A 72,089-nucleotide genomic window follows, 5' to 3' on the forward strand; every position below is an offset into this window, starting at 1 on the left:
AAGGATTGCTTAATTTTATCTCAGTTAGTTAATATATAAGATTTTACTTTATATGTAGACCATACTAAGATAATAATAGAATTACAGCCTGCATTCAGTGCATATCAAACACTCCCTTTGGGCTCAGCTCTGCACTTCATGTTCAAGATCAAAAAATCCCATTGGTTTTGGTCTGTGCATGAAAAACCAAACCATTTCATAGCTGTTCAGATGTGCCACCAGTAGTGAAACTCAGTAAGTGAAACAGCTAAGGTGTCTTGAAATTAGTTTTGCAGCATAAGCCGATTCCTGTTGACCTTTAGTGTCTTGTCATTCTTACGGTTTTCTTCTTTCTTACAGGCAAGGCAAGCAAAAAAGTAGTAGTGCAGGTGAGGACCATATATATTGAACAATTCTGTCAGGTCTGTTTCTCTGCTGTATATTGCAGAAGCCTGTATGCACAAAATTTTTTAAATGTTGAATTTACCAGAAAAGAAAAAAAAAAATCACAGGCTCTTTGGAAACACAACCTACTATATACAGCGATTCCTTTTAGTATAAATTGCCCTGTTAAGATATACTGGTGTAGTTGCTGCAGAAGTGATACAGAATTACATCATTTGGGAAGCACTTGTGGTAGGAAGCCTTTTGGGAAGACATATTTTTTTCTGACATTCTCTAGTGTACAACCAAAAGCGTCCACAACATTAAGGACGTGCGTCCCCAGCTGCTTTCCGTTGCACTGTTTCACTTTTTAAAAGACAAACTACCTGTTGATTTTTGAAGAACAGCTTTGGGTCCTTTGCTCATAAAGTTTATAGGTTGTCATGACAATGGATTGTAAAAAAATGATAATACCAGTAGCAACTTTTCCATGTGACTTTGAAGATCTCTGAATTCTCAGTTGGCTGCAGAATAATTTTGACTTATCAGCAGGTGGCATCTCAAAACTTAATCAACTCCCATCTTCCTTGTACTTTGATTCAAAGTAACTTTCCCATTACTCAGGAAATGTTCTTGAATAATTTTGGAAAAAAAATATCATCAACATACGATAACTGGGCACTATTGTACTGAAGAACTGGATGCACAAAACCTTACAAGCCCATGCAAAGTAGTGTGAAAGAGCAATGGTAACTGCCATTACGGTTGCTTTTGGCAATGGCAATGACTGGGCTCAGCTTCCCAGAAGCCTACATTAAAATAGAGCTCATAATTCTTGCCCTTCACTCTTCAGACTAGGGGTTCCTTATTTTCTGTATGGGAGAAAGAAAAGAAAAAGATTGCATAACACTGTGTACAACAACGCCTTGAGTCTAACTCACAGTGCCAGTAGTCTATTTCCCACTTTGGGAACATAGTTTTTTGCTGCTGGCAAGTGATAGTATTTTTGCATTTCAAGTGTCAGAAATGTGTACTGCAGTGCTAATGATTCAGCATGCTCTTAAGCCAAAATGGAGAAGGGGTGGGAAATTGGAATAGAAGGTTTGCAGTGTTGGATCATCTATAGTGGAATTTGGTATTAATCATTTTCTTTTTAAATACATCGGGATTTACTGTAACATAACTTGAAAGCATGATTTATATTATGAAATTAAATTATCTCATTGAGGCGAATCAAGATTTCTGCCAGCCTATCTATGAGCAGTTCAAGTTTTTTGCCTATGTATAAAAAACAGACAAAGAAGTAATCACACAAGTTCTTTCAGAGGACTACTTGATTTACTTATTGATCCATCCAGAAGCACAGAGGGCAGAGAATTAAGGTCCCAGGGCAAATACATTTCTGATAATGTCTAACTTTCAATACTCGATTTTGCAACTTAAATTTAACTTCAGTACTTGAATTCAATATTTTATACCTTCTCCCGTCTAAGGAGTGTGATAAGATTATATAATAAAATTGTGGTCCTGTTGTAGCTTGTATGGTGATCTTAGAAAATGGAGATTTTGTTTCAGGTCCAGCAGTTCTGTCTTTTGAACTTGACGATTGAGTATAGTCAGAATATACACTTGAGTATAGTCAGAATGTATATTTGAGTATATATGTACTTGAGTATAGTCAGAATTGCTGAGATAACACTCCTCCAGCTGAAGCAGAGTGAAGTAAACTACTGAATTTGATGCTTTAATATACTACATACAGGAGAGGACTGCAGAATAAGTGATACCTTTTCTCCGTCTGAATAGGAAATTACAGTTAGCACATCATGTGAGTCTGTAGTATTTCAGTGAAGTTGATTTGTGAAAAGAAAATACTGAGAAGTATGTGAAAGCAGGTGAGAAACTACAGTAAGGCCAATAAAGTCTTTAGAAATGACATCCAATGAAAAGGAAAAAATTACATTCAAGTGCTCTAGGTTGTAACATTCTCTCTCAGGTATATTTATTTGTTTGACCAGTGATTTTGGCCAGTCATCAAATCTATTGACAGTTAACAATTCCAAGAAAGAAATACTACTGTTCTTGTCAAATCATTGTGTTTATTTTATACTAGTAGAAAGTATTCTTGAGTAACTAAAATTTAAGGAGGGTAATCTGGAAGAGAAATTGTCTGCCTTTAGGACTGCTCAGGTTCTTGATGTAAGATAAAAGTTAGGAAGAAAAATTTGTAGAAACTGAGAACAAATTTCCCAGCAATATTAAAGAGTTGCAGTGTGACTGAAGTCTATATAACTACCTGTATTTGCAGCAGGTGTGAATTTAGTCTCGTGTCTTTAAATAGTTTTGCTGTAGTCTAAATGATTTAGTACAGAGACTCCAGAATCAAAACCATTCACATTTTCTAGTGCTTTTGAGTTTCCCATAGCCCAAAGAGATCTTTATTTTACAATGTAACATAGTATGTGTAACATACATTAGTGTCTCAGGTAATGTCACTGAAGAATGCAGAGAAATGTAAGTTTCATTGTACAGAATATAATAATCTTTCATTATGATTGAGTTAAGTGCCTATTGAATCGATATCTGTTACTGACAGGCTGTAATAAACTAGCTAGGGCAAAATGCTAGGTCATGTAGTTCATACTGAAGAGCAGCATAATGGCCGCTTCAGTAGAGAGATAAAAAATGGGCTTGACTAGCCAAAAGGACTATGGTGCATATTCTTATTTCCGCCAAAGAACACAATGCTGCATTGCAGCAGTAATTCAGTCTGTGCAATGAGTACTGTAACACAGTGTTACTCTTGCTGAAATAATTATCTGTACACAGATTCCCCCTGCGATTGCCATTCTTCACAATCACGGTACTCCCACAAAATTCGGTTTGCTCCTGCAGCCCTCTTTCTCTCTTTCTCACTCAAAAATGATGGTCGTTAGCTATTTGCTCATAAAACTTTGATTTGCCTTTTGGTATATTGGTTGTTCCCATCGCGCTTTCTTCTGCCTCGCCCATAGACTCATATTGAGGTGCATTTAATAGATTTCCTTCAAGGTGCAAAAGCTCCTGTTCTTCACTTTTGCATACAATTCTCATCCAGTGGTTTCATACAGACTGAAACCTTTGGCATGAGTATCAGTCAAGACCTTTTATGAACATACGCCATGGTGAGAATCCTGACTTTTAGTTCTGGGTCCTCTGCTGAATCATACTGGTTTCTCCACTGGGAGTTGAGGTGGAGATTTTCTGAACAGGAGCATAAGACGTAAGCTTGTAGGACTGGGCTGGTACATTGTGTTACCACAATCTACCTTCAAAGCAGAGATTATAGTAATGTGATCTGGCTGCAGCTTTATATTGCATTTTGCATGTTGGTATGTTGACTGCTTCATCAGGGAACGTGGACATCGGAAGAACAGAACATTAATCTTTTTCTCCCGTTACTGGCAACCATTGAACTAAAAAAGGTACCCATTCTTTCCCTTCTCTATTTTTTATGGTGTTACAGTAGCCTTCTAGAAAGTTATTTTCTGTCTGGACTTCCTTGACAGTCTTTTAAGTATGAACACACTGGTTTGATTCTTTCTCCTTCTTTACTTTCCTTTCCTTCCAAATCACATTGATGATTAAAACCATTTTTGAGCAAAGAAGATTTGAGGATTACTTGTAATGTGTTAAAATCTGAATGTAGATAATTTTGCTGAATTGCTGTGTTTTCAGGAGATCTAAAAATAAGATAATAAAAGAAATAAAGTACACAGTGTTAGAAAAGAATGGAGGATTTATTGAGCTTTCTTTTTCAGAGAAGAGTGCTGGTTTTAAAAAGGAATACAATGTAAAAATACTCCTGTTTTAATTTATGTTAGGAAAACATTGCTAAAAGTTCTTTAGTTATATCAGATGTTGCAATAGTATTGTGGTATGTTTTAAACATGAAATTGCTTGACAAATGGCTTTTATGGAGACTTGTGCTGTAATTGCAAGAAGACGGGGCAGTTGTACTCATTTATACTTTCAAATCTGTAAACAAATGAGATTTTTTTGTACCTATTTTTCTGTACATTGTGTGAAAATCTCCAGCCTCGTAACTTTTAATTGTTTACTGGTACTACACAGCTGAGAGAACTAGAAATATGGTGTTGGTATAGAAGTGCCTGCATGTTGGCATGCAGATCTGTCTAATAAAGATGCATTGAAAGGAAGCCTGATGTAAGATTTGTTACCGGTGTAACGATGAAGAGGAGCAGGCAGTGTTGGACAGAACTAGTGCAACTCCCTTACTAGGCAGTATGTCTATGAAAGATTGGGAGAAAAGGGCATGCAGCAGAATTTTTCAATGTGTCTTTTGGGTGCTTTGACTAATGAAGTTCCTTTGAGTCTCACTGCAAACGCACACAGTTTGGTCAGCGGAGGCTTTACAGGTCTTATCTCCCTGCGCCAGCGTTTCTGAATGCGGGCCTGAAGCTGAAGTAAAAGTTCTATAACGAGCCTAGATCTCCCAGGGAGCTAATTTGGGTCTGAATTCCCCGTCACAGGGGATTACTATTGCTTAATCTGCTAATAATGTGACAGTCTAATCAGGTTACTTTACTTCTGTATGCTGATGCATTAAGGCTTGATTCTTCTTCCGTAGAAGAAAATAACCCACTGTGTTCTGAGAAAGCAAGTCTGGGTCTGCAGTTTGTTTGGTGTGTCAAAAAAGACTCACTGTTTTATCTTTCAGTATGAGAAAGGAGTCAAGATTTTAACATATCAAGGACAATGCTAGTAATACATCATAAAAATATAGCTGACCTGTTTGATTTAGAAGGTTGTCTCCAAAAGTGTGTTTATACTAACTCAGATTATTGATTGCTGTGAATTCAGTGACAGAATAATTTTTGAAAAGTTTCTCTAACTGAACCAGGTACTGTTCAGCAGTTTCCATTCTATTAAATTCCCTCAAACAATATAGACACTTGTCAGGTCAGTTTAAGATTAATTTCAGATTTTTTTAAAAGGGCATTTTACGTAAGAAAAGGGATACTGTCTTTATTTGTTCATTTCAGTTGTGGCAAAGTCCAGAGAATTATAATATTCTCCAGTAAATGTGATAATCAAAATTTCCCTTCAGTGTTTCCGTCTGACGCATGACATCATTTGAGTTATGAAAAGGATGAGTGAAACTACCTGGAAACCAGAATTAAATCACTTGATCAAATTCCATGATCTATATCTAAGATAGAAAAAAAGCCCCAAACAAACAACCCCCAAACAAAGAGCTTTAATAAGGCTAAGTTTTATTTAGACATTTTACTTTTAATCCAAAGTGCTGGTATTATTATAGTATAGTAATATTTTAAAACACGTGACAAGATTTAGGATTTGGAGGTTAAAATGGTCCCAGTAATGGCTGAGTCTATGATACTGAATGCTATAGTTCATTAGTAAATATAGTGGTTTGTTATGTAGTTTTTTTAATGATACACTCCTGTCACATGGTGCTGTAGTCCTGCGCAAGGCTGTGTAGAAGGTAGCTGGTAGTAGAAGTAACTGAAAGAGCAGTTTAACAGAATTTGGCATGATATTTCCTAATTACTATCTGATCATAGAATCATAGAATGGTTCAGGTTGGAAGGGACTTTAAAGATCATCTAATTCCAACCTTCCTGCCATGGTCAGGGACACCTCCCACTAGACCTTGTTGGTAAGAGTCCCATCCAGCCTGGCCTTGAACACTTCCAGGGATGGGGCATTCACAGCTTCTCTAGGCAACCTGTTCCAGTGTCTCTCCACCCTCACAGTAAAGAATTCCTTCCTAATATCTAATCTAAATCTCCCCTCTTTCAGTTTAAAACGGTTACCCCTTGTACTGTCACTGCACTCACCGATAAAGAGTCCCTCCCCGTCTTTCCTGTAGGTCCACTTTAGGTACTGGAAGGCTGCAATAAAGTCTCACCAGAGCCTTTCCAGTCTGCTCCAGGCTGAACAACCCCAACTCTCTCAGCTGGTCTTCATAGGAGAGAATTTCAATACTGGACTAGACCCAAGTGATGTGGGAAACAAAAGTACCATTTTATAGGTAGAAATATTAAAGTTCAGTACCATGATATTAAAAAGTGCTTGTTCAGTGGTTCATGTTTAGCTGAACTGTGCTGGCGAGTAACTTTACTGTGTATCTCTCTATTCAGTCTTCACTTGGGTTCACTCATATCTACACCTAGCTCAGGCTGAGCAGTTTGGTGTCTGCCTTCTGTGCAGGTGTGAATTGGATCAAAGAGAGAGGCTTCCGTGTGTGTCTCAGAGTGTGTGCTGGGAGTGCCAAGCACAGAAGGGCAGGCTCCTTGCACAAACCAGCTGGGATCACGTCTTGAACATTTGTACTTGATGGTAATGTTTGGTGAGGTAGGACTCCTCGTTTGGTTTAGTACTGACCCCTTTAGTCTCAACAGAGAACAAGTTGTTAAATCTGACAGTTGGAGACCACCTATGGATTTGTGATATATCCTGAAGGACTGTCCTGCATCCTTGGTGCAGTCTGGCCAATGATACATACTCAATTAGAAAACCAGTTCTATTAGACCAAGCACCAGTCTGCTGAGTGTGTGTCCCACATTTTCTTAAGCTCTGCAAGTGTTACAGGTCTATACAGTGATAATGCTATTGATAACATCCTGCTTAATGTAAGGTTAATGAAAGGGACATTAATATGATACCATGCTGGGAATAAAAGTATCCAGCCCAGTTTATTCTGAAGTGTAGTAATGCAATGTTTAATGTATGACAGGACAGAATGATGCAATTTCTGTTGGAATTGACTCATATGTGAGAACACCAGATAAATCATGTTGCTGCCCTGCAAGTTACTATATCTAAAATAATTAATAGGAATATGACCTTTTTACACATTTTAATAAATACTGATAGATGGCTTGTGCCTTTTTGACTGAAAACATCTTTTGCTTATTACAGTTAGAGAAAGATTTCAGACCTACAGACAAATACTAATGTAGTTTCACTTATGCAGCTATTATATTAAATACAGAGAGAAAATTGTTTCATTTTAACATACTCCCTGAAAGTATTACTAATTACTGGAACTGAGAAGCTGCTCTAATTTACATCAGTGGAACAAAAGGAAAATAAAAGTTTGAAATCTGGCTAAAGTAGTGGTTGAAATACTGGATGCTGTGGCTTATATGTCCCAAAGCTCCATTAGGACTGCTTAAATGCTTCAACTTAATGTTATTATTGGTGTTTGCATTCTGGTTCTACCTGGATAGACTGACAAGTCATGACAAAGAGCTACTGAACCATACATGGAGTAGAAGAGGATGCAGTCCTTTGAAGAGTTTACAGCCTGAAAGGCAAAACAGATAAAAAGAGGCCTGAGCAGACATTCAGATACACAGGATACAGTATTAGGGTTTCTCTATTGTCTTTAACAACTCTCTTTCCCCACCATAGTGTTCTGCGTATAACTCATACACCTATTTTTTTTTAAAGAACTGGTATAAGTCAAAACAAAGCCTGATACTAGTTCCACCACATGTCAGAAGGAGGGTTTGTAGGTCCCTGAACCCTTCCAGTGACAGTGGTGAGCATGAAGCAGATCACAAGCCAGTAGGCTCTACTGTGCATAAAAAAATTTGGGCTGACTACCAGAGCAGGAGTTGCAGAGAAGAGGCAGTAACAGGAGGGAGAGGGAAAGTGAGAAGGCAATGACGGGAGTCTGGGGAATGAATGAAAAGAGGTTACAATGGAGTTTAGTAGGCAACTGGAATGAAGTTCAACTTCAAAATCCTTGGAAACTATTGAAAAGGGTCATTGTCCCATCGGCCACAAGGCTAGTGATAGTACTTGTGGCAAAAGAGGTTTTAGTTCTGTTGTGGGGTCACATCTTGATAAGCTGTGGGCTGGGTTCCAGTGGCTTAACATCTTTCCTTCTGGTCTATCACTGAAGCAGCCATGAGGTGCTTGATCTCTCAATTATTGTGCTGACAGTCCAATAATACTTTGCAGTTCTCAGCTACATGCACGTTCATGAGAACATGATGATACAGCTTTCGTCCTATGGACCAGATGCTGCAGCAAGTCCATAAGCAAAAGCTGAAAGGTCTTGTGTATCCCAGAGTAATTTCTGATTCTCATCAGTTAGCAGTTCTTGATTAGACTCCTGTATCCCCTCTTTAGGGTTTTCATGAAGCTTAACACATAATCTAAATCCCTTTTAAGACTCTTAATTGTGCAGATGGCTTTGTACATACTAGTTTCATCCCATGTGATTAGTGAAGAATTTCTCGAAAAACATTCCTCCCCAAAATCTTATGGTTACCTTCAGTATGGCAGCTGCAAGCCTGTCTGTCTTCTTAAATGATTCCTTGTGTTAAAGAAAAACACTATTGAAATGCAGTCATTTTTGTGTCTGTACATACAAGTTTGAAACAGCAGGCTTTTAAAATGGATTTGGTTACAGTTTTTCAGGTGTTTCAGATGTGCTTAATTACCTCCTATTTCTAATAAACCATCTAAAGCATCAAAGCTTATAAGAAATGAGCATCTGTCCTTTGAAAAAATGATTGTGATTATATATTCCTTGATGAAGAATACAGGAAAGTATTTCATCCTTGCTTTTGAAGCACTAGGTGCATCCTATATTGATTGCTGCATGACTTTCTGTAATGGTCTGAAAAACTTAATCTACTTTGTTTAAAATATATTTTTAATAAATTCAAGTACAGCTGTTAAGTCAGGAAATAATGGAATTGGGCTCCTAAATTTTATGTAAAGTGAATACCCCATTATGCCTGATAAGAAGAATCTTGTTATGCTGTCAAAGTATGAGCAATTAGCCTATTAGTCTTCAGGAAATAACAGCAAAACAAAACAAAAAACCCTCAGCAAGTGAATAAAATGTGTTCTACATAAATATTTAAGACCAAACTTAATTCCTACAATTTGAAAGTGGTTTAACATCCCTTTCTTCTGTTTTTCTCCTCTTGTCAAATCATTGAGATAGCAGAAATGGGTAAACCAAAGCATATGATTTTTAAGTTGTTTCTTCTGCATAATAGTATAATATAATTTTTTATTTTTTCACAGATACTTTCAGTAGGACAAACATTCAGAAACCAAAGTCCTTACTCTTGATTCCCTGCTATCAAGGACTCATCAGGCATCGTCTTCAGTCTGTTTCTTCAGTATTTTTGGCCAAGCAGAGGGAGAGCTTTCTTCAGCACTTGCCCAATAGCTTGTCTCAGCTGAACTTGACTTCCTTACTATTTTTCTCATATTACAAATGCCTAAGAACAGCAAGGTAGTAAAAAGAGAACTAGATGATGAGGTCATTGAGTCAGTTAAGGACCTTCTCTCTAATGAAGATTCTTCAGATGATGCCTTTAAGAAGAGTGAACTTATGGTTGATGATCAGGAAGAAAAAGATGTAGATGTTGAAGAAGGCTCAGATGTAGAAGATGAAAGACCTGCTTGGAACAGCAAACTCCAGTATATTCTGGCACAAGTTGGATTTTCTGTGGGTTTGGGGAATGTGTGGCGATTCCCATATCTGTGTCAGAAAAATGGTGGAGGTAAGTCTTGTGATAGCTAGTCGTAGCTAAATGATGAAGCTAACCTTTCAGATTTCAAGGTTAGCAGAGATATCCACAGGAAAACCTGCTCCAGCATGTCAGATATTTCTTTTTATTTCTGCAAGAGCCTATAAGGAAAACACTATATTCTTTTTATTTAGAGAGACACATCTGTTAAAGCAGGTTCTTCTAAGATTCCATTTCATCATTTTAGGAGACAAAGTTCTTGATGTGACCTTAACTAGTGGTCAAATTAGTGGCTAAGCAAAACACACATTTATGGACGGGTTGCATTATTTAGGACCTGGCTATTCTTGTGCTAAAGTGTGCTTTATATTATTTGGATAATAAATCAAGGCATTAAATCTGCATCCACTTTAAAGAACAAAGCAGTATTTGGTCTTTAGTATTTTGCAGTGCTAAGCTTCACGCCTTTACTTTTTAATTGCTTTTAGCTCTTAGGCCATTTGCTGATGATTTACTTTCTGCCAGAACAACAAAACACTGCATGAGTAAAAAGAATTTTTTTACTGATAATGAGTAATTTAAATTATTACATTAAGGGAATGCATCTGTTTTGTGCTGTTAACCATTTTCCTAAATAGCAACTCACCTTTCACTTAGAACAGTAACATCAAGCTGGTTATTTGTTAGCTGTCCATCAGTGGTCTTGGATGTAGTATAAAGTATGAGGCTGGAAACCTTCCTTCCTCAGTGAATGTGGGATTAGTGTTTTATCCTATGCTATACTGTACCCTACTATACTACATTAATGCACATCCTATTGTAGCAAATTACTTAGCTGAATTAGAAACAAACCTGTTGCTTTTTAGGATACAAAAGGTGAATCTGAACTACAGAATAGAAAATAAAGAGCAATGTAGTTTCTCAAAGCCCGTAGCTTTTCAGTGGATGGCAATCTCATCTAATCTACTAGACACAGTATAGAATTGATCACATATCACTGCTAATTGAAAAAATGAATACATTTGTTAACTATTTTTTAAAAGAAACTGATTCATATTTAAAGATGTAGCTATTAAAATGTTTATATTCTGTATCATTTAATCCTAAGTATGGTGTCAAGATGTAGTCTCAAAGGTAATACATTACAACAGTTTGGTTTGTATAGTTGCATCCCTGTTAAAAGTCTGTGTTTAATGTAGTTAGTTACTAATTTTGCAAGTCCATTGGATTCTCCTTCAAACCACCAGGAAAGATATGTTGGTATGCTCCTTAGGCTGTTGGTTTCATACTGTCAGTGGCTCCTAAAGTTACTCTGCCAATGAATGCAAATTTAATTCATATCAGATATAAACGTATTAATTTAATTAATAATTTCACATTTTAGAACCCACCCCCCCAACCTTCAGGGATTATCCCTTTATTAATCAAACTTGAAAAAAATGAAAGCGGAGTCATTTCAGGTTGACGTTAAATGTTTTCCCGTCTGCTGTAATTGCAGGAACTTGGATATGGAAGGTAGTCTGTGGAGACATAATGTTTTCTGCACATGGCTGAGACAAGGATGTATTTGGCTTTTAACAATAATATTGCACCATGTTAGGGAACTGAAACCTTCAGAACAACAGAGAAAAGCAAGTGATCGTTACAGCTAAAGTTTCCTTGCTTTTCAGGTTAACCATAGTGCAAGATGCAGAAGGTGACACAAACCACTGAAAAGTGTAAAGTCTGTTGGTGCCTGCTAATGTGTGCAGATGGGCAGATAATTGTCACAAGTGTGTAAAAGAATAGGGGGAAGGAGGGAAGAGTTCAAACACATGGCAAAAAAGCCTACACACACTTATTATATGAGGTTCCAGTTTTCTGCTACACACATACTATCTCATGTATGTTTCATTTAGGTAAAATTAGAGTGGTTTTAGGCAACCCATTCTAAATATCAATGTCAGAACTGTTTTGTAGTCTTTCGCTGAGAAAGCTTGACTATAAATACCTGTTGACGTCCCTGAGTATAAGGTAAACAGCCTTTCTGTGGATTTTCATTAGAACTATTTCTAGTGAATCATATGATTAGGTCTCCACCTTCAGGCTTGTCCAAACATTTTTCTTTTTCTTCCCTGTGTTTAAGGAACTTATAGCTGGCAATTACTATCAGGTGAGGGAAGTATATTGAAAACTGGTAAACCAATAACTATACTTCAAATTTAAATGAAAAAGAAACTAAAAAAAATGTAGTTATTCATTAGTTTTCCTTCATAGGCTTCTTCCAACATTAAATGTTCCAAAGCCACCAGTAAAAGAGAAGGCAAATCTTAACTATGTCGTAATCTTCAATTTTGTCTTTTTTTAAAAACTTCTGTGACAAGAACAACAAAACCAACAAAAGAAAGATAGAAAAGACACAGATAAATTAGCCCAAATAGATGTATATTATTAGAGGATTTTGTGGAGAAAAAACCTGGGTGTTTACTGCCCAGTTTTCTAGAGAGATAGGGTTTGGTTATGGCTATGGCCTGGTGTATGCCAACACTCCTGACTTCAGAGGTCTGTACTGCTTCAGGGAGGTATCTGTAATACCATTTTTAAAGGTAACTTGTGTATCACTGCACTGATACTGGGATGTCCTCAGGTGTGTTTTTAATCTCTGTTTCTGAGTCTGGTCTGTACTACCAACAACTTTCTTCACTTTATTTCTTGTGTTCCTGTAACAGTTCTAGTTAGCATACAGTAGGTTCAGAGCTGCCTCAGCTTCCTATAGTGAGCCTTAAAAATAAACCACTCAGGGCTACCCAGTCTTACTGTGAGGCTAATAAACAGTGACAAACTAGACCTATATTTTCCTGCTGCTCATTGCTATCGTCTGGTGAATAGCTTGCACACCTTTCACGTCTTTCAAACAAACAAAGGAAATATTTAAAGTTTTTTCTACTTGGTTTTCCTTTTCCTTTAGGATTAACAGAAGTAAAATGGTACTTTCACATAGTCGAAGTAACAAAAGCAAATGAAATTAGCTGTTCTGTTAGAGTAACTGATAGTGAGTGTTATTATGAAGACAAGTGAACAAGGTGCTTCTAGTGTTGCAGGTGTTAATTGGGAGTCTACACACCCAAAGATTTTTTCTTGCATTTTTATGAGCATTAACTTTCTGATTTTTCTTTTTTTAAGGTCAGCCTTTAATACCTCTGTGACGTATAAAGTCAAAAGAACTAGTAAACAATGATAAATATAAAAACTGTGAGCAGCATAGGGAAATCTGTAGCAGATTATCCTGCCATTATGTTTAGAGAAGATTGACATGGGTAGAGTCACATAATGAGTTTTTCCATTTAAGTAGTCTGGATTTTATACTGAAATAACAGCCCATTGAACAGTTAAATTCTGTGGTATTATAAAGAGCACAGCAGCTATTGCTAGGAACTGCTGAGGGAATAATATGTAAACTGTTAAAAGACTGAGTAGTCATTAGAAGCTACAGTTTGATTGTCTAATACAAGCAGAATGGGAGCAAAGCAAGTACTCCCTTGTATTCCAGCACTGCGTATGGATTGAGTGGCTTCATTATTTAGCTTTTGATCAATAATTTATAAACAGTGCCTTGAATTCACTGATGACTTCAGTATTATTCTGTGAGTTCTGTATTAACAGACTCAAAATCTAGTTGTACTTCAGTGTGCTGAAAATGTCTTATTTTTATTTTGCAAGTGTAATTCTTCATTGGCTAAGGGGATTTTCATCCTTTAAGCACAGTTTTGTAATTAGACACACCTGAACATACTTAAACTGTGAAAGACTAGTGACAGGAAGACTGTCCTATCAGTAAGATAGACTACAAACCTACAGATAAAACATAAACCCTTTTATCAGAGTTTCCTTAATAAACACAGTTTATATTTTGTAATGGTAAATTATTTCACTTATAGGACATTAGTAGACTGTAAACCTATAATGTTTTGTTGCCCACTTGTCACAACTTTAATTTTAACATTTGACATAGAAAATAAGTTGATCTTCATTTGAATATCAGCTTCTCACTAGCTTTCTAATAGTAAGTGTACAGTAAGCAGTAAGAACTGGGATGTCTCCTCAAGAGAGTGGTAAAGCCCACCTTCATTGAATAAGAATTAAATCAGGCACTAGACACTTAATTAAAACTAGCACAGCAGCAGCTGAAACAAATCTGGAAAGTTATTAGAATTTTCAGGTTACATCAAGAATGGCTAGGAGAAGTAAAGTTCTTTAGCATCAAGATGCTAATAGTTATGTCTTGCATTATTGCTTCTGAAGTTATTTCCAACTCTTTAATCACTATGAATCATGTCATTTTATATTATTTTTCCCCCTGAGCATTTATAAGAACTTAAGTCACAACCAATGTTAATATTCCTTTTCTATCAATAATGTCACCCAGTGTAGTACATATTTTAATATCGAGAGACAATTTACCATTTATCCCATTACAGTGCTTGGTTAAATAAAAAAACTAAGAATCCAAAGCTGTGCACAGGAGTAACATTCAAAAGATTTCAGGAACTGGTGCATCTTTGTCATTCATTCTAGTGAAGAAGGATGAGGTATATTTTTTAGATATTTTTTTTTTCCTTATAAGTTGAGATTATTTTTATAATATGAAAGCCAGTGTTTAAGGCCTAAATACACAAAAAAGTGGCTTTACAGTAGAATAATTTTGAAAATGTAGAAGGGAGACCTGGGGATCCTGAACTGCACAAAATTGTAATATTCATAAGGCTGCTTAGCTGGCAGATGTAGCAGACAATATAACTAATTGTAGAATGCTGTTCAAGGCCAGCATGTATAGTTTATTGTTCTAATTCAAATTAAAGTTATCCTTATTCAATATCGTAACTCCAAGGGCCCATGTTTTCATGCATTGGCAAACAAGAGACATGCTGAGCTGTTTCCATAGTGATTCTGTTCTACAATGAAGTGAAGATGTCTTACAGTTTTTGAAGTATCTCTAGCTTCAAGGGAAGGCCAAAAGAAAATACGGCTCCAGAGATGCTGGGAACTCATATATGCACTATTTTCATTCTGTCCTTCTTCTGGGGAGGGGCACAAGATCACAAGGGAGCTCAGCAGGTTTGAATGACCAGAAGACCAGCGCTTCAGGTGCTCTGCACAAGCCCTGAAGTACAGAGGTGAACTCTGCTGGCTCCCCACGCTGAATTACAGTTGTCTCATGTATCATGTAATGTGGATTTAACACCACATTTATTTAACTCATTTAGTTGAATCTAACTGAAAAATCTTGCAACTTACATTGATAATGCACCATAAAACACCCACGTCAGCCCAGTCTTTAAACATGTGCTTAACTTTGCAGCCTTGTGATTAAGGTTGTGGACTGGGACACTGAAGAGCTGGGTTCAGTTCCTGCTCTAGTACAGTCATCCAGTGGGACACAGGGTAAGTCACTTAGGCCCCAATGTTTTTGAGCTGTTTAGGCTTGTCTCTGCTCAGCTATGCAACCTGTCTAATTAAGACCTCAGGTATCATTTACAGTAGTGTTACACTATTTAAAAACCGATGTGCTGTTGGCTTTCAATTAAGTGTATGACCAAAGTTTTGAAGATAGTGATGCCAAAGCTTCTCATTTGCGATGTGAATTTACGGTACACTGTCTCACAGAATTTTTCAGAGAATGCTGATGATAAATCAAAGGTATTTAACGATATTATTTGTCTTACATATTCTTAAGATAGGTAGTCCCCCTCATTTTGGAATGTGGTTGTTGCTCTTCCTCAGTTTTCCTCATGTTTATTTCCTTCTGTCTCTGTTGTCTTTCTTTTCACAGTAGAAAGTAAGTCCTTTGTGTTCTTTACTGAATGGGAATGTAGCTGCTACCTCAGTAGAAATAATACTTAAGTAGATGGTCTGTACTGTGCTGAAATGGGTAGATAGACCATGCTGTTTGACTCTGTGAGAGAGTATTGTAACCTCAAAACCGTTCAGAGCTTGGCATTGACCACATGCTGCTCCGGCAGTATCATTGCATATCATATTACCATGTCATGAAAATAAAATACAAGGAGCTATTTCACTGCTAACAACAGCCTATAGACTGTGAGGTAAATAAGATCAACATTCTTTACCTGGTTGACCATTAGTTTTTCTCAGATTTACTTTCCTTTGTCTTTTTGCCTACTTTTCTTAGACTCAAGACTGTTGTTACTTCATGCTTAGGATCTTTGTAAGATTTATGTAATGGAAGGTCATGTCCAATTTGTGGTTATTTCATGAAGAGCAAAATAACAGGTGGAACTCAGTAGGACTGTATGGTACCAGAAAACCTGAGGCCTCCTGCAGAGCTTAGGAAAGTTTAACTTTCGTGAAATAAACCATATTCCATGAGATAAGCTATCTACCCAGGATATGCAAATGACAGTATACTTTGAAAGACTCCTAAAAAAGCCCTAGAAAGTTGATGTTGGATGAAGAAACTTAAAGTAGGACTTATCTGGACTTGAGGATAAATCCCAAATTGGTTTCTGAACTTTGCTCAGCTTCTCTTTCATCACAGAGATGAATAGCCTGATTATACAGCTACTTAGCTCTGAGTCTAAGCTTCTGAGTTCTTTAGATCTTTGCTTTGTAGCTTGCTCCAACATGCTGCAGTCTGCATCTCTCAAGTGCTTTTCTTTAGCCTTACTGTGGTCGCAATCAAAAGTCGTAAGCCCTTTGGGTTAGGTAACCAGCACAGTACTCTATATTGCAGGATAAGAGCCACCCACTTCAAAGTTAGGTACCACGCTGCTAATTGCTGATGCCTAAAAGTTTTGTTAGCTCTAGTCCTAAATACTCTGCAACAGCGAGGAGGAAGTTAGGCTCTGAACTTGTCAGTGCACTTACTGTGTGGATACATTTGCTTGCAGTTAGTTTTACTGAAATAAATGGGCATACATCCTGAAGTTAAAATTATATATGACCACTTCGTGGGAGTAAGACATTGAAAAAAGGACTTGTTCTGCATATACATGTCTAACAGTGAAGTAACAGTTACATTTTCGAGTATGTCTTTAAGGAGAGTTTGCGAGTACTGCAAGATATGGATCTACAATTCTCCATTTCATTTCCACCTCATGTTTCTAGTCTCTGTCTGGAGCCTGGTAGAAATGAGTTGATAACAATTTTCTTGCTTAGCTGGATAGAATCATTATTCTGTACATTGTGAAATTTCCTTTCTGAGCATCTGAGATGCACATGGAGAAATCAACAGGATGGTCTTCTGAAACCACTTAAGATTGGATGAAATTCAGAATGTTGTATGCACAGTATGTTCTGTATTTCCGTTACAAATTCAGTCCTGCTGCCCTGTTACAAGTCAAGGTGTAGAGTTTTTTAAGAAATGTTGATTCAGCTCTGGAATCTCTAAGAGATTCAGCACTGTATCTCTAAGAAGTTTGATCATATGCTCAAAATTTCACACAAGCAAACAACTAGTTTACATAATAACTTACTTTCAGTAAGATATGCCTCAAAATGTTACAGTACTGTAGAAATTCGATGTCTCTGGGCTTTTCATATCTTAGGAGATGTATGGCCAAGAGTCAGGTAAAATTAGTCTTTGCATGTGATCATAAAAGCTTTGTAGTGAATGACACTAATTCAAACTCGAAGCTATTAGAAGGTTTCACATTTGTGTCAAGTTCTGACTTTTCTCCCTCTCATTCTGATTTATACTTTGTTCCTTTCATAGGTGCCTATCTTGTGCCGTACTTAATCTTGCTACTGATAATAGGAATTCCACTCTTTTTCTTGGAGCTTGCTGTGGGGCAGAGGATCCGCCGAGGGAGTATTGGTGTGTGGAATTACATCAGCCCCAAACTTGGGGGAATTGGATTTGCAAGCTGCGTAGTAAGTTGTTAACATTAATCTCATGTAGTTTGTTTTCAGTCTGTATGATTTAGAATTACTGGTTTGCGCAGGAAAAGGCCACTGATTTATAGCTGGGCTTCAAGGTCAGTTGACAATGTTTTGGAAGATCTGAAGACTGAAATCAGTACATTAAAAGTATTAATACAGATGTGTCTGTAAAACCAGTCAACTTGTATTGTGTGGTTGTTTTGAAATTAGGAACCAGGCAACAGAGTAGTCTTCCAGAGGAAAAAAGCCTGTAAAAATGTAAATGTTCCATGATAAATACAGAGAAAAATGAAAATTCAGAAAATGTCAGGTACTTTGATGGGGCAAGCCATTTGGTTCGTATTCTGACTTATTTTAGTTAAAATTAGGTTCAGTGGCTGATGTGCAGAAGTATGCAGAAGTTCAGTAGGGATTTTTTTTCTTTTTAAAGTGTAATTCATAAATGTAACTTTTTTGGTATGTCTCTTTTTTTTATAGGTATGTTTCTTTGTGGCCCTGTACTACAATGTTATTATTGGGTGGAGTCTGTTTTACTTTTCCCAGTCTTTTCAGCATCCACTACCATGGGACCAATGTCCTTTAGTTAAAAATGCATCTCATACCTGTAAGTTTATATTAATGTTATTAAAAAAATCATAGGAAATATATAAAACTTTACATTTTCAAGGAAAAAGGAGAAAAAATACAAGTAAAAGATACTTCTGTCAAAAAGTGTTGTATGGAAGGATGGTTTTGCATCTTAATAAGATGTCACATTATAATACTTGTAAAAAATACAACAAGAAACCTAATCTCAGATAAATACACTGTATTTGGAAAGCAACATCACTGTCAACAGCATTTTAAAGAGTAATGAAATTAGGAGAGTGTTATTTAGTGTGTTGCATAAAAAAAAAGAATTTCTGATTTTGATACTGCTTTTTATCCTTTCTTGGTGAAAAACAAAGGAGGAAGAAGGATATTTCTACATTTCAATTAGTAGGGTAGTTCCCGGCAACAAAGCAAAAAGTGTTGCATTGCTAACAAAGCAGAAAATGGAAAATTGTAAACATCAATTAATGCTTTTATCATATCATTTATTTGCTTTGTAAACCAATACAAATTAGATAACTGGTCATTGGTTTGTTGCTATAGTGAGTAGGTCTCAAATGGACATACTATACAACAACATTAAAAGTTCCTTATCACTTGTTTTTGATTATCTTGTAATAGTTACACACTTTGAATTATTTTTACTTTTGAAATAGGAAACACTTCTCATTTCTTTTTATTTCAGATCTTACATGTTCTTTACCTTTTGTGCTTTTTTACCCCTTTAGTAAAGGACATAACCAGAGACATTTGAAATGTTGTACATTTTTATAGTGTCTTTGCCAGAGTTGCTTGCTTCAGTTGTTTGAAATAATCAGTGTATGTGAATGTTGGCACACAGTCAAATTGACTTTATTTCACAAGCTATTGTCCATTAATCGAGCCACAGTGTTTGTTTACTACGTACTGTTATCCTGCCTGAATATTAAGATATAGTGCACTAGCCTAACTTAGGCAGAGGTCATCTGAACTAAGCTTAAACACAGAAAAGTATTATATTTGATAACATCCTGTCATTTTTATCAGTTTATTTCTGTGAAGATCTGACACCTGTGTTAGGTTTCTTAAAATGAGTATATTTTTTCCTTTTCATTAATTAATCTTGACTCAGGACCTAGCTTAGAGGTATGACTGATTGTCAGATACAAATAATTTATAAAAACGTTACATAAATATTTTCCTTTAATTATTTCTATTTATATGTGTTATATGTCTAGATACACACAATTGCTTAAACCGTTCGGTAATGTGAGTAAAGCAGAGTTACACTATAATCAAAAAATCACTTCTTGAATACATATAGTGACTTCCATTTAACATAGCTGTATAGGAGCCATTTTTTCCTTCCCTTGTCACTTTGGTACCATTATGTTATTATTTTATCATTTATCATAGTAATTAAGTGCTTGTTGATTTGAATGTCATATCAAAGAAGAGACAATTGATAATTTGTTTTCCATATATTTTTAAAATTGTGTTCAATTTCAGAGAGATACTTTTCATAGTATATAAATCACAGTATCATATGTAGGTAATCTAATCTTTTGTGTGATAAATGGAATGTATGCTTTCATCTAGGCCTGCCTACTATTTAGTACTTAAGCGAAAAATAAATTCCGCCTAGGACTCGGGTTGACCATGTACCGAGGAATACACTATCCCAAAATGGTGTTTTGAAAAGATCTGTCCAGAACTTTCACTGAGAGCAGTTACTTTTTATTTTGGAGAATGTCTGAAGACTCTTTGTGAGTTTAGTTTCTCAGTAAATGATGACAGCACAATTACAGATGTTGAGAATCAGTAGAACATTGTTACGAAATGTTGGGAAAATACTTCCTCCCTGCACCCATTGTTTACTTGCTAACATCTCTTGACAGTTGTGGAGCCGGAGTGTGAAAAAAGTTCTGCAACCACTTACTACTGGTACAGAGAAGCACTGAATATTTCCAGCTCTTTGTCAGAGAGTGGGGGTTTAAACTGGAAGATGACTATCTGCTTGCTGGCTGCCTGGGTCATGGTGTGCCTGGCCATGATCAAAGGCATTCAGTCTTCAGGCAAAGTGAGTAGACTGTTCACCTCAATGACAAGTGTTTTACTCGAACATTTCACAACAGTTTTCTTCACCACACTTTCTGTTTACTCTCTCATGAAATCTGTAGGAGCAGGTTAGAAGCTGTGACTCACCCCAGGATTTGTATTATCTTGAGTAGAGGAATGTTAGTAGTTAAGCATTAAAATTGTAGTAGTTTTAGTGGGAATTGTAGTAATTTAGTGGGAATTGAGATCTGAAGAATAGTAATTTCTGTTCTTATCAATGTAACTGTTGCAAGGAACTGTACCTCAGCTTTAATATGCAGCTTAAGTCTGTGTGTTTCTGAATGGCTAAGGAATTACATTTCCATGATTGCAGTGCACCCAGGTCCTTAAAATGCCTTGCCATTTTTATTGTTACTGGTTTTTATTGTTACTGTCATTAGTATCCATGCTTCTGTCATTAATAGAGCTGCTTTTCAGGATTTTGGATTGTTTCTTTTGTCTAATGACTAACCTTCCCTTTGCATCTGAGTATGTCACCTTGTCTTCTTACCTTTCCATGCGGCCAGCTGGATTGGCTGGTGAATGATTTGTGAGCTCTGATGATCTCAGTGGGATTTTCAGACGAATAATAATCTGTTCTAATAGCAAAATTCTGCGTTATTAAAAAGTTGGGCACTGAGGTGGAAATTTCTGTGACCTCTTTAGTGTATTTTAGATAAGGAAACAACTAGCAAATTTAGCAAGAGAATAATTTTACTAAGCTTTAGAGAATAGATTTGCTTTTCAATGATGGAGAAAAAAAAGACCATATTTGATTACTGTTTTTTTTTTTGTTTTGGCAGTCAGCATAACTTAGTGATTTGAATCCATTGGTTATGTACTTTCCATTGACTCTTGTCTTCTCTCCTGTAGACAGAATGAGTCTCTATTCATGCTGCGTATCTTTACCATACTTTGTACTTGAAAATTGTGCATTTATAAAGTGAAGCATTTCTAAAACAATCTACTTCTGTCCTCATCATCTCATTGAATTCATACTGAATTTCCCTGGAAGCTCAGCAGTTTGTTAGGCAACACAGTGGCGACTGTATTATTTTAGTACAGTACAGAATTTATTTTACAGTCATGTGATTTTGCTTTCTTCTGCACAGACAAGGGGAATGGGAAGTGGGGAAGTGTTCTGCATATTTCTTAGAGCATATGATTATCAATTCAGTCATATATCCAAAAGATACTGAGTGGTGAATGAACCTATTGAAAATAAAATCCATTGATGTCATGTTAAATTTCTTCTTAATGTCTTTCAGATTATGTATTTTAGTTCCCTTTTTCCTTATGTGGTACTTTTATGCTTTCTGATAAGAGGACTGCTCCTTAATGGGTCAGTGGATGGAATTCGTCACATGTTCACACCTAAGGTAGGTGCTTAATATCCATTTGCAGTGTATTAAAGTTTCAGTGGCAACTTGACCATTTATGAATGCTCTCATTTAAGCTTACTGTCTTCATAGAACGTTTGGCCATATTTCTGTTTGGTTAAATTGCAAAATTGTTGTTGACCTCAGTGGCGTAATATCAAGCCCTAAGGTCCAAAGGCTCTTAAGTGTTCCCAGGGTCCAAGTAGAGTTACCTCCCTTAGGTGAAGGGTTCCCAGAGTTAGATGCCTTTACAAAGAGAAGCAACTGACAGTGCTATTTACAGAATTCAGGATGTTTAGAAACCTACAAATACTGAGAAGAGAAGTGAATCTTAAATCTTGCCATTCTGTAGGATTCAAATGCTTAGTTCTGGGATGTCACAGTAAAATGCCTTATATTGAACGTTGTCTTGGCTTTGCATAATTAACTGGTCCCTTTTGAAAGAGGATGAATTTGCTCCTTTTTAGAAATAAGGTAATGCTATTTGCACAGTAACTCAAAGTACATGAGACCTGTCTTTTAGTATTAAAGTAATGTAAATACTCACCACTCAGCTTTCCTTACCATGTTTCTTATGGTTGTCATGCCAAGATAGCAGCAGGTCTAAACATGCATTTTTTACTGTCTAAATTTTTACCAGGAATGTGTCTTACAGAACTTTCAATTTTATAACTACAGAGGTGAGAAGAGATGTTACAAATCATTGTTTAGCCTGAAGATCTAAATTCTACCCACACCCATCTCAAATGCTTGTAACTGCATCTATACTACAGGAACAGCATGTTTGAGTAGTCACAACCATACTCAGGAATGCATGATGCTGGGCTTCATATTGTATTATGAAACGGACTTTCCAACAAGTCCATTTCACAATACAGTTGAGCAGAACAGGACTGATTTTTCAAAAATGAAAGCCAAATAAGAAGATTAAAATCAGTGCACATAGTGGCTAATGCCTGATGACAAGGTGTTGTCAGTTGTTTTGATTCCAGGTGTTTTGAATCTGTGGAGAACTGTCATCCCATAAAAATGACCTTTGTTAGCTATCACATTGTTATTTCTTGCATTGTGATGCGCAGTTGTGCTCTGCTTCACTCACTGTTACCGCTTTAGAGAGTTGAGGTTCTGTGGGAACTTGCAGGCTGCTCAGGCAAATTTGGGAAATCTGAGGAAATCTTTGGGATTCTGAGGATTCTTTGGGAAATCATATGTAGTGCTTGCTGGTGAAGAGGAAGTCTATAGCAGAGATGGAATACAGACCTCTTGAAGTTATAATTTGGTTTCTCATTCACAGTGATAATACTTTCTTTAGGGAACATAAACACTGAAACTCCCCTTGAATACCAACACCTCTTCACCATTTCATCTTTCCTGAGTTAGATCTAAAATAACTTGCAGCTGATGCTTGCTTTATAGTTATGTTTTAAGTTAATTATGCAGTTGTTTCAAAGATTCAGATAAATGATCTTGAAGGAAAATTATTTTCCATTTTTTCTACTGGTTTCCAGTTCTGTATCTCAAAATTTAAGTTGTGGTTTAAATTTGAGGTTACAGGTCCTGTATGTCACATACAGTATATGTAAATAAAAACCTTCAAAAGTGTTTTCATTATAATCTCTGATTGTTTCTGTACTTGAGCACTAATTTGGACTACCTGAGGGAATTCAGACTCCCCCACCTGTTGTTGTTTCCATTGGCTCCATTGTGCTAACAGTTTATTTGGGCAGGCAGGCTGTAAAAACGACTGCTAAACTGCTCTGGGTTGAAAATAGTCCAGGTAGATAGACATGAAAGGGGAGGGGGGAACATCTTTTCAGCCTCAATTAGTTCAGCAAAAGGCCACATTTTGACCACAGATGGCCACAACACATTCCCACAGAAGAGTTGTGTCAGCACAGCAGAGGACTGGCACATATTGGTGCAGGTGTGAGAGCACAGGGCTAATGAAGAATGGGAGAATTTCTCTGTTTGGTCTGGTTAATGGACAAAGCAGAAATTCTAAATAATAACCTTTAGGAAGGACCTAAAGAAAGCTATAGGAAAAGCCCACTGAAATGAACTACTGAAATGAAACTGTAGGACTTCATGAAGCTTAAACACTGGACCCCCCCAGAATTTCACAGGAAATATAATAGCAAATCAATTACAAGTTTATTTTGAAGTGTTACGCAATGTGTATCTGGAAATGTACTACCTTGGATGATACCAAATGGTATATTGAAGAAAGAGAGAAGTGTTTCGATACTAAAAGCGTTGACAGATTTGGTAAAATTAAGACTATTCCTCGAGCTCCCTCTAGTGGAAAAGCTCTATCATGACTTTGTGATTCAGGCAGATTGAACTATCTGCAGTAGCTACTTGTGCATTGTAATTATAACAAAAATTGTAAGTCAGGAATGAGTTTATTGCCATAAACAGCTATTGTTTTCCAAATATATTGTATTTTTGCTATATATAAATGAATAAATAAGGTGTCTGCTACCAATCATAAGTATTATACTTTTCTGGGAAAGTGGAAAATTTTTTAAAATGTTATCACAAAAATAGCAGATTTTTTTTCCTTGGAGTAAGACAGTTATTCTAATGATGCTGACGTCTATGCTTATGCTTTTTAGTTTTAACTGTTTTCAGTAAGCCTAGGGTTAAAAAAAAATCGTTAACATGCACAGATGTAAGGTCACTGTTAAATGAATGGAGGCCCTGAATCAGCTACATACTTCTTGCATTCCCTTTCTGTATAAAAGCAAAAGTGAAGAAAAGAGTTTGCTTTTTAGAAAGCTATTTAAATCAAAGCTTCAGTTTAAAGAATTTTATGTTGGCATAGGAATTCAACACATACTGGCCTGCCAAGTCTATAAAGGTGTAGTAATTTTGTCTTTCTCTGTTATAGTTGGTTAGAACTGTGTTCATATTGTAAAACAGAAATGTTGATCCTCTATTTCAAAGGTCTCTCCCTAAAATCTTTTAGACTAAATCAAAAATCTAATGTTTAAATCTTTCACGTACTTCTTTCTTATGATGCAGTATCTAGAAGAATCTGAGATAGAAAGATGATGACTCATAACTTTATTTCTTGAAGTATGGTCATCTGAGCAATACAGTCCAATTATTTTTTAAGAGGCTTAGTTATCCCTCAAATACATGACCCATTTAGCTTAGTGTAAGCTCAAGGCATCTGGCTTAAGGGAGATTTGACTCATGGGTTATACAGATTGTGGTGGCCAGCGTTTATTTCATATGTTGCATTTTGCTTTACATATTTGCATGTAGTAGAATTCCATATAAGCATGCATATCTCATAGTCACTTGTTTTGGTTTTTTTTGGAAAAGTAGCTACAAAGCAACTTTCAACTTACTTATTGCATTTATAAGAGAGTTGATCATCCCAAAATACATCTTGATTCTAACAACTGTCAATACATACACTCTAACAAAAAAAGACAGTAAATACTGTTAAAAAAAAAAAAAGTAAAAGATGGATGTTGTCTCTTATTTCTCAGTTTAACTAGCTACTATTTCAGTGATCGTATAGCTCCAGTAGTGTCTCATTGTTGGGAACATGCTGTATAGCATGTTTCTCTTTAAGGATTATATCATATAAAATAAATAGACATTCTGGACCATAAGTTCACTCAACTTTAGGTGTCACATTCAGCTGTCATTATATCATAATGAAAATACATTTGTAGTGGAATACTGGCATTTTATGATGTAGCTTGTTTTCCTGTTTTTTTTTCTGTTGTCTTTCATATAATAGAAATGCATTTTATAGCTGACATATATTATATCTAATTTCAAACAGCTTGAAATAATGCTGGAGCCCAAGGTCTGGAGAGAAGCTGCTACTCAGGTGTTCTTTGCCTTAGGGCTTGGATTTGGTGGAGTCATTGCCTTTTCAAGCTACAACAAGAGAGACAACAACTGCCATTTTGATGCTGTACTGGTGTCCTTCATCAATTTTTTCACTTCTGTGCTGGCAACTTTGGTGGTGTTTGCAGTTCTGGGCTTCAAAGCCAATATCATAAATGAAAAATGTGTTATCCAGTATGAATATCCATTTCTTTTTTTATTATTTTTATGGTATATTTCATTTATGAATTAACATAGATCATTGAGTTTGATTTCTCCGTTTTATTGTGTTTTACAGAAATTCAGAGAAGATTTTAAAACTTTTGAAAATAGGCAATCTGAGCCAGGATATGATCCCACATCATATCAATTTCTCAAGCATTACAGCAGAAGATTACAATTTAGTTTATGACATTATTCAGAAAGTTAAAGAAGAAGAGTTTGATTCTCTCGGTCTGAAATCTTGCCAAATTGAAGATGAACTTAACAAGGTGAGAGTCATAAGTAAGTCTTAAATACAGAGATTATGAAAGGATTAATATTTGTGAGCCTGAAATAAAATGTGAAGTATATTTACACAGAGTATCAGTACAGTGTACCTGTGAGCAGTGCGCCTATAGCGATCCATATGAAAACATGGTTCTGTGCAGAGTTGTATTCCAGCTCACCTGAGGACTTTTGTGTCCAACATTTCAATATAGTCTTCACTGATTTATAATACAGTTTGATCATTATATTTCTCTCTCTTTGGGAGGTTTTAAAGTTCTGGTTTAAAGTTGAGTATGAGGATTTTTCCAAAGACTGAACAGAGGTGTACCTATTCAGCATCCCAAACCAATGTCTTCTAATGTTAAGATACAATAATTAAATATGCTACTTCACTAAAAAGTAAAAAAGTTATTTTTTACTTACTATATAATTGCTTAATGAATATCATCCTGATTTGAAATCTTTACAGTAATGCAGGTCTTTAAAAGAAGAGTTATTTTTCTAGACTTTTCAGAGGGACTCCCAGTTATAAACAGGCCTCGATGTAGTTGCACCAGTATCTGAAGCTAAAATGTCAAATTGGTGACCTAGACATTTAAAGTTCATATGCTATTCCTGCCATTTAAATTTGAAACAAATAGGTATAGAAACCAAGTCCTTTATATCCTTACTGGAGAGAATAGAGTGTATTTTGTAGCAGTCCTTTATAATAGCTCTCCTGAAAAATTATCAATGAAAGAAAGGAAGAAGTGTGTTGTTAATACCAGTCAACTTACAGATTCTTAGCCAAATCCAGTATTTCGGTAAGTTTGCAGGTTTGGAAGAATCGCGTATAAGATTGCAGCTTCCCACTCTAACTTCTGGATTTAATCAATAACATTGCATGAGCACAAAATCAGACTGTCACACTGGAAAAAAAAAATACTGTCCATGAATAATAACATGTGGATTTTTTCTCACTGACAGGCAGTTCAAGGAACAGGTTTAGCTTTTATTGCCTTTACCGAAGCAATGACCCACTTCCCTGCTTCTCCCTTCTGGTCAGTCATGTTCTTCCTCATGTTGGTAAATTTGGGACTTGGAAGTATGTTTGGAACCATTGAAGGCATCATCACACCTATTGTTGATACCTTCAAAGTCAGGAAAGAAATTCTTACTGGTGAGTTGCACAAACTTTCTTTTCTCACTAGAGCAGCAAGCTAAAATTTTTTTTTAAGACTATGAAATCTTGTTTTTTGATATGAAAGTTTTCAGTGCTGACATTTTACAGATCAGTAAATCACTGTATTCCAGACTGTACTTCCATGCACGGGCACATTAATATTTGCAAATAAAATCTTTTCCTGAATGCTATGGGAACAGGATCTTCCTAGAACTTAAATTTTAATGGAGGATTTCTGGTACAAGTTTCTGTATGGTCAGTCCTTCTGAGCTCTTCCAGAATACTTTCTGTTCCAGTCTGTGTTACATACCAGGGAAACGAAGGAAAAGGAAAGAAAGAAAATACATTGCAAATTACTACAAATCATTCCTAAGTAAGCCAAATGAAATCTTAATTTATGATGAAATGTTTATTAAGTTCAAAATCAGTACAGTTACTCTCTAGAGGAACATATTTTTCATTGTTGGATGTGGACAGGGTCTTAAACAAGATGTCTAGTCTTTTTTAAAATTTATGTTATTTAAATGCCCAAAGTTATTTGAGGTGTAGCCTGTTCATGTAGCTCTGATGATCTTGTAGCAATTTCTCTTTTTGAGATAAAGCATCAGCGTAAAATGTGAAAGTTAGCTTTCTGAAAATCTTCAGAACAGCTGCAAGGAACTTGATGTGTTATACACAAATTCGGATTTCTTTTCAATACTTGTGACAGAAGTGACAGAAAATAAAAAATACATAAGCTGCTTTAACATTGTCTAACTCTATGAAGGAAATAATAATGTATTTTATAAGAGTTAACCCCTGATGTAGCAGAGCACTGCTCTTTCCTGACCTCTCTCCTTACCTTAATAAGTAGTATTTAACAGAAGAGTTGGGTTTTTTTTTTTTGCTTTGCTAGATCTGAGATATCTCAATGAAGATAGATCAACTGATTTTTCAGAAGTCCTAACATACTGGGCACTTGTTTGGTTTTTTTTGTTTTTATATCAGCTCTTAAATTCTTACTGAATAACCAGTGAGACATTTAGAAATTAGCTGTTCTTCCTAAGCTTATATGCAAATATTATGATATATAGTCATTACTCTGGAATAATGGAACATATTACAGTAGTTCCTTGTTACTGCGTTTGAAAAAAAGACCAGCTATTATGATGAACGAATATTCAAGAACTGCCTTTGGTAATTTTTTTGAGTGGTATGCATGCTTGATTTTTGCTAAACTCAGTTGTACTCAGAGGATTACAGCTTGATGTCGTGTTTTTATAATTAATTATAAAATTGAAATGCCTGGTTTATACTTCATGCAGTATTGGTGGGATTTAACAAGGATCATGCCTACACTAGAGTTTGTGCTTAAAAACCACAAATCTTCAATTTTTACAGAAGTATGAGCACATATGCAACTTTTTGCACTATGGTTCCAGTTCAGTCCCTCTTGAGTTCAGGGAAACCAACTCATATGCTTAAAGTTATTTTGTGTTCAAGTATTGTGCCAAGTTATGGTGAGTATACCTACCAGAGCCTTAGTTTACAACTAAAGATGCATATTTTTGGGGTGTAATGGTAAGACACAATGGGAGAACATAAGAATAACAAGAATTTCTAAATTCACATGCACACTGTTCTGGTGGTCTAACTTTTTTCTCAGAGTCAGTAACAAAACTCAGTGTGAAAAATGAAACTCAGGTTGAGGAGATTTAATCTGTGTTCTTTTGGTTTTGTTATCTTGCATTAGGAGTTCACACTGATTTGTAATGATCTCTTTAATTCTAATTTTCTATTCTCTGAAAGACATTATAATCATAATTACTACAAGGTTGAAAAACGTGATTGTTCTTATACTACAGTATTTAAAAAAGTGTCATTGTCTTCCTTTCACTACTTTAATCAATAGTAATTGATTAGCTGAGATTTATGGAATGGGTATATTCTGTAAGGATATTTTATACTTTGACACAGATCAATTTCACCTAATTTTAGACTGCTTAGGTGTATCCTCAGCATAAGTTCTCAGTGGGCGAAAAAAAAAAGGGCACATCAAGTGGGAGAATTACAGTTTATTGAAATACGACTTATTTAATGGCTACTTAAGCATTCAGGCCTATTCTTGACGAATACAGTGGTAAAAAATAAGCATTCAAGAAATATATTTCAGGTTGTCCCTATACAAAAGAAAGGTCAGAAATGTTGTTGCTTAGTGCACAGTTACATTTAGTTAGATCCTAATGGAAGTTCCGTGCTGTGAATTATTTAGGGAAAGCCTTTATATTTTTTAGAATCATAGTCTGAAACTTTGATCCTTTTAAGTTCTAAATTACAAAAAGTGATCTAGTGACCAAGTAGCATGATGTTTAGCTTACCAGTTCTGTTTATTTTAGCCTTGCATTCACATTAAGTTAAATGTTTAATCAGAAATAGTCACAATTAATCAGGACTGTTGTAATATGGCAATACCAGTAATTACTTATAATTTTATAATTTTTCTTTTATGTAGGAAATAGGTAGGATTCCAAATGTTCTTAAAATTGAGACACCCCCCTCAAAAGGGAAAATGTTATCAACTTTGAATATATAAAATAATGCATGAAAGTGTATCTTTGCTGTTTTGAACTCTCATTATTTGCTTTTTTTGTCTATGGAACTTTGTTATAGCTCACATTTCTGTCCTTTACTCCAGTGATCTGCTGCTTGGTAGCATTTTTTATTGGACTGATCTTTGTGCAGCGCTCTGGAAATTATTTTGTGACGATGTTTGATGACTACTCAGCTACTCTGCCCCTGCTTATTGTGGTCATTTTGGAGAATATTGCAGTCACACGAATTTATGGAATAGACAAGTAAGTCATATTTCCCTGTCCGTACCAACATTATTCATTACAATAATTATTACTATTTTAATTATATTGTGCAAAGCATTTGTGGTGTACACATAAATACAAGTAAGTAGAAAGTGGGTCAATCTGGACATGAACCTAATCTGTTTTTAAAGACAGGTTTTGAGCAAGATATACTGCATCAGGACAGTATAGTGAAACCTAAAGAGCAATTGCAGCAGATCCAAAGAGAGGAGAATGCAGTAAAAGAGGCAAAATTAGAAAGTTAGAAAGGAAGCTGGATACACAAGTATGATGAAATTATATAGAAATAAGACAGCAAGAGAAAGATTTCAGGAAGTAATAACCATGGTCTAAGCAGCAGATGAGGATGAGTATTCTGAACAGATCTGCAGTATTCCAGGCAGCCTGAGAGAGGACCAAAGCAAACTCCAGTGACAGTAACAATAAGGAATTTTCAGTTTGAGCTAGTTTTAGTTTGCGGTATTGTAGCAATTGTTCTTTGCATTAGTTGAGAGAGAGGAAATAGAGGAAATTATAGGAAAGAATTGGGTCAAAACTTAGTTGGAAGCAGCACAGTTGACAATGAAATTAAGTGACCTTCTGTCAATGATGGCTGAAGAGAAAAGACCATCAAGTCCCTCTAATTTTTTTATGTCTTAAGACAGAAATCACCAGAATGTGTTTTAAGGAATAGAAGAGCTTGTATCAAAAATAACTCATGCCATCCACAGATAAAACAAAGTATGCTATGCTAGCATGTTGAAGTAATTTAAACATCTGTGATTCCTTTGCATGTACAAAGGGTGACATAGAATGGGTGGGTTTTCATTTGACTTTTCACTTGTTCAATCCAATTAATCAGCCAGTCCCTCGCAATAATGAGATAAAACTATAATAAGAAAATTCAGTTTTATGGTTTCCAGACATTGTTTCTTCTCTACGCAAGTAGTGCCTGGTCTACTTACTCATTAAGGAAGAATTCCCACTTGGGCCACATGTATAATCCTATAGTTGATCACATAGACAGGAAAACACCATATAGATGTTTTTACACATAGAATAAAAGATTAAACAAATGACTTGGGTATCAGGTTGGTAATGTCCACTCAGGTAGAATTCCACTGTGAAGGGAGGTAGACATATCAAAAGTCACCAAGATAGCTTTGAGGAAGTTGGTGTTTCGGAATAGCTAAAATAGGGTAATACTTTGCTTCTAAATCAGAGCACAGTTGATTCATGTTTTCAGAAGGGATTCTGACAGGATATAGGGAAAAGTTAACAGCCAGATTTGTCATTTGTAATGGCCATCTGAACCTCCCCGTGGAGTATTCCTAATATTTGTTCGGATGTATATTTCTCCAGAATATCCTTCTTCAGGAACCTAGCATTCTTGTTTGCAAAAACTGCCAGAATCGACAACCTCAGGTTGTTTTTGACTGTGATAGCACCAAGGGGTCATAATCATAGATGAAGATCCATTTATATACCTTGTTAGACACATTGTCTTGGATCAGGTAGAAAAGGTAAACCCATTGCATCCAAAGGGATTACAGCTAAAGGATAGAAAAAAAGACATCTGAATCCCTGTAGTCAGGAGGGAAAGCCTGCTATGCTGGAATCAGGAGGATAAAGGAGCTTGGTAGCTTTTAAAAGAGGATAAGTAGGATGGAGATGATGAAAGACTTTAAAGTGAAAATAATGAGTTATGCTTAACTGGATGAGGAACTGGAGATCCTAGAAAGAAAAGGCTATCTATAAAGGGCACAAACGGTAAATTCACCTTCTTTTTAACGATGTGTTTCGTTGCAGTGTAAACAAAGGATAGAATACCCCAAACTATACTGTTCAAAAAAATTTTTGAGGGTTCGTATGACAGTACCTTCACATGTGCAACAGCTTTGAAAACATATTTATTGCTATAAGAGCTTTTTTGAGACACACATTGCAAAAGGGAGTGGGACCACAAGGGAGTTAAAACAGAATTGGTGCTTGTGCACACTCCAAAAGAATTAACTCTAAAAATATTCTCTCTTTTTCTACTGGCTCTGGAACCACATACTCCTCCGTCAAGAATACAAAAATAGGACTTTTGTTCATATCGTAACTTGGAATTTTGAGGCATAAGGAGGCAGATTTAAAACTTAACAAAGTTTTATTTCAGCAATTTATATGATGTAAACCATAGCTTATGCATAATGTTATTTTTTACACTGCAGCACACATGTGGGTTTGAAAATGATTTTGCAGAATCTGTAAGATGTGCTGGTTTTATATGTCCTCAAAAGTGATGACACATGCCTCAGTAAACAGCCCTGTAGAGAATATTAGATGTAAAAAAGAACTTTATAAAAGAAAGGTGAGTTTAAATATCTTTCCAGCAGAGTCCATCAAGCAGTTTACTATGTCACTGTGCTGTGTAGCGATTCCTTCTGTTCATCTGTTCTGAACTAGTAATACAAGCTCTATTTTTCATCCCATCAGTTAATCTAAACTGCAGCCCTTTCTATACATGCATTTTTTCAGTGTGTATGTTCACTCAAATTAGGTGCTATTTATCAATTATAGTACTTGAAATCTCAGTGTACTCACTAACAATAAACTTTTATTCCCTTCACAGATTTATGGAGGATCTGAAGGATATGCTTGGGTTTTCTCCAAGCCAGTATTATTATTACATGTGGAAGTATGTTTCACCTATAGTATTGTTATGTTTGCTGGTAGCTAGCATTGTCCAAATGGGATTAAGTCCTCCTGGTTACAACGCTTGGATTGAAGATATGGTATGTATATAACAGATGCCATCACTATCATAATGATCATATCTAAGTATTTCAGAAGTACATGAAAAGACAAAAAATTTGCAATTAGTAATTAAAAATCAGTATAAATAATGACATGGTTATTTTTATCTCTAGTAACATTAATGTAAAACCAACCATTTTTAAATTTTAGAGTAGTTCTGCTGTGAAATATAACTTCTTGACATGAACTTTCATGCTTTTTGTAACTTTTAGTTTGTTGATGTATGTTGAAGAAATTCTTAATGGTGGGAGAAGTTTACTTTCATTAAATTTTATTTTACTGCAGAAAATAGTTGGGTGATAACACTGAATAAATCATTATGTGGAATTAAATATTGAGATTAGCCATGTCATAAGTTTTCCCCTTTGGGAACACATATCACATTGTAGGTAACAGCTGCATTAAAACCTGTCACTGATAAGAATGTTTGATTTTCAAAAAAACTTGTCTGTGTGAACAGCAGAGTCAGTGCTGCATGTTGGCTCCAAAAAGAGATTCAGTCAAGGTAACTCCTAAGAGTTCTGCTAGCTTCTAGGCTTACCAGCCCTCAGCTGTTTCTATAGGCTTGTCATACAAAATACAGGGAGAGTGAAATGTCAGAGAAATTAATCTCAGGGACCCTTCTGAATGGACAATTGTCCAAATTAGCTAGTGGAAAAAAAATGAACAGCCAAGACAGGTAAATTGTAGGTTTGACTACAAAAGAGGTTGCCTTTACTACAGACAGCCACTACTACTTTCTCAGGATTCTCAGAAAAGTGCTCTTGTTATGTTTGATTCTTGCACTCAAAAATTAGAAAGAAAAATACCGTAGAATACCAAACGTACCATTCCTTTCTGTGTGTAAAATTAAATGTTAATTTTGCTTCTAGGGAAACTGAGTCTGTTGGCCAATAATTCTGGGGTGCAGTAGAGGTGTGGGGTGCAGTCACTGCCCTAGGAAATGTGTTAGAATTACATGAAGTTTATACCAAGTGGAACAATTTCACTGGGTGATCTGAGGCAGCCCCTGACTAGACCAGCCATTAGCCTACAGAACAAGGGCTTATTTTCCAGGCACAGTTACAGATACCACTGCACACTTGTCTGTTCTGAACATCCTTTAAAGGATCAGGAAAGAACTACAGAAAAACGTAGCAGAAAGCCTAATGTGAAAATCTTGTTTTGGGTTCTGCTAGAGTGCTCTGAGCATCTCAGAAACTGTGGGACAGTGTTTTGATCCTGCTTGCTGGCAGAGAGATAGCAATCCTGCATCTCCCATGACTGTTCAAATTTGAGATCCATAGTTGGATCCTGCACATTGTAGGTTCAGGGTGACAAAAAGATGAGTATGTGTTTGAAAACTGCAGGCCTTGGTGAGGACTGCAGGTTTGCTTTTTTTAAGTAAAGATGTATTAATAGTTTTTCTCTTGAATTGCTCAGGCTACAGAAGAGTTCCACAGCTACCCAACATGGGGAATGATAGTCTGTATATCTCTGATGGTGTTGGCCATACTGCCAGTCCCGATAGTCTTCATGGTGCGTCGTTGCAACCTTATCGATGACAGCTCTGGTAGTTTGGCATCTGTGTCCTACAAAAGAGGCCGGATAATAAAGGAACCTGTTAATCTGGAGGGGGACAATACAAGTCTGATTCATGGGAAGAGTCCAAGTGAAGTGCCGTCTCCAAATTTTGGCAAAAACATTTATCGAAAACAGACTGGGTCACCAACTTTGGACACTGCTCCAAATGGACGTTATGGTATTGGGTACCTGATGGCAGATATGCCTGATATGCCGGAGTCTGATTTGTAACTGCAGAAAAAAAAATGCTGTTTGTTTCTCCTCTCTCACTGATCATGGCTCTCCTACGAGAAGTGGCCAGCTCCACTTAGTAGGGTGTGATCTCAGGTGCTCCATAGCAACAGTCTTTAAAATGTCATGACTGTACATACAGGTTGAGAACACTCCCTTTGGATTAATTCTCTGGGTTTTCATTTTTACTGAAGGGAACACATTCAAAATCGATAGCGCTGCATCTGCCAGCATAGCCAAAAGAATTTGATTTTTTTATTAATTTCTAAATTTAAAGCTTTCTATCTCTGAAGCCCAGGTCTCACTCAAACGATAAAATATTTCTGAGGTAATATCACTGAAAATCCATTTTTTTCTGCTTTGAGGTTAACTCCCCAGTATTAAAAGTCAGCTCAGAAGTAGCTCACCAAACCCGTGTTTGTGCAAACACTTGTATATACCTTATGTAGATATGCTGTACTTATTTTGTTAGCACTGATAATTACTTAGGCTATTAGCTGAGTAAAAAGCAAACCTGCAAACTATTTTCTTATGTAATAGCTGTATAGAGCAATAGTATTAGAAAATCAAGGAGTAGACTTACAGGACGGCGAGAAAAGATTCCCTGTTCACTGGGGACTGCATAAACTGTGGCTGTATATTTTGTGTAAAATACTTGCTTTTTCAGTGTGAAAACAATGTAAGAGTGAGTCACTCCAAGAATCTTAAGGATTGTGCAGATTCTGCATTTTTTTCTATGCTGTGTGCCTAAAAAGACCTTCTTGATATTTATTGTGGTTACAAGATTACATATATATTATATTTATATAATATACTTGTAATGTAAATATGTATATTATTCTGTATGTAATCATTTCAAAAGTTGAAGCAAGATGGTTTTTTTAATTAGTCTCCTTCAGTTTTGCTTCTGTTTTATGCAGATAATTTTTTTCAGTCAGTAATTGTTAAGAACTGTATGGCATTACATTTTAACCTATGAATAAAGAGATTGACAAGGTATTTCTCTGTTATTTTCTGATACTGTTTCTGATAACTGTGCACTTATAACTTATTATATACTGAGTTTTCTCCCGTTTATGATTCTCTCCCATCCTAGCTCGGATTCGTTTGAGGCAAACGCAAGTCTCAGAATCATAACGAGATACGGATGTCTCACTATCCTACTCTCCATCACTCCAGTTTAACTCTGTTTCAGAGGCCAAAACCTGAAGTGGATCCCTTACGTAGCTCTGACTATCATTCATTGCCCACCTCTTGCCCTTTGATGTGGGAAGAAAAAATTGTGAAGGCTGATTTGGGATGCTGGTGGTGGTGGCCCATGAGGAAAGTGCCTTCTGCTTGTCCACATGGGGAACAGTGATCTAACACATACTGTAGCTGTGTGCTTCAAGAGTACAGCTTTGACACGTCAATGTGGAAAAGCTATGCCAAACAAATGAAAAGGAGCACAATCTTAAATAAATCAAAATATCTTGACAGCCTGATAACGTTCCTTAGGGATAACTCTTTTGTCTTTGGGAGGATAATCCCAGATAATTTTCTCCTTCAAACCTGGGAGCTTTTGAAGTTATTTCCAATGACCAGAAAGTTGAACTAGAAGCATTAGTTGAGCAAAAGCTATATTTAATGGCAAGGCTTAACTTAACGTTTGTTAGAAGTTGTGCACATACAATAGAGAGTTCTCTAAAATGCACATATTAGAACATAGGGGAGAGAGCTGGTGTGATCTAAGCAGGTTATACTATGTGTATAATGGACCAGTGTTAGGGGCACAGAGGAAGCATGTACAAAATATTCCTGCTGTTGCAAAGCAGCAGCAGATTTTTACCATTGTATCACATCAGGCTTCTGAAGTAAGTGACTGCTCAGGTTAGTTGTCATACATCCCCTCTGTGCCCGGTCCACAGAGTGCAGAAGTGTCTGTTGCTACTGACTTCTTGCCTGTAGAGACGTGTGCTTTTAGTTACGTAGACCCTAGTTTGAAATGTGATGGCCAAATATCTGCTGCTACACAAGACCTGTTAAAAAGAATGCGAGCAAGATCTTACTATCAAAGTGCAATAGCTACTTCTGTTTAAAGCATCACGAAGGGGACTCATACTACTTAAGCAGACTGCTGAAGATTATTCTACTGGGGAATATGTCTTCTTTCTGCCCTTTTACCTGTCTCCATGAACGATTTTAATGAGTATTTACATTTTTCCACTCATTTAAGCCACTGCATCTCAGTTGGTTGCTACCTAATAGCTCCAATTAGCACTTCTCACCTCAGCTTCATGAAATTTTTGAGGCTTGAGAAAGCTCAGAATGTTATGTCCTGACTACTGCCGGATGTTTGATTCACAGTTTGATCTCAGCCATGACTGAACACCCTGAAGTGCAGAAGTTCCTTTAGCCTGATTTAGTCTGATGGGCTGAAAATGAAGGCACTGCCTGTTCTGCCGATAGAAGTAGGACTGGTCCAATAAAAAGCTGGATGTGGAGGTTAAAAAACATTAAAAATAATTGCTGTTAAGGGTAACATCCAAGTTCCTGGATATTAATGAAAGAGCTGTTGAAGCAAAAAACATTAAAAGTAATTGCTGGAAAGTGTAACCTCCAGGTTCCTGGATATTAGTGAAAGAGCTGTTGAAGAAAATTAGGGAATTACATGTACAGTTGCTGTTAAAACCAAGGGAATTCACACCGCTTTCATACTTCAACTTTGGGAGCAAGTTGCTCTTTCCTGTCCTTATGGATAAAAAGTAAAAGAAGAGTAGAGAGCAGGAGAGAGAGGTTTCAAATATTTATCTACTTAAAAGCTGGAATGTCTGTGTGTCATATCAGTCATAACCACAATTAATTTGCCTTTTTTTTTTAAAGGAAAAGATCATTGGAAAAGGCAGTCATGCTTAAAATTAAAGAAAATCCTATTTGTGTCTTCTGCTATCAGAAATACCCTAAGAACAAAATCGTCCGTGTGGAAAGTGAAAATACATTTCCAATTTAATTTATTGCAGAAGGCCTAAGGTTTCTGAAACCAATATGCTTTGCGAGATCTGATTTCCCCAAAGAAAGATAACAAAATCAGTCAGCATCAGTATGGCACAAGCGAAGGCCATGTCATTACCTCCATACTCTTCAACAGAGGTTCTCAAATTCAGTGAAGTGCAGGACAGATTACACAGTTTTGTTGCCCGTTTTCAGTCTTTTCTGATGTATCAAAATTTTATTGACACCTTGCAGAGTATCATGCAGAGAAGAAAAAAAGAGAACAGAGAAGAAAGGAGATACGAATGAAAAAGAAAAAAAAAGTAAAAAAAGAAGTTGAACAATCATAATGCTGTTCTCAGGGAGCAGCAGACACACGTTAGCTTACGACTCCTCGTGCTTGTGTAAGGGGAACAGTGATCTTGTCACAGTCAGGAGAAATCAGTTATGTTTGTGATAGCAGTAGCAGAGAAAAGAACGATGTGTTTGCAAAAGGGTTTTTAGATACTCAAAATACTTAATTGTATTCCCAACATGAAAGACTAACACTGTTCAGCTGAGATGCAGTGTACTTCCTACTGCTACAACATCTTTGAGAATTTAGAAGAAATGTAGTTATGTCAGTTTTAAAAAATGCAGGAAATTTAATATAAAAATGTAAATGCCTAGTTAGATTCTGTGGTTTCAGGAAAAGAAGAGGAAATCAGAAATACAAGATGTGATTTACTTCCTTTGCCACTGGATGGTGCTCATATTTCATGTGTGTTGGTAAAACGACATGTTCAAGAGTTTTTAAAAGGGGACAACTCCGTATTTTTTATTCTCTACCAAGACAGAACTCTTCAGAATGGTCATGGTCTTGCTAAAACTCAGAACTTTAATAATCTTCTGTACCTTCAGCTGCTGTCATAGATTATTTGATTTTTTTATATCCCGGTGAAGAAAGACACGACAAATCTATAACACTAGTAAAAGTAACAACATGCTGTCAGTATCCCAGTGCCAAGTAATACACTTCTGGGTCTTGAGAGCAAGCAGCAGCTTCTTGATTCAATATTTTGAAATTTGTAATATCTTAACATGTTTTTTCAAATATCCTGTTACTTGCCATTCTTATTCCTGAAATCAGAGAATTAATTAGTTGGCAAATGAATTAGTGGAATAAGAGAATCTCAGGCTTTAATATTATTACTAACACTAATAGTAATATTAAAGACTTCAGTGGTTCTTACTGCTGTCATCATTAAATGCTGAAAGTTGCAATGAAGTAGATGAGAACTGAGGGGACAGCAAGGAGCACAGAGAAGGGACAGCAGCTGGAGGAGTCACTCAAGCCTGTGACTGTGCTTCTGAAGAAAGCAACTACTATGATATCTGGTACTGTGTTAAAAGTAGTATGGCTACTAAAACATGCCTTGGGCAACTGTTTAACCCTTTTGGTAAAGAGAGTGTAAAACATTGCTCACTCAGTCTGACAGAACAATTGTGTCTTTCATCTGTACTGTATTCATTGTTACTTAGTACTAAATGAGTGAAAATATTAACTAAGACACTCTTGTCTCAAACCAGCATCAATACACGTCTCTGTTGTTGATTTTTTTCCCAACATAGTGCACAGAATGGCAATGAGAGCTCCCATGCCATAGTCTTTAAATTACAGTGTTAAGATAAAGAATTTATTCAGTGAAAAAAAAAGATAGATGTAGACATTCTCCCCTTTTATTCAGTCCCATCTCTTTTTCTGCCTCTGAGATGCCCTCTGCATGTCCCATGTTCAAACCATACTCAACAGGAGGAAAAAGAAGAATGTATTTTCCATCACTAGAAGTTCAAGGATAAGACATACTCTCTTAACTAAAAGTAGAACTGATTAGCAAAAAGAAAAATGGTATGGAAAGAAAAAAGAAATTTGCTTCAAATCCAGTCTAGTTGATTTTCAGATTTTTGATTCAAGCAAAAAGGAAATACATGCAAAGGAAGAGTCAGGTTTGCAATCCAAAGAATAAGGAATTAAGAAAAATGTTAAAACAATGGTGAAAGGAGGTGGAACTGAAATGGAGCTCGTTAAAAGAAGGAAGAAGGAAAAAGATACTGCAGAAATAAGACTCACTCAATGAATGACGTGTAAGTTGAGTAGGTAGTAGGTGAAAGTAGGTGAAAGATAAAGAGGTACAGAAAAAAAAAGGACTTCAGAAAGAAAACAGGTTTTGATGGCTATGTGAAATATGGTGTAATCAAGCCTTTAGAATGAAATAGTCTACAGTTAGATATAGCTGTTAAAGAAAGGTATGAATCAAAGGTTGTTGAAGTTCCGTTAGCATAAGAGGAGAGGCTCTCAGGAGGAATGAATCAGGACAAGAGAATGCTGGGCTGGGAAGAAAGACTTGGGCTGTGTCAGAATCAATTTGCCTTTAAGTATTCAAGTGACTTCGACGTACTGAAAAGCTTGGTTATTTTTCATAAAGCATTTTGAGATGGTCTGGGGAAAGATATTAAAGAAACTCAGCCTTCCAAAATTATTTTATTTTAACTGTCTCATTTGAAGACAAAACTATCAAAGTAAAATAACAGGTAAATTGTGCCATGAATTTAAGGTTTAAGGAGAAAAATAATTACTTAAAAGCACAGAAAACTCAATATATGAGGATATGAGGTGAAGAAAAATGAGAGTTTGTGACTAAAAGCTCTGTGTTGGAGACCACTGTATTACTGTGATTTAACATTGTAGTAAATCTCCTGAGCATTTGCCTAGCGTCAAGGATATGAATAGTCCCAGCCATTACTCACAGACTTGAAATTAGCCAAAGACTCAAAGCACCTAAATGATATGCATTTTACTGCCTGGTCCCTGGAATGGAAACCAGATACCCAGCCTCCCATATGCAATGCATCTGGACAGTGAAGTGTTCCAAAATTATAGATCCATAAATGGGCAACATTTGGTGCGGGACTTAAATGTGACAGAGCCCCTTGTTCTCAAAAAAGGAGAAACTGAGGCACTCTGAAGACATTGCCGAACCAGATAGGTGAGATATTGATGTCCATGGATCTTCACAGAAATTGAATGTTCAGCTCTGTTCAAGTATAAAATACTTTGGATAAAAAAGTGTTTAACATGGATGTTGTATTTAATGAAGATGACATGAACGTTCTGCTCTCCCCTAGGCAGCAAAAACATAAAAGACAAGCTGCTTATCTGACATAAAAAATGGAGTGACTTGCAAAAATGTTGTAAGCTGTATACATACACATTCCCTATACCTATACATATATCTATACAAATATATATCCCTATACATAAGCATATGTCCAGCAACAATTCAACTGGCTTCCTGAGAGAAGAACAAAAGAGAAATGGAACAGTTGGTACTTAATTAAGGATCTGTCTTTACTCCTCAAGATTTATTTTCAAATAAGTTTAAGATTATTCCATAAAGAGACTTACAAGCGGCAAATGGCTAAAAGCAAGGTCACTAGATAAAGAAAGAGCTTTTAAATTGATAAATAAGAGAGTTCTTGAGACACATTTTGAAATTTCATAAGAAACTGTAAAATCTACCCCAGACCTTAGATCCTCAAGGGTCAGCTTAACAACGCCTCCATATACCTCGTAGATGTCCCAGTGCAAGATCAGTCTTTCATACATCTTAATTCACACATTGTTATAAGCTTCCTTTTGATTTTGATTCCTCTCTGCCGCCCCAGGATTCCTCAGATGGTTCCCATTTTCACCACAGGCTGCACAAACAGCTGTGCTGGCACAATGGAGGTGGTGGTGTGGAGACAGGAAGGAAGGGCTGAGAGCGGAAATTGCTTAAACCTGCACTGCCACTGAAGAAAGAAACATGGAATTTCGCTTTCAGTCTTAGAAATACTCAGTTTTCTCTGTGAGAACTGTGTGATATGAACAACTAAACAATATCCACAGTCTCTTAAGAGTTTGACATAATTTACTGTTGGCAGGTAGCTGAAAATTAGCCAACATATGGTGTACACATATATGGCCACATATCCGTATAAAAGGCACTGGTGACACTAAATCATGAGCTTGTCACAATCATTAAAAACCACCAGAATGGACTGAATTGTAATTCTTAAGCTTCTTTCTGCAGCATTTTCTTTCTGTTATTGGGGATGACTTTTTCTAGCACTCCGTATCTGTCTTTTCCCCATTACACAATCACCAGCCTTCCAGACTCACTTAACAGTTTGGTAAAGTACCTGGAATTTGCAGAAGCAGCCTAACAGCATTTATCACACACATACAAATCACATTCTAGCTACCTGCATTGGATTTCTTACTTGCCTTTGCAGTTTGAATGCAGAGAACCTGAGTCTGTATTGCTATGCTGGACAGAAAACACATGCCAATACTGCACCAGTCAGACGGGAGTCTGGTCTGGTTCACACTCTGACTATGTACACATGCTGCATCTCTCTGTATTGGCTGTGTAAAGCACCCAGGGATCTAATTCTTGTTCTCTGAAACACCTCAAACCATTCTTAGGTGAAGCACCTGTTGTGGGATTTTGTACTGTCAAAAAGCAACTGAACAAATCTAGCTATTCAGTGAGGAGGAGGGTTTTTTATCTTCCTAATCTCACTCCTGCCCGCTTTGGCATTCATCCGACCTTCACAGAACAGATACAACTCATTAGCCCAGCAAAATGCTTTGTATTTCATTCCAGTTTATTTTTTTTTAGATGGTGAATTAAACTGAGTCGTCACAGGATGAAATGAGTGCAAGCGCAGATGCAGGAGGGAGGAGGCGACTCAGTCAGGAAAAGAATAGACAGTTTGGAGCAGGATGGGGGATGGACCTCTCTCTTTTGATAGTAATATTATTATATCTGCTCAATCATGTAACATTAAATGGAGATGTATGACTGGATAATCTGAATTTTGGCCTAGTAGGAGCAATTCTCAGCTTCATTATATCGTTAGGAAGCCTATATTATATGTACATGAACTTTCACGGTATGTATTACTAATTGAATTCATAAAGTGCACTCTTATCAAAGCAGGTTAATAATCTTCTAGAACAAATTGTGAGGGAAATGTTAGTGCCATATAATGTCTTTAATGTGAATATAATAATTTGCCACTCCTTTAGTATTTAACTCTTCTTGCTTGCTGCTGCTGAATTGACTCAGTAGATTTCCCTGTCTTGATGCATGCTTGAGTGTGCTGCTGACCTCTCATCATCACAGTCATAATACTGAATGGCTACTTTTATTTTACAGTATATCATTATTTATCTACGGGAACCCATTTCTTCAGAGACAATGCAAATGTGTCTAAGCCAGATCTTAGATTTGAGTTCTAACACAATTACAGGCATATATGAAGTTTTGAGTGCTACCCAGGCAAAATGCTTGAGAAACTCAGCATGTGGTGTAGCAGATTTTAACACTGTGTCTGGAAACGAAGAAAAATGCATGATGAAAATGTAACACTTCAGTGTCCTTGCTGGCTTTATGCATAATTATTTATATGCTATGTAACATATAGAAGATCTCACTTGAAGATACAGCATCAGGAATGAAACCAGAAGGGTTTGCAGCTATGTTAGATAGTTGAATTTCTTCAGATGGAAGATTTGAAGACAAAAGACAACAAGTATCACATTGTTCTCAGAGGCATAAGCATAACCCCCATCTCAGCAGCTTCAGGAGCAGGTATTGGGCAGAATCATGACAGAGTGAATCAGCTCCTCAGGAATATGTTACCTATGGAAAGTATGCAAATAGCCAGAAACTCACTGAGATCACCTTATCTCAGACAACAAGATTTCCTACACTAGTGAGGTTAAAAAGTCCTTAGGTAAACATTCAGGTGACTGGACAATGTCACTTAATAAAAGTGGAGCTATGGAGTAAAGTTGTGGAAAAGAAAATATAGAGGAAAAATTGTGTTCAAATATCAATAACTTGATGTTATAGACCTGAAAACAACTTGCTTTAACTTGATTAATAAAGAGAAAAAATTTCCAGTGTTTCTAACTTTTGTGAGCATCAGGAATGAAGGGTATTTTATAAGCATTGCTTGCTTGGAACAAGAAAACAGCAACAGAGAGGGCAAAAATTGTCTTTGTGCTCTGCCTTTGTCCATGTTTACATATACTACATGCGTGGTGCACATTGCGTTCTTTTGGACCTTCCTTCATCAAAATACAACCTTGTATGGGACAGAGACATTCAGACAGTTATTTTTTCATTCTGCTAGCACATCCCAGGAGCCTGGCTAGGGTATAAACTCCACTCGGGAAAGCAGTATAAAGCCAGAAATACCCCCTACCACACACAGACACACAAAGAGATCAGTCCCTTCTCTCAAACAGCCTACTCCACTAATAAAGGATTGTAGTTTATAATTCACAATCTGGCCTAGCAGCCAGCGGTATAGGTAAACAGATACAGTGGGAGATACCTACTGTTCCCTCAAGATAGTGTTTTACTGAGCAAGGAGAAATGAATACTCAGCTTTAGTGAGAGTTGGATATAATTCTTCAACGTAAACAGAACAAAAGCCAATCCAGTCTCAGAGATTTTGAGCATTCTTACATTTGCCTTTTATGACAGAAGTAACTTGTGAGGCAGCACAACTCTGTCCCCCCAGCCTGCATCTCTGTAATGTCAGATTTATGACAATTGTTGAAAAAGGGAGAGAAATGCAATGGCAACAAAATGAGATACTAAATGGGATGTTTGGTTATATTCCTTTCCCCTTTCCTTTTTTTGACAGACAAAGTACAGGAGTAAACCCCTCCAAAATTGAGAAAATAAATCCTCTATTCAGTTTTTTATTGCTTGCGTGAGGTTAAGAAGGTGAGTCAGGTGGTGCACAATAAACGAAATGAATTTACCCCTTATTTTGTTAACTGCAGGTTTTATGGAAAAATGTGATATTTCATGCTCTGTATATGCTACGAAGTCTTGAAAGTGGGACAGAAGATTTAAGCTTTAAACTTCTGTTTACTTTAATGAGTGTCATGCAGCTTAACCCTGTGAAAACGTGTCCCTATGCAACCATTAAGGATGAAGATTTTCATTTTTGAATCTTTCATGTACTACTCATCCTGGCTCGCATGTCACATATTTGAGCCAAACTGTGCAGTATGTGCCAGTATCTTTTTCATTTTCAGTATTCTGGCCCCTAATTTAGGTTGACAGTTTAGTCTTGAACTAATATAGCAGCATCATCAACAGCATTAGAAAGAATTCATCTGTGCTGGCAAGTGCTTCCTTTCCACATGAAGGAGTCAGCTCCACTCGTTGGTAGGTCCTATTAAAACTATATTATTCTACTTGTAAAAAAAACTTTTGCTAAAACTATATGTTATATGGGAGGGAAGAAGACCATGACTTGTAGGTGGCTATATATGTGGTATTTCCCCACCTTTAATTTTTCATCTCTATCTATTTTAAAAAAAGACAGGAATAAAACTAGGTTCCATTGATTCCAATGAGGCCAGATTTGTTACCAAAGCTGCGAGATTGTTGTCTTTGTTGTAAGTAATGCTTGGTAATGTTGTAAAAACCTCCAAAACAGCATGGATGAGGATTCTTCTGGTGCTAATAGAACTGTCCAAGTTCCATGAGATACACCTCCTTCCCAGCAAGTACACTAGCCCTGGAAAGGGTTAGGTAGCAGTCTAGAGGAGGCAGGGAGTTGCCAGCAATTGGGAACAAAGGAAAAAGGATTATGAGAGCTGCTGGACACAACAGTGCAGTGCAAAGGGGGTTACAAAACCTACACAGGACTTCCCTGCTTGTTGGAGTTATGACAATACCTACTCTCCAACAGTTTAAGCCTGGGAGAATGCAAAAATAGTTTAGATAATTTTAGCCCCTTCCCAGAACTGTGGGGTCCGTGACACACATTTTGGTTTGGGTTTGGGTTTTTTTTTTTTCCTTATTTTTCACCTTCAGTCTGTACTGCACAAAGCTCCCATGAAATAGGATGTGTGATCTCTGTTTTGCAGGGAAGATAAAGACTAGAAATATCACGAATGAAGTTTGTGACAGGACTAGATACAAAGATCGGATTACACTCATTGAAAAGGAGAGGAAGGAGCTGACACTTTCCATATGAAGCCAAAGAAAGAACTATATCCTTACTTTAAAATGTGTTTTGCTGGGATTAGAAGACACTGGATACTGGTGCCATTTCATAAGGCGAGTGCAGAGCTGGCTAGCACTGTGGCCCTTGGCCAATACGTTTACCTTAGGTTTTCTTCTGAGCTTGTTTTACAGCTTTTTTGAACTAACAGCAAGAACAGGCAGTTACCCTGTTTAATTGAGGATTTTAACTATCCTTTTCCCCGTTGCTTCTGCTTTTAAGGTGGAAAAAAATCGGGGCTTTTTGCTTTAAAAGTTGAAAATTCAAATGCATGTGGACATTTCCTGATGGTGTGTAATTATGCATAGCACTTCTTTGGGAGAATGAGACTGTGAGGCAGCAGATGCTGTACAGACAATATACACATGGAGCTGTGACATAAGGTGAATGAACATCCGAACAGCTGAGAACCAAGAATGTCATCACAGGCATACAATGCAAGCTTGAAGCCTGTTTTGCACGTGCAACAAGCAACTACAAACAACTGCTATAAATAACCGACATGGGAGAATTTCTTAAGGTTCAAGTACAGAACTATGCATAAGGGAAAACCAATTCTAAACCTAACTGACAGATTTTTTGTGTGCCATCGTTTAATTCACCTCTCTTCATATCTGTTATTTTCTCCATAAACTATGAATATGTTGTAACCCCTATCTTAATATTCCCATAACAATAAATTTTTCACTGAAGACAGTCAAAATAAGATAGTGAGTATTCTTTTTCTAGTTAATAAAGTTTTCTATTTTTACTATTCAACTTCTCAAGAAGGCATAAGGGACTCTACCTGCACTCAAGTGAAGGAAAGTTATATTGGATCAGCAGTGATAAAGTGCTAGGTCTCTTACAGTCAGGATTAGACTATGGCAACTCCGCAGGCAGTAGATTCCCTTGACTTCTCCTCTCCACAGAAAACATCCACTGCTATCTAACTTAACCAAACCATAGACTTTTTGTAGCCTGGGATCTCAGGTAATGCTCAGGTTGCTTATACATTAAACTAGATATGCTGGGGGCCACTTAGAGAGTTCAATAAATGCTCTTTCTTTCTCTGAAGGAAACTGGATTTGTACTTTTGTAATTAGGTGTATAATTCATTTCTCTTTCCTTTTTCATTAGGCTGTGGCTGGTCAGGAAATCCTCTTTGTACAGGCAGGAGTCATTGATGTACTGTTCCAATTTTCTACCAATATTACTAAACTGGGAGTGGAACAGTACAACCATTAATCTAATCACTGTAATAATGATAATAATGACCTGATCTGCAGAATAATAAAATTATGGCCCTTCATAGGCAGAAGGAAATTCAGGTAAATTTTAAGATTTCAGTCAAAATTTTGCTCATAAATTCAAAACAAAGTAGTAAAATGCCAGCTGAGATTAACAAATTTGTTAACAAAAGCACATTTTCATTCATTGTGAGCCCTTCATTGTATATTGTTAAAGTGCTTCTGGTTCAAAGATTTGCTGATAAGAGCGCTGATTCCAATCTGTGCAACACATCTGGCGAAACACTGCATAGCTCTTGGGAAATAGATTAATGGAGACAAAAATACAGGTAGGTACAGAGACAGATAGATCAGTCAGCCCCCATGAAAACCATTTCTCCCAATGACAGAAATGCCTCAGAGTTGTCTATGACACTGATCTGTTTTCTCCATTATGGTAGTATAGAGCACTATATTCAGGGTAAAGTGTCTACCCATTTCATTCTCTCAAGTGTAGTCATAAGTGTGCATCCAGGCCATTCAATACATTCTGGTGCATAATATTTCAGTTTTATGGAAACAGGCTTGAGGTAATCAAGTATAAAGTGGGTTAGACAGAATGATGCATAATGCTGTCCCGTACAGAATGGGAACTTGAAAAAACATCCATCAGGGACATTAGCTGGAGCTCCTCTCAAGTGGTTTAGCACCATAATGTGGCATTCGTACTCCAGGTTTGATTCAGTCAACATCACATAGAGTGAGGGGAATGCAGTCCAGGCTGCTTTCACTCAGAAGACTACAGAGTAAAAAGAAAGGTTTATGTACACATTTCAAGGTGGGTTAGGGATTTTGTAATTATTTTGCAAAGATGACAAGCTGAAGTTGGTAGTTGCTTGGAAACTCTTTGTGGAAGAAAGATGTTCATTTGGTACTGAAATTTTCTTGAAAATATCCCACTTTTCCCAGATAGTTCTGGTAAAAACCATTCAAAGAAACAGGGTGAGAACACCATGTTTTGCAACCTTGTACTAAGGCCTGATTTTATTCATAATGGGAGGGTACACTTCTCTTTTTTGAAAAACTCTACCATTTGTAGACTGATGCAAGCATTTTTGGTGATTTTTGTATTCAGTGAAATAGTACCCCTATAGTTAATGTACAGGCAGATGTCGAGACCTCGGTTGGAGTAGCTCTTCTTTGAGAACCACAAGCCATATCAGGCCTGATTTTCTTATTAGGACTATTATATCATGGGGAACTGTGAGTACTCAGCTCCTCACAAAATCAAAGTAGTTGTTTTCTCCACAGTGTTGTGGCTAATAGTCATATTTAGACTCTGGCAGGTTATACAGTCATAAAAATGAGGCTATTTTTGGCAGCTGGGATGTTTTGATGCTTGTGGGAATGAGGTGTTTTGTTGATAGTTTTCCTCAACCCACTACAGAAACTGCCGGTGATGGGTAGGTCAGCCAATCGGAGACACTTGCCAGAGCTGTGGATTTCATGAGGCTAAATTTCATTTGAAAGTAAGTTTTCCCTGTCCTCGTAAAATGTGTTTGTTCTTCAGAATTATTTCATTCTAACTGATAGGCTTGGACTTCAAATAAAAGTATCAGTGTATTAGTAATATCCCTGCAGATAACTAGTCAAATGACCACCCACACAAAGTAATAGGAGTCAGAAGTCATGGCTCAAATTCATCGCGAACCACAGAAGATATTGCAGGTTGCTGTTTCTGCTGCCTGTGCATTTTAATAGTTTCTTTGAATCAGACTTCTGAGCTTTGGAAAGATCCGGCTCACAGACACAAAAAGACACAGTACAGCATAGCCATGTAGCTGCTGAAAATGTATAGGACTGCTAGCCAAATAAGTTAAGCAGAAAAAAAATTACATGTAGTGCTGCGGTGTGTTATTCTTCCTAATATCAAGGGAATAGAGAAACCCCTCGAAATGCAGAAAAAGCCAGTTATCAATAGATCTTCAATTTCTTTTCTCCATAAACAGAAAATGAATTTAATTTTCAGATATGAAAGGAGACATTTCTAAAGGTGAACAACACCCTCACCTTGAGAACTTTGCAACTCTTTGTTTCAATCCACAAGCATAAAGCAGAAAGAGATTTCATTCTCTCTGCTGCTGCAAAGAAATACATGCTTACCAGCTAGTCGCATTTTGCTATGAGCAAAACTCAGTTCTCCTAAATAGACTGTATGGTCTGCTTTACAGCTTTTCTAGGGAAATAGCTTTTTCCTTTTGTGGAGGGAGATGAATGATTTGATATTAAAATGGTCTGTTCTGTTTTTGTACTTGGAAAGTACATTTTAACCTCATGTACAAAGGAGCCAAATAATAAATAATTTGAAGCAAATCAATTCACTGCTTCACATTTTCATAAAACCACCCAATGAGAACCCTAGTGTATCTTTTTAAATTTCACAAGTAGTTGTGTATTTTCCCCCAGTGACTACCAGAGAGTCAACACCCAGCAATCAGGGTAAATGCATATGTAAGAGATTTCTTATTTTTTTAGATGGGAAAAGATATTGGAAATCAGCTGATATATAATCTGAATGCTAAAAGATTTTATGGTGATGTAGGATTCTGCTTATTCAATGTGCTTTACAGGGTAAATACTCTCTAAAAGTGGGATATAATATTGGAATGTGTCAGCATCTGCTGCTTCCACCTATTGCACAAGGAAAACATCAGCTTCACTTGTTCAAAGTAATCCCTGTATTCTAAGGGATGCGGGGATGGGGGTTTCTTGCCAGGTTAGTTAAGAGGCAGAACTGGTGGACCCCACAAGAAGATGGAGAATTAAGTGATACTTACCATAAAATTACACCAAACTGCCTATACTTGAATCTATGTTACCATGGTTTAACTCAGTGCTTTTATCCTGCAGCCAAGGAGAAAATGAAAAAAAGTGTTAAGGCTGCTGCACCCATGCATCTTAGTTTAGTAGAGCAAGACATCCTGATCAGTATCCAGCTCTGTCTATTCTTAAGAGAACATTCAAAATCCATTTAACAAAGGCTCTAGGAACATTTGAGCTGTCATCCTCAATTCTGAGAAAGGAGAACAGTTCCAGGAAACCTCTATTCCAGCATGGAGGTAAAAAATGAGCTGCTTGTAAATGCTATCCAGAAAAGGAGACATCACAGAGACCAGGTAGGTTTCTAATGCCTGGGAGAAGACAGAGAGGGGAAGAATTGAACCAGACCTGTTTGAAAATGGACTTGATACCAACTAACTTGCACTATACGTGACTCCCAAATCTGAACAGCCCTCATACGAACTGGGAAAAACTCTAATTTCTATGTCAGACTAGGAACTGCATAGCAGGAGGTTGAAAGAAAGGTTCAGTAAAATGTCAGACACTGCTTTTCCATGAGACATAGTGTCCTTAAAAGAAAAGGAACTGTACTGATCAACTTGGTTGGCCCTGTGACGGGCTAGTGGTGTGCAGTTCTTCTGTGCACAGGTGCTGTGTGAAAAGATTGGCCTTCCTCTGGCAGCCACCTTTGCTATTCCTATTTTGCAAAAGCAAGCTTAGAGGGAAGTGGAACAAAGCTGTTGGCAATAAAGCTTGCATTTAAATTGAAGCATAGTAAGAACCACATGGTAGCAGATGGAACAATGGCTAATCGATCATTAATCACTCTTGTTTCCTGGAGCAAAGCATTATTGTTAATATAGTAACAGCATATGGTTACTCTGATGGAAGATGTAGACTGGAAAGCAAGAAACCGTTTGCATGGTGCCAGCCATAACAGTCTATTAGGGTTATTTGCTTAATTATAAATTTGCTTCAGGTTTAACAGTAGACACCTTATTTTTGCTGGTTTCTGCTGCTGCTCTCAGCAACTGCATACAAGTCAGCTTCTTGTTGTCTAAAAGGTTAGGGAGAAATACTGTACTAGTTATTCAGAGCTGGACACATTTATGAGCAATTCCTTCTGCAGCTACTCAAAGTGTTCTGTAAACATCTCCAAAAATCAGTGAAAGTTTCAGCCTGGATGGAGGTACATGGCTGTCTGTAGTCAAAACAAATGATCTGGGACTATATATTCAGTATGGTTGGTGATAAGCATACGGCTTCAGCCCTTTTTAGAGCTGTTTCCTCGGTAAATCTCACTTGAATTATGAAAATTGAAGATAACAGAAATCTGGACATGCTGAAATGCTAGTAAACCTATTTTTAAAACAGTTTTGGGGGGGTGGAGTGGGGTGTTAATTATACAGAAAGACTGGGTTGGTGAGTATCCTAAACCATCTTATATTTACTTTCCTTGCCATGTGCACCCATTTACTAAAATGTTTCTTTACTTCATAATTACCATTCAGACATGCAATGTACATAATTAAATTCAAATACCTCAGAAAAAAAAAGAATCTCAAAAATCTTTCCAGTTTGTCTTACAAGACAACGTTCAGAATAAGATGCATTAAAAAGAAATCACTAGTCATGCACAGAATCCAGACATTTTGCTTGGATGCAGACCTGTGTATTCATAAAACAAATCTGTGTTTGTCTTTTTCACCTCTGCAAGCATCTCACTGTAAATTTGTGCCTTTTTCCGGTCTTCTTGGCAATTGCTTTTCCAACCTATCACTCACATTTACTACCCCTCTGAAGAATTAGCATAGATTTCAAGTCTACAAGGAATCATCATAGCTTGACCTGCTTTCAGAAGCTGTAGACTTTAAATGGGTGAGTGATGTACCCAGTCTATGACTTCTGAGCTAGAGAATATTTTAGAAAATTGTTGAGCTTCTATTTAAAGACTACAGATGATACAGAATTCATTGCCGTGCTAGGAAAGCCATTTCAATGGTTAGCTACTCTGTGTTAAAAAATATATTCCTCAATATTTGTCTGAATTTGTCTCACATTAACCTCCAGCCATTGCATACTGTGAAGATTCTGCCTGTTAGATTAAAGATGCTCCTACGTTAAGAAATTTATTTCACACTTACCTACAGAATGTAATAAAATCATCTTTATTTTTCTCTTGAATAAAAACCAAATGTGGACATCATTGTCAAATAATGATTTCGCAAATGCCACGCAGAGAAAGGCAGTAGAAAATTATAGTATCTACACCTGCACCTTCCAATCCTTATGTTCTGCTTACACATAAGAGATTCACCGTGACATTCCCCAAAATTGCGTTTGCCAGAGGCAATTTCAACCGATTATCCTTCAGGTGGTTATCTCAGTATCTTTTTCTTAGTAACTACTTTTTAAAAATCACCCTCCAGATTGTGTAGTTTACTGTCTTTGTTTTTATCTGCACAGACTTTCTGTAGATGTGTATCAATGTGGATATCAATAGGAACTAATCTTTCACTATTCAGTACTCCAGTGGGTTGACCTTAGCTGGTTGCCAGGTGCCCACCTGGCCACTCTCTCCCTCCCACTCCTCAGCAGGACCAGAGGACAATATAAGATTAGAAGGCTCACAGGTTAATTGAGGGAGATCTCTCACCAATTACCGTCACAGGCAAAACAGACTCAACTTGAGGAAGTTTAATTTAGTTTATTGCCAATTGAAAATACAGTAGGATAGTGAGAAACAAAATAAAAGCTAAGCACACCTTCCTACCACCACCCCTTCCTTCCAGGTTCAATTTCTCTCATGACTCTTCTACCCTGAGCAGTGCAGGGGCATGGGGAATGGGGTTGTGGTCCTTTCTTAACACTCCAGGTCTCCTGCTCCTTCTTCCTTACACTCTTTCCCTGCTCCATTGTGGGGTCCCTCCCATGAATACAGTCCTTCATGAACGTCTTCAATGTGGGGTTTTCCCACAGGGTGGAGTTCTTCCATAACTGCTCCAGTGTGGGTCTTCCACAAGCTGCAGCTCCAGCCAGGACCCTGCTCCTGCATGGGCTCTCCACAGGCTGCAGCTTCCTTCATTCCACATCTACCTGCTGCAGCATTGGGTCCTCCACGGGCTGCAGAATGGGTATCTGCTCCAATGTGGTCTTTTATGGGCTGCAGTGGGACAGCATGCCCATGGTCTCATTCACAAGTTGCAGGGGAATATCTGCTTGAGCACCTGGAGCACGTCTTCTCCCTTTTACTTAGAATCATAGAACTGTCTAGGTTGGAAGGGATCATTAAGTTCATTGAGTCCAACCATCAACCTAACACTGCCAAAACCACCACTAAACCATGTCCCTCACCACCACATCTACCTGTCTTCTAAATACCTCCAGGGATGGAGATTCCACAACTTCCCTGGGCAACCTGTTCCAATTCTTGACAACCCCTTTGGTGCAGAAGTTTTTCCTAATATCCAATCTAACTCTCCCCTGGTGCAACTTGAAGTTGTTTCCTTTTGTTGCTGCTTGTTACTTGGGAGAAGAGACCAACTCCCAACCCTCTACAACCTCCTTTCAGGTAGTTGTAGAGAGTGATAAGGTCTCCCCGCAGCCTCGTCTCCAGACTAAACAGCCCCATTTCCTTCAGCCACTCCTCGTAAAACTTGTTCTCCAGACCCCTCACCAGCTTCATTGCCCTTCTTTGGACTTGTTCCAGAATCAAAACGTCTTTCTTGTAGTGGGAGCCCAAAACTGGACACAGTACTTGAGGTGAGACCTCACCTTCTCTAACCTTTGTGTGCACAGTTGTTTCACATTTTTCTCACTTCTCTCTCCCAGCTGCCACCCAGCATCTTTTACCTCTTCTGAAATCTGTTTTTCCAGGCGTGCCACCACTGTGTCTGAGGGTCTCAGCTCTGTCTTGCAGGGGGTCGGGTTGGACCCGGCTAGAACTGGCTGTGTCCAGCCTGCGGCAGCTTCAGAAGCCCCTGCAGCCTCCCCTGCCCATTGCCAGTGCCTGGACACCTGCATCCTGTACATCCACCCCTCACCTCTGTGACACACATATTGCCTTCATCACACAACCTGTACAAACTTTACTTACGTCAACAAAAAGAGTTCCCCACACCAAAGTCAAACTAATGTCATCCCTGCGCCAACAAAGGTGGACAATAGACACACACTCTACCCCTCGGTCCCTTCACCACTTTACAACAACAAAAAATTCCCCACAAATATTCCACTTTTTGGCAATGTTCAGGCCAAGGCATGCCCGTTACCTCTCCCAGTTACTGTCCTTGCCTGAAAGGACTGTGGTGGGTTAACCTGGTCTCTTCTCACAGCAGCCACCCCTGCAGGCCCCCTGCTGCCAAAGCCCTGCCATGTAAATCCAATACAAATAACCTTTCTCTTTTTGTGTCATCTACAAATTTAATGAACAATTGCATGTTTTCTCTCATTTCACTGATAAACATACTAAAAATCATTAGCCACAAACATATTAACTAGACTCCTTTGTATCCTTTATTCTTATTCTTTATTTTTAACTGTCCCCTCAGCTTAATGACAAATGCATGTTGTATTCATATCTGCTCATTTTTCCTAGATAACTAATTAATGTATTTAAAATTTCTAAATCACCAACCATTTTTGTGACAAGCAGCAGTTAATCATCTTTCTAGAACTTCAATACCTTTTTTCATAAATCTTTGATTAGTATTGCCTCAGTTTTCATCAGATATGATAACATTCGATACAGATGATTTAACTTACTGTGGATAAGAAAACACACTACCAAAAATTATGCTAAAACATTGGACAGTGTTTTAACTGGCAGACTTATTAACAATTTGAAACTGTGTGCAAAAATCCTCTCTGGCCCAGTAAGTATGGGCAGAAGAGCAAAGCCTAGTTTTTTTGCTTCCCCCCTCCCTGTGCTTAGGAAAAGTTCATTTTCACAAAGGTTTTTCAGAAACTGTGTTTGAGGCAGTGGAGGCTGCGTAGTGTCCATAGCAAACACTCACTCCCTTCTACAATGAAGGATCAAACTTAGGGACATAGAATCCTTGTCTGAATAGGTCAAATCCCAGCAGCATTGGCATTGTTAAAATAACAAGTGTATAGCGAAAGGAAACCAAGAAAAAGTTGAATATTCCTGACACCTAGTCTGGTACTTTGTGGAATATAGCGTGTACGATTTTGTCCAGGAATCTGCAGCAGTGCAGCCTTTGGTTGCACTAACAGATGTCCATCTTTCCTTTCCCTCATTGTAAGAATCTTCACTTATCCTGTTACTATGTCAGTGCTTCCATTGCTGTGACAACCTTATGACCCTGTATGTCAGCCCTATGATTCATGAAGGATTTGCAGTCCCAGTCTAGGGTTTCTTTGCATTTGATCTTTTTCAACAAAATGAAAGAGTACCATTTTTAATCCATCATGAGTTCTTGTGCTAGCTGAATTGCAGAAAATAAGAAAGAAGTTGTCTCTTAGTATGAAAACATTTGACAAATCATCAGGGAACGTTCATTTCTCTAATTCTGTTGCTCGGTACCAGCCTAGAATATGGTACTGTACATCTAAGAATCAATCATGAATAACAGTGCCCTTTCCATTTTGTTTATATGAAGTTAGAAAATGTTCCATAGTATGGAGAGTAGCTATCAACTGTTCCATGTCAGATTAGGTAATCTTTCCTATTTAAGGATATCTACTCAAGTAACTGCTTGTTCCATACATTTCAGTTTTCAAAGGAAACACATGTTCACTGTTATTGTCATCAAAATGAGTTTTAAAAGCTTCTTTAAAACCTTTGGGGTTGCTTCTATAATTGTAACCAAAGTTAATACTCTTTGAAACAAAATACTCTATTTAAAAAGAGAATGGCACATTTTTATTCCAATAGTAAGAAACACAATACTCGTTAATAAGATTTTATGTCTTGAAAGTCTCTTTCTCACATGCATATTTACTGTAAATGTGGATCAGAATAACTTCATACTGTATTCTTAAAGGTATTTTAAGAAAATGAAGGTGGCATGGTATTTTAATTTCGGAAGTGTGGCTTTTCCTTAGCTCTGATCTGTATATTATAACCTGAAAATGACACTGAAACAAGAAGTAAAGTTATTTATTGTAGACATACTTAATAGAGGCAGTAGATTAAAGGCAATACTGTGAATAAAAATAGTTACTGGTGAATTTAAAGCTTTAAAAACAGAATAAGTAAAAATATCTGAAACACACTCTGGCAGCCTCATTTCACCAGACTCATGTTGCGGTTTCTTATTTTTCATTTATTTCAAACTGAAGTTAATAGTTTAAGTGACAAGAAATGGCATTTAAGCCCAGATACATACCTCTAAGTCTTTGATGATAAGTTAAAAGTCTCATTTTCCTCCACAGGAACCTTCAGAAAGACACAGAATCTTCAGAGCTCTCTGTGAATTACTGAGTACAGAAGAAGAACAGGCTCCTTCCTCAGGTAGCTTACAACAGTACATAAAATAAAGATGAACTTGATCCTGGCCATTTGGTCAGTTAAGGAATGGTCTAATTTAAATAGCAGCTTTCATGGGTCTTCAGTAAAGTTGTTAAAACCTTTCTCACTTATCCTTCCATTTAATGAGCAGAATAATAATTTTGTCCTCCGGTATAAAAATACATGCAAACCATTAACCTCTATATGAACATACTCCTGTGTCCAGGTGTAGCAGCTTGACAGTAAAGAGGACTCTGTGCAGGTGGTTGCCCTGAAAAGGTGAAAATTAAGGACATAGGGCCTGATATTACAAGATATTAGGGAAGATTATAAGATTTATCTTATCCTAAATTAGGTTTGTAACAGTATTATCTTAGTCTATTTCAGGGTATGTATTTGCTTATGTAATGCCAGTAACAAAAAGAAATATGTGTTTTAACATGACTTTCTTCAACTTCTATGTTAAGAAATTGTAAGAAAAAAAATCAGCTTTGTTTTTTCCCTATGAAAAAGAATGGTTTCCCATTTTGATTTGTATATTTATAATGAAGGTCTGAATACTTCCATTGGGGCCAGTTGTAGAAATGAACAAAATCAAGTCTCTCGCAGCTTTTCATGCCATATTATTTTTGCACTCTGAATCAAATTCTAATTTTATTTACTTGGGGTTTTATATTTCAGTCACCAGTATTAATTTTTATTCTTTAGTTCTTTTCAATTTTTAAGTACTCAGATTTTTTTTAATATAATAATATTTCCAACCACTTTACTTTTAATTGTTTCCAGTTTTAACTGCACATCATTTCACTTAGGTCAACTTTCTTTTACATTTCAGATTGCTTTGAAGGGCCTTTAGTTCTGAAGTAAATCTGCCTCTTTTTATTTCCTCCTTCCCTTGTAAATTCTGCTCAATTTATTCTAGCTAGTCTGGTTCTGATTTATGTTTCATTTATTTACTTTTCATTATTTTCACCTTTTAAACTTTTTTCACCCTGTGATTTCTCATTTTCCAATTCTTTTCAAATGCGTGGAAATACCTCCCCCACACCTATTAAATTTTTTTTTTTATTGAATTAGCTTTTTCTCCCCATGCTGGAAGAAGTCTTCCTTCAAATATTTTATCTTATTTTTAAGCATGCTTTATTTTATTTTCAGCTTCTTTCTCTAGTGCTTTTGAAAACAGTCGAAAACTAATGCTCCTTAAAACATGGCTTGTGATTTTCCTATTATGATTAGCATTTAAGACAGCTAGCTTTTCTGTAACACTTTGAAATAGTTTGGGATTTTATTGACATCTCATTTTCAAAAAGAAAAAAGAGAGGGTGGGAACATATCAGTCTCAGTCTTGCATGTTTCTTCTCACCATTTGACTGTTAAAAATAAAAAAGGAAATCAGGATCTGTTTTGCTCTGTATTAAGATTGGCCCCAACATGGAAAGAGAAAAAAGGCCTTGTTATGAAGGGAGAGGACTGATAAAAATCATGATGGAATATTGAAAAAAACATTAAAGGCAACATTTTGGCTGTAGTACTTTTTTTTTTTTTTTTTTTTTTTTTTCCCCAAGCTGTTAAAAATGAGACACTGTAACCTTGTTCTCTGTTACATTTCACACTTTTGGAAAAGTCCTCTTGACTGAGACAAAAGTCATATTTCTGTTTTCTAAATCTATTTTCTATTTCAAGACTGCATTTTATTAACCATTTCTGAAGTCCAATAAGCTTTTATTCTACACATACTATAATACTACATTTCCTTTTAGACTTCAGTTTCACACCGTTTCAAAAGGGAATGGTTTTTAAAACTGAATCTGGCAATGCAATGGTGAATACACATTGTGCAGCATGGGACAGGGGTCAATGTTCAAAGAAAAGATTCCCATTTATTTTACAGAATATTAAACTGATTCTTGCTTTTTTTAGGTTATAATTACTCAATGACATATAGAGTATTCACTGACTTTCATAGGAGATTCCTGTTGTCCTCTATATTCTATTTATTTCAGCTGTTCTGTAGCGTTAGAACCTCTCTTTGGTGAAAAACAGGTGAATTATTTAAGCATTTTGATTTTTGATCTTTACTGCCATGACAAGGTTGATGCATGGGTGTTCCCAAAGATACAGCATAAATTAATATTATATTGTCTGGATATGGCAATATGGTTTATCTATCCCTCATACCATGAGGCAGAATAAGTGAATATGTCTCATTAACAACCCATTACATTAATTCATATCTTTTGCAGCCTCCTGTAATACAGTGCATTACTTTATACGGGATGGCTTTATACAGGATGACTCTCAATCTGATTCCACATTAATTGTCTTTCCTATTCACGCCACAAAGCAGAGATGGAATCTACCTCACATTATTACAATTTGATCAGAAGGACCTGTCTAGACCACATGGTGAAATATTTCTCAAGGTCAAAATTGGAAAGATTTTTTTTGTACTGTGGGATTAAGTATTTGTACTTCTATAAACTGAGAAACCATTGCTTTTTAAATGTTTATTTAAGAAAAAAAACTAAATTAAATTATTACCTCTTTTATAGCAGCAAAATAGAGGCTTAAGTCAAGGTCTTGTGCAGACTTTGGATAACTACATAATCTAAAAACTCTGAAATCACTTTGCTTTCTAAGTTTATAGCATTTACTTTAAAACAAAATGAAACATCAAAGTGGTGTTTGTGTGCAATCAAAAATTTCATTATAATGGCTTGCTTTTTCTTGTTTTCCTTCTTTTTGAAGCCAGATTTTCCCTGAAGTGTTTCAGCTGCAGGGAAATAAGGAGAAAGGTTCCAAGGCTCTTTAATAATTCAGAATAGAATTGCAAGACATGAAAACTTATTATCCTGGCCACCACTGTCATTAAAGACTTTCAAAACTATGTTTGATGGCAGAAAAATTAGTAAGTGGTTGCTCCTTTGGGTGGACAAACTAAATCACCTAAATTATTCATGCTAAGAAATATTTTCTACCAAATTTTTTTCAGTAACAAAATTAGTTTTCAATTAAATGAAAAGAGTGCATAATTTCCTCAAACCCTCTTTTGACCAACACCCGAGTTTGGCAAGAATGCTGACTCTTTAGCCAACACATACACAAATTTTAGAAGTTTATAGACAAAAATGTCCAGGTTTCAGTTTCCTGAAGGAGAAAAATCATCAGTGTTTGGGGGTTTAGGTTTGACAAAAACCATAAATTTCCCATTAAAAAACGTAGAAGAAAGGGGAAAATATGCTTATGAGGAACCTTCTCCATCTTTACTTTCAAATTAACTTGAGTACTTTGCAAGAGGTTGAGTTTATAAAGGTCTGCATGTAATGAAATTATACCCTGTAGACTCTGCCATTTGAACTTGTTCAATTTCTCAGTTGTTTTAACTGAAATCCTGAGACTTGCAGATTTTTATTACCAATTCACATTATTAGGGTTAATAAACATTTAAATTTTATTTACCTGCCTAAATTTGGTTCCTGTACCATTATTAAAAATTATGGAAAATATAAATTATTCTGCTGATATACATGAGTTCTGTATTAAGAGAATAAATCATCACATGGGTAATTCCTTTCCTTTGATGTCAGACTTACAGCAATTTCAGAAGGGCAAGTCTACTTCAAGAATGAGAACTTGCTCAGGTCTGAGCTCACATGCCAACATAGATGCTAAATAAATAAAAAATATTTGCTTTCACACTAAGAAATACTGTTCAGAAAGTTACTTAATTGCCATTCCCTGTAAAACATGCAATATAATAATAATAAAAAGGTAAATCAATTTTCTCCTGTATTTCTTCTGACACAATGTGTGCAATTGCGTGGATAACACCCTGAGGCCCTCTATGTGAGGTTAGAGTGTAAAATAGTACTAAGCTCACTTTTCTGTGGATTTGTTCAGTTCTCATTCGTTTACTTTTCAGAAGTAGTTATGTGCTAAACAGAAAAAAATCACAACAGACACGTAAACAGCTGTCCTCACTGTCAACACCTTCAAATATAAAGGTATCCTCAAATTTTCTTCAAGATGAAGAAGGCACAAAAGACACTGAGGAAAAAATAATAGTTAGAAAATGAAATGTCTATAGTTGATGAGACTAAAAATTCTACCTGTAACCACTCATTTCCTTCATGCTAGCCTAAAGTAATAAAATCCACATAACAAATTGTATAAATTCAATATATTACATAAGAACTCTAGATGAAAAATCCTAGGTTTATGTTTCTTTATATTACATACCCACACATGTATAGCTAGATGGACAGAAAGCTAAACATAAACATAAGCCAGAGACACTCAGTGAGGGAGTAATGTACCATCTCAGCAAGACAGAGCTCAATGGAAAAAGGCAGTAAAAATATTAAATAAAAAAATAATCTGGATAACATGAAAACTTGAGTTTGAAGTTTAGTAAGAATTTCCAGCAGAGATGGGAAACTAACCATAATACATTTCTGCAGGACAGTATTGCCTGTTCGTTTTGCTGGGTGCTCTGGATTTCATCTGCACTAAAAATTTGGAAAAAATCAGTTTTTGCTCAAGGGCAGATTCCAGAGGTACAAAGTGATACAGGAAGTACTGTTAATTTTCTTCTTTGAACAGCATCCCATTGTGCCAGAAACTCAATATTACAGTTTCGTATAAAAAAGGAAAAGTGGTATTTCGTTTTTCAGCGGAACTTTTCTGGTATTGTAACATTTATTAAAGAGGACATAAATATCTGCTCTGTTCTGAGGAAGGCGTAGCTGGTTTGTTTGTGTTATTTATTAAATGAATTTCCTAATTCAAAGAGTCAGATTCTTAAACACTTCAAGATGCAAGTAAGTCACCATGAAGGAATTCAGTAGTGTTCTAACTCCACTGATTTCAAGGGGGTAAAGCACCAGTGCTGTGAGAACATTGTCTTTGAACAGCTGTCTAAAAGCTGTCTTCAAACCACCATACCTGGCCATGCCTCACACAGGGTACAGAGGACATACTATCAGGGTACACAGGACAGCCCAGTCTGCACTGGTTGCAAGCTTGTGTCAAGACTATACAACAGGTCACCCTCACCAGCCTAATTTCTAGCTAGGCAATCCATTCCCTAGTATCAAACCACCTATGCTCGATGTGTTACAAGAAGATCAACAGCAAAAGGAAAAAAGGGGCTCTCAGATTTACTACTTTATAGAAGTTGGTTTAGTATGAATGCAAGTTGAAAAGGTGGTTAGCCATATGATTAGGAGAGCAAGGTATTAACATGTTTGTGGATAGAGGATGGATGCCATCACAGCTCCAGCTTCAGATGTCTTGGCAAGTTTATGAAAGGAGATTATGTAACATCTGGATTTGATAAGAAACATTTACATGTAGGAATAATACCATGCATGGATTACAAAAGTGAGAGACACGAATGCTGTTGCTGAGGGTGCAAGAGCACACTATAATAAACACTTTGTGAACTGGCTTTTTACAGTGAACTCCTTGAATCCAAGCAGATGAAACAACTTACACAGCATCCATCCATGACTTCTTTGTAATGTCAACAAAAAGAAATAAAAACAGAAAGATGTTGGTTCTGCTGAGTCAATCATTTCTAGGGGATTCTTATACCCTTTTCCCTCTGAGGTGTAGATGCAGCATATCAAGGAAATCATCTGTGGGAACTGTCTGTGGGACTACCTTGGGATCCCTCCAAAATCAGCCTAAAAGACTGTTATTTATGAGTAATAATCTATTGGAAGCTTATTGGAGTTGGAACACAAGAGTGTCACAGCTGGACTTCAGCCCTGGTAAGGGTTCAGTTGATGGAGCCAGAAAGTATCATCTCCACCAGTCATAGCAAATAGATCTATAATAGTCCCTGTGTCTGCCTTCGACCCCGAGTCTTGCACCTTCTCAGCCATTTCCCAGTGTTTGAAAAAGAAACTGATTTAAGTCCTTGATTTAACGAAACAGTAACTCTTTCTTCAGCCACGTACAAACAGTTTTGTGTACAAGAGAAAACAATAGCAATTAAACTTTATGCAAAACAAACCCATCTCAATTGCTATGTTCAAGCTAGCACCATCAGAGTCTCACATTGTTTCTATTAGGCTCAACAGAGATTGCCCAGTCTTGAGTTTAAGACACTTGGGCCTTCGGCTGGGAAAAATTTACATCAAAACAAATATAGATGCTCCTTTTTACTTTCAAAGAAGACTACGTGTTTGCACCACTCCCCATATTTCATATGAAGGTTAAAAGTAGACCCAGAGTATTAGCATTCCTTGTAGGTAACTGCTTCTTGCAAGAAGCTCTGGGCTTACAAGAGGAAGATTCATATTAAAATTTGGCATTAAACACCCTTAGATTCCTTAATCTCGGCTTTACTTTCCTGCCCTTCCTACTTTGTTACCTAGTAATAATGGAAAATACTTGCATATGCCACTTCATATAGGTCTGCCAAGCACATCATATAGACCACTGAAGTTTGTATTACTCTGATTCATCTTGGAGTGTCCTCCCTCTCAAGTTAATAAAAAAAAAACAAATCACCTCAGCAAGGAGCCAAAGTTAAAACCCTTGACAGAAAAGGGAAAAATAAAAATAACTACAAATTTAATTGAGCTGCACTACCTAGTTAATAGTCATCTGCATTTTAGATCTTCAGATATAAACAGGAGCATCCTGCACGAACCTATCAAGCTGTTTGATTACAATTTCCAGCAGCGGTGCAAGGCATAGTCTCTGAATCACCTTGTGCTGACTCATAGTGATTCATCACTTCAACTTAATAGTAAAACAAAGAAAAGATTTATTTAGGAAGAGAAGCCTTTAGGTACAACATCAGAGGCAAGAGATTACAAGTAAAACAAATAAGAAATACAGGTCTTGCTGAAATGTAAAAGTCAGATGCCTCTTCAGTATTTTTGAGCTAACCTCCCTGGGACACTTCAGGAAATCCCTCCTGCTTTAAGACCTACATCAATTCTGAATGTAAAACTTGTTAGGAGCTGCAAGGTTGTGGGACTGATGACTAGGCATCCCATTCCGAGTTCTTCATAATCTTTTTTTTCATCCTTAACCTGGTTTCTTGTCTAATACATGCATGCTTGAAGATTTACATCTTTATCTGGTTACCTTCTACATTTTAGAAGGAAGAATATTCTGGCCCAAGAGATTGTGGGGTTGATTGACAGGTCTTTAAACTAGATGTGAAGGGGGAGGGGTGTGATAGCATCAGGCCTGTCCTTGAGGCTCCTGAGGCAAAAGGAAACTGGGAAACACAGATAAAGGACCACAAAGGAAGGCCACCTGAAAAGCAACACGAAGGAAATGGAGCCATTCCAGCCAGTAAGTCAGTCCCATTGGGCGCCCAGCCTTTACACAAATGCACGCAGCATGGGGAACAAACAAGAGCAGTTAGAGACATACGCACACCTCCAGGGCTATGATCTAATTGGCATTATGGAGACGTGGTGGGATGGCTCTTGTGATGAGTGTTGGAATGGAGGGTTACAGACTCTTCAGGAAGGACAAGCTGGGCAGACGGGGTGGGGGTGTTGCCCTCTATGTCAATGACCAGCTGGAGTGTGTGGAGCCCCACCTGGGGATGGATGAAGACCTGACAGAAAGCTTATGGGTCAGGATTAAAGCCCAGTCTTTAGATACTTTAGAGACTTTAGACTTTAGAGAACAGGGGCAAGTGACGTTACAGTAGGGGTCTGCTACAGACCACCAGATCAGAGTGACAGGGAGGATGGGTCCCTTTATAGGCAGATAGAAGCAGCATCACGCTCGCACACCCTGGTCCTCATGGGGGACTTCAACCACCCCAATAACTGTTGGAAGGACAACACAGCAGGGCACATGAAATCCAGGAAGTTCTTGGAATGTGTTAATGATAACTTTCTTCTTCAGATGATTGAGGAGCCAACGAGGAAAGGAGCTGTGCTGGACCTTGTCCTTACCAACAAAGAGGGGCTGGTGGGGAATGTCAAGTTCAAGGGTAGCCTCGGCCGCAGCGACCACGAAATCGTAGAATCCAAGATTCATAGGAAAGCGAAGAGGGTGTGCAGCAAGCTCGTTACCCTGAACTTCGGAAGAGTAGACTTTGGTCTCCTGGGAGATCTGATTGGCAGGGTAGCGTGGGAGAAAGAACTGGAGGGGAGAGGGGCCCAAGAAAGCTGGTTGGCATTCAAGGATCACCTCCTCCAAGCTCAGGAGATGTGCATCCCAAAAAAGAAGTCAGGCAAAATAGCCAGCAGGCCTGCATGGATGAACAAGGAACTGCTGGACAAGATCAAGACCAAAAAGGAGGCCTACGGAGGGTGGAAGCAGGGATGGGTAGAATGGGCAGAATATAAAGAAACTGTGCGAGTGGCCAGGAACCAGATCAGGCAAGCGAAAGCCCAGGCAGAACTAAATCTAGCCAGGGACATCAAAAACAGTAAGAAAAACTTCTACAGATATGTCAGAGACAAAGACAAGACCAGGAAAGTTGTGGGCCCTCTCCGGAAGGAAACGGAAGACCTGGCCTCCCAGGATATAGATAAGGCTGAGCTACTGAACAACTTTTTTGCCTCAGTCTTCACCGGCAAGGGCTCTAACCACACTGCCCGAGTCATGGAAGGCAAAACCAGGGGCTCTGCGAATGAAGAACTGCCCACAGTACGAGAAGATCAGGTCCGAGACCTATTAAGGAACCTGAAGGTGCATAAGTCCATGGGACCTGATGAAATCCACCCACGGGTCCTGAGGGAGCTGGCGGACGAAGTTGCTAAGCCGCTTTCCATCATATTTGAGAAATCATGGCAATCTGGCGAAGTTCCCGCTGACTGGAAAAAGGGGAACATAACCCCAATATTCAAAAAAGGAAAAAAAGAAGACCCAGGGAACTATAGGCCAGTCAGCCTCACCTCTGTGACTGGCAAGATCATGGAGCAGATCCTGGAATCTCTGCTAAGGCACATGGAAAATAAAGAGGTGATTGGAGACAGCCAGCATGGCTTCACCAAGGGCAAATCATGCCTGGCAAATTTGGTGGCCTTTTACAATACTGCCACAGGCTTGGTGGACAAGGGCAGAGCAACAGACGTCATCCACCTGGACTTATGCAAAGTGTTTGACACTGTCCCGCATGACATCCTGGTCTCAAAATTGGAAAGTCATGGGTTCGATGGATGGACCACTCGGTGGATCAGGAACTGGCTGAATGGCCGCACTCAAAGGGTTGTGGTCAATGGTTCAATGTCCAATTGGTGGCCAGTGACGAGTGGAGTTCCTCAGGGGTCGGTACTGGGACCAGTGCTGTTCAACATCTTTGTCGGAGACATGGACAGTGGGATAGAGTGCACCCTCAGCAAGTTTGCCAAAGACACCAAGCTCGGTGGCGCGGCCAACACGCTGGAGGGAAGGGATGCCATCCAGAGGGACCTGGGCAGGCTTGAGAGATGGGCTTGTGCAAATCACATGAAGTTCAACCAGGCCAAGTGCAGGGTCCTGCACCTGGGACGTGGCAATCCCAGGCACAAATACAGGTCGGGCAGAGAATGGCTAGAGAGCAGCCCTGAAGAGAAGGATTTGGGGGTGTTGGTGGATGAGAAGCTCAACATGAGCCGGCAATGCGCACTGGCAGCCCAGAAAGCCAACCGCATCCTGGGCTGCATCAAGAGAAGTGTGGCCAGCAGGTCACGGGAGGTGATTCTACCCCTCTACTCTGCGCTCGTGAGACCCCACCTGGAATACTGTGTCCAGCTTTGGAGTCCTCAACACAGGAAGGACATGGACCTGTTGGAACAGGTCCAGCGGAGGGCCATGAAGAAGATCAGAGGGGTGGAGCACCTCCCCTATGAAGACAGGCTGAGAGAGCTGGGGTTGTTCAGCCTGGAGAAGAGAAGGCTCCGGGGAGACCTCACAGCAGCCTTCCAATATCTGAAGAGAGCCTACAGGAGAGCCGGAGAGGAACTCTTTGTCAGGAGATGTAGTGACAGGACAAGGGGTAATGGTTTCAAATTGGAAGAGGGGAGATTTAGACTAGATATTAGGAGGAAATTCTTTACCGTGAGAGTGGTGAAGCACTGGAAGAGGTTGCCCAGGGAAGTTGTGGATGCCCCATCCCTGGAAATGTAAAAGACCAGGCTGGATGGGGCTTTGAGCAACCTGCTCTAGTGGAGGTGTCCCTGCCCATGGCAGGGGGGTTGGAATCAGATGATCTTTAAGGTCCCTTCCAACTCTAACCATTCTATGATTCTATGATTTTTGGTTTTGGATACAAATTCAGATTCCTTTCATGATTCAGCTCTGGTGAAAAATGGTTATATTTTTACCAACTGCAGTGTCTATATAACTGCAGGTATTTTTTTCTTTTTCCTGAAAGAGGGTTATTGTTTTTTGTTTGAACTGCTGGCTGACTACTTCCTGCCAAGCCTGAGTAGTTTAATTATGCCTCTAAGCCCTGTTAGAACTGCTATTAACATATACTAATTTTTTCATGTAAATAATTTAAATACACAAGCATTTAGCCAAAGTTATGATATCTGGGTTTTGACTTTTATTCTGTAAAATCTCTACTACAGACGCTTTGAATGTTTTTAACAGTCATGGTAAGGAAACACTTTGTTCAGGCTACCTCACTGAAGTGACATCTCCAGGATCTTCTTTCTATCTAACCTCATGACGTTCAACAAGGCCATGTGCAAGGTCCTGCACCTGGGTTGAGGCAATCCCCGGTATCATTACGACCTGGGGAATGAACTGATTGAGAAGTTTGTGTTGATCTGACTCATCCTGGGCTGTCCTCCCTCTCAAGTTATTGAAAAAACCCCACCCTGCAGAGAAGGACTAGGGGATACTGGTGGACAAGAAATTGGACATGAGCTGGCAATGTGTGCTTGCACCCCAGAAAGCCAATTGTATCCTGGGCTGCATAAAAAGAAGTATGGCCAGCAGACTGACGGAGGTGATTCTTCCCCTCTGCTCTTGTGAGATTCCATCTGGAGTACTGTGGGCAGTTCTGACTCCGCATTACAAGACATGGATCTGTTGGAGCAGGTCCAGAGGACTTTGAGAGTCTTTTGTCTTTGAGACTCTGACTCTGAATGCTGTTTAAACCTGATCCTGATGATCAGGAGCTGCAGAAAACAAGTTACTTGCTATACGTGAGAAGAAATGTTTTTGGACCTATAAAAGCAGAAACTTATTCCTTAATGCTGTCTGCTTGGCAATCTAACTATCATCATCTTACTTACCTTAGAGACTTTTGTTTTCATTCATTTATTTATTTATTTTACAAGTTTTAAAGATTTTTATTCCAATTCCCTGTTACGCTTAAGCAATCTTGTTGCGAGGAACAAGGAAAACACCGGGTATTTGGAAATAATAACTTTTTGTTACTACTATTAACATTTTAGTAATTTAATAGAATAAATAAATGCAAATCAGCCTTCAGTAATAGAAGGATTAGAACTATCATGCAAAAAAGGCCCTCTCTATTTTCTACCCCTTTTCTCCAGTGTTTTGCTTACCTGTCCAATGCTCCTCTGGATCCTAAGCCAGAATTCCCTTCTTCTGTAACAGAAACGGAGTGGGCAATGCAATGAAGATGTGTTTACATCCTGACCTCTTTGCTTAGGAGGAGTAGGATGTGTTGTTTTTGGTTTTTTTTTTTTTTTTCCTTTTTTAAAAATTTGTATTTTTAAACACAGTTTTATGCTTTCTCATTGGTTTACAGATAAAGTTTGAAAGGTGCACAATAGCCTTCCCCAGCAGCATTTGGCAAAAAGGGCTCTAGTATACTACACAGAGACCATCAATGTTTATCAGACCTTCACCCTATTGCTTAAAACAGGCTAGGCAATGGTAACCTAGCAGCTGGGCAGTTGTTAAAATAAGATAAAACCAGGACAGGCCAAAGTAAGACTGGATAAGTCGTGAGACCCTGCACTATCAGGCTGGAAAACATTTGTGGCCTTTTATTAGCAGGGACAAAATCATATTTACTGGGCTGCATCTACGCTGCCATCTCCTTTTAGCCTTGGTTGTTCAGTTTCTACAAATACCATGTCTACTCTTTTTTCCTAATTTTTAGTACTGCATATTATCACTAAGAGAACCCCTTTATCATTTGTATAGCAGCAACCGTTAAATGCCCATTGCAACAAAAATACCAATGATTTCTTCATTCTTCCACAATGACTCTCATTAGTGTGGCTTAAACCTAATTTCTTGTTGGAGTTAAAGGCATTTTAGATAGCTTGTGTCTCTTCCTTTGCAAAGCCCCCATTGTCTCACAGATAAAACAGGTGTCTGGAAGATGTGCATGACTACTTGTTTAGCCCTTGTCTGGAAGATAGCAAAGGTGATCAGTGATGCATTTAGGCTATGTTGTGTGAGCTGTCAAGCATGTGTGGTGACCCAGAGGGAGACAACAGGGAATCTGCACTCTCCCTTTATGTTTCTTATCCACAAAGACAGGCAATGCATTCTTCACCACACTAAATTAAATGAAACCTTACTTTGCTGTTCTTGAACAGTTATTCTCCCAGTAGAGTATAGCCTCATTTTTGCTTGGTTTCAATACTTTCAGAACAAAGATAAAACATACATATTTTTCACACTATTTTATGGGAAGATTACAACAGTTAATGTTCCTGGTTTTCACATTTTCAGAAGATGGTGTTTTTAGCAACTTAGGAGTCCATATTTGTTAGTTTGTTTTTTACTGTTGCTGCTGATCTAAGGAATGGAAGCACATGGAGTCCTGTCCTCTCTACAGTTGTTTCCAGCAATGTCTTAATGAATAATTTGGTTTCTATAAACAACTGATGATAACGCCTTCAAGAGCAGTAAAAAAAATTTTCCAGAAGAAAACTGGGTGGTTGTACAAGGAGATGGGAGTTATTAGCATCCTGTAGATCATAAGCAACTGTTCTGTGTGAATGAATGGACTAAGGAAAAAAGCAACATTGTCCTCAGCGGTGATTTTGCATTGGTAACATTAAAGTCTTTGTTAGCAGATTTTTCTGTAGAGATTGTGGGTGGTATTGGGAATTACACCAATAGGACTGAGGAAGCACTAAAGGTGCTCTGTGTAGGCACAGAGTACTATTACTCTGTTCTCTGTGTGCAAAGAGAAGCGCCAATGGAGAGGAAGCGATAAAGAAATGTGGGATCAAGCAGGCTTATAAATGATTCTGTATTTTAATAGGCAGGCTGATAATTAAAGCAGTCTCTGGTGGAGGGAAGAGAAAATCCTGGATAAACATAAGTACAGATTAATAAATAAATTAATAATTATAAATACAAAATCTGGGATATCTTTGAAAGTTGGCATTCAGCTTGAAGGCAACTATTTTTGCTTGAAGGTAATTCTACAATTGAAGGCTTGATTTGCATCCAAAAAACAATGAGGCAAAATTTATGAAAGATAAACCAACCAAAATTTATTAAATCCAAACTACTATATCTTACTAAAAGAAATAATGAGCTACAAATCACCAGAGGCTAGGACATTATTAGTAAAGTGTCAGTGTATCAGTTTCTTGTCCTTCTTTGGGACTCTCTGCAGAGGGGCACTAGATGCATGGTCTGAGCCACTAGAGGTGTTTTTATATTCTTATGATTACTAACATGACATAAAAAAAAAAAAAAAAAGGAGGAGACACAGGTAGCCACTATTCAGTTACGATTTGTGATTCTGGTGAGAGATACTTTTCCTGAGTAGATTTCAGAAGGTAAGACATTTGCTACCTGTAAGTCGTGTTAGCAAATAAGAAAACTCTTCCATGAAGGTCTGAAAATGGCTTATTTTATTGTTCCAGTGTGGAAAGAGATGTCAGTTCCTGAAATTTTCCTAAGACATTGTAGAAGTGAACACGGAGTAAAGCCTCATCCCTAAATTCTGGATGATATAAAGGCCTACGAACTTCAGATGTTATAGAAATATGTAGACTCAATTAGTAAGGTAAATCAGAGATTGTGCAACAAAGGCCCAGCAGAGGGGTTTAAGTGAACATATCAAGCAGAAGACAACAGTAAAAAATGGCACAGTGTCTTTATTTGGAGAAAAGAGCAGTTTTAGATCCAGAACTGGATGATGCTGGCAGGAAAAATATAACTTCTTTTTCCCCCTTTTTTGCTAGAAGTGCCTTTCATATAAACTTAAAAACTCACCACTTTTATTCAGAAACAGAACTATCTTTATTAGGAACTGTATCTTATGTAGTGCACCAAGAAGTGATGTAGACATAAGTGAAGGAAGGTAAAAATAAAGTAACTATCTTTGGTTGATGCAAAGGAAATACACTAGAGATTCTTCCTTTGCAACTGCTCTTTTTAGACCATTATGGCAGAGTGGTTGCAAAGGAAGAATTTCTAGTGTATTCTGAGAAGCCCACTGCATTGCAGTTCTAAATCAGCAGTCTGCTCCAATAGATTGCCCTCAAAAAACCCACAACCTAGAAAATATGATGTATAACAGTTAAAACTGCATTATTAGTCTTTTAATTAGTCTATTAATTTTTACTATAACTTCAGCTATTAGAATTTTAAAACCTTAATCATAAACCAAGCTCTTATCTCCATTTTAAAAATTTATTCCTTTTTGTCCATTGCAAGATGTTGAATGAAACACAGATGTTGTTTGTATCAGTCTGGATCTCTCTGTGTCGTGCTTTTTAAGTCAAATACAGTAATTGATGAGCCAGATCAACACAGAATCTTTAGTTCTCAAGACCAACAAAAGTCACATAGTCTTTTTTTACACTTCATATATTTTTAAAAATAATCTGTGGGACAAAAGTTAGAATTGTGATAAAGCAGGTTGGAAAGCAATTTAATAGCAGTCTGTACGGGTTGGAACTGTTACATTTAATGTTCCAATAAATAATATGTATTGTTTTATACATATATTACAATATGAAGAGGCATAGGTTCATCCTTTATATAAGCTAAAGGCTCTGCATTATCCAAATCAGCTTTTTGCAAAGGAAGCATTCAATGCAATGACAGACTGGGCTTTAATGCTTCCTCATTTCAAATATTGTCTGATCAGGAGTTTCTTAAGAACTGCAAGGTAAATACATAAAAAAAGTCTCAAAAGCACTGTTTGTGACTTGCAGTTTAGATGGGGTTTTCTCCTTTCAAACTTGTTTGATTGCTTTGCTGCTTGAGTTGTGCGAAAGGAAGAACCATTTTTTCCTGCTAAGCAGTTCTCTGTCCTTTTTAAGACCTAACTCTTCTATTTCCATGAAATTTCATATAATGTAGATATTTCTTATGACTCATGAGAAGGCATAAGGATCACTTCCACACAAAATTTCTATCAGTGGAATATTTTGATAACTTTCATTTAGAAGCAGAAGAGTAAACTCACATTTATTTCTCTCTTTCTAATAATAGAGGGAGAAAACAAGGGAAACATATGGGTATTGTCACAGATTATCCAAAACTTTGCTTATGTATTATAATCATATCTCATCTTTTGGAGTGACTTTTCATCATGCATAAGGAAAGGTTAATCATTTATTGGCAAAGAGTGCTAGAAAGATTTGTGTTCGGTGTTTGACAGCTCAGGCTTAGATGTATAGAGAGGTTGTAGTGTCATTACACAGAGCATTTCAGTGCTTAACTCTGAGAGACTTAGACACCATCCAATGTGTAAGAGGGTTAAACCTAAATTCAGTGTAGAAGTCTGCAAGCCTCAGTAAGAAGCCCCAAGCCAAGCAATGGTAACAATGGAGAGTGTTTTAATTCTAACCTCTCAGTT

General features: G+C 37.4%; 1 protein-coding gene across 1 annotated transcript; it reads left to right on the forward strand.

The window, feature by feature from the left end:
• The first annotated feature begins 9,637 nt into the window (after positions 1-9,637).
• On the forward strand, positions 9,638-34,747 carry SLC6A15 (solute carrier family 6 member 15). The gene is made up of 11 exons (XM_074164406.1): positions 9,638-9,926; positions 17,605-17,762; positions 18,249-18,375; positions 20,240-20,421; positions 21,707-21,817; positions 25,620-25,861; positions 25,965-26,157; positions 27,122-27,314; positions 29,992-30,151; positions 32,769-32,931; positions 34,376-34,747. The coding sequence occupies exons 1-11, from the start codon at positions 9,638-9,640 to the stop codon at positions 34,745-34,747; spliced, it is 2,190 nt and encodes a 729-aa protein (XP_074020507.1).
• The last annotated feature ends 37,342 nt before the right edge of the window (positions 34,748-72,089 follow it).

Source organism: Numenius arquata, chromosome 2 (genome assembly GCF_964106895.1).
Source record: "Numenius arquata chromosome 2, bNumArq3.hap1.1, whole genome shotgun sequence".
NCBI lineage: Eukaryota > Metazoa > Chordata > Aves > Charadriiformes > Scolopacidae > Numenius > Numenius arquata.

Coding starts and splice junctions, on each gene's coding strand:
- SLC6A15 (XM_074164406.1), top strand. CDS start 9,638: ATGCCTAAGAACAGCAAGGTAGTAAAAAGAGAACTAGATGATGAGGTC. Junction 18,376..20,239: donor TAAAAATGCATCTCATACCT/GTAAGTTTATAT, acceptor ATCTCTTGACAG/TTGTGGAGCCGGAGTGTGAA. Junction 25,862..25,964: donor AATGAAAAATGTGTTATCCA/GTATGAATATCC, acceptor TGTGTTTTACAG/AAATTCAGAGAAGATTTTAA.